Here is a 72089-nt window from a genome sequence, read left to right as displayed (position 1 = left end):
GTTGGGTACCCTTACACGTGGGAGAAGGGTATCGAAACTAATCAGTGGGTGGAGGTGAGGTTAGAGTCTTGGAGAGACTCTTTTCTCTCAGCTAAATTATTTAACTTGGAGGTCTCATCATTGGATCACTGTCCTATTTTTTTGGACCTAATTGACCAGCAAATTTTTCTATCGGCTTCAAACTTTAAGTTTGAAAATGGTTGGCTTCGTGAGCCAATGTGTCACCAGCCGGTTACAGAATGTTGGGAGGTATGTCGACATCTAGATACAAGGCAAGTTGAATTATTGCAGTGAGGTGTTGACAAAGTGGGGAAAGGAAATAACATGAAATTTTAAGTAAAGGTTGTTGAGGTGTAAGAGAGTGATAAATGAGACAAAAGGAAGGTGGGAAGTAGATTCTTTGCAAAGATATAGTGATTCAAACAAGAACCTTTTTGAGATGCTAACGCAGAGGGAAGTTTTCTGGAAGTAAAGATCAAAACAATTATGGCTCAGAGAAGGGGGTCAAAATAGCAAGTTTTTCCATGCTACTGCGAGTGCTTGTAAGCAAAACAATCAAATTCAGAAGTTACAAGGAGGGAATGGTAGCTAGTGTGATTGGGAGAGTGGGCTATCAGATGTTATGGTTAACTATTTTTGGGAGCTTTTTCAGGCTTCCGAGAGGGAATGGGCAGAGGTGTTGGGCTGTATCCAACCTTCTATCACGACAATTCAGAATGAAGATCTTCTTTGGTCTGTCTCAGATGAGGAAGTAAAAGAGGCCATTTTTCAGATGCATCCTAATAAATGTCCTGGTCCAGATGGGATGAGTCCATGTTTCTACCAGAAATGTTGGGACGTGGTGGGGAGAGTTGTTGTGGATTTAGTAAAAGGCTCTTTTAATGATGGACTGCTCCCTGTGAAGATGAATGACACGAATATAGTCCTCATTCCGAAGAAGTAGAATCCAGTCACTATGGGGGAGCATAGGCCGATTTCATTGTGCAATGTCTTGTACAAAGTGTCTTCGAAGGTGCTGGCTAACAGGTTGAAACAGATGCTCGATCAGGTAGTGTTAGATTCTCAAAGTGCTTTCATTATAGGTAGACTTATCACTGATAATATAATGGTATCTTTTGAGATAATGCATTATCTGAAAAGGAAGAACAGAGGAAAAGCGGGTGTTGACGCGGTTTTTCGCCAACAGTGAATTAAGAAAATAACAAAGGTTGATTAGTGCTTGATAATAAACTGAAAATAAGAAATGAACTCTCAAGAACACAGATCTTTTTACGTGGTTCAGTGGTTAAAATCCACCTAGTCCACGAGTCTATATTATTAATGTTTTTCTCTCTCTATTTTGGCAGAGTTTCAGTATTACATAATAATTGTCCCTCTTCTTGTCCAATATTCTCAGTATTTATAGAGAAATTTATTGGACAGATTTGGGTAACCGCGTGAGTCAATAACAGATTTACATATTTATTACTTATAATATAAATTATTCCCATTTATACTAGGATATGATATGATCACGAAATAAATGGTCTCCTAATATCTGAGACATTAAGTATTACAGGCTGGCCATAAATTATTGTATAAAATATCCGGGTCTTTGGGGATCCGCGGATACGCCATATATTCGTGTTACCACGAACTGGATATGTCTCCGAGCTCGTACTATGGAGGTCGTGCCGTATGAATATCATAAGCTCGCCCTTCACAACTTATGCTTCCCTAGCTTGTATAATCATCGTGAAAATTGTGCTGTCCACATGGACAATAAATGGATTCCTTGGCTATTTCTTCCATGTATTTATTTGTCAGCTGTACCCGAGCTGAGTGAAAGATTCGTGCTAAAATTTGGGTACACATTTGCCCCCTAAGTCCCTGTTCGTGGTTCATGACGTCACCTTTTGACCTACACAGTAGAGACATTTAGATTTCTGCTGCATTAAACCAGGCCTACCCACTACTCGAGTGCTGGACACGTGGGATACTACAATTGGCGTCTGTTCGGGTTTCGAGGACTGCAATAATTGTCTTGTCACATTTTTGTCGCCGTTTTGTCTTTTGAAACATAGCCCTTGGATTTTGTACTGACCAAATCGGATGGTTCAAATTGATCTATGCCGTTTACGTATAAATAGGGTAGGCAATTTCCACGGTTCACCACCTTTTATTCGAAATCTTTCTACATCTTCTCTCTTCTGCATTATCAAACCCTTCTTCTTTCTCAGAAAAAACCCAAAATCCATCTGTTGCAAAAACCCTCAGAAACCCAGTTACTCAGTTACTCAGGAGTCTTCCAGGAACTCTCCCCTGCAAAGTCTACTTCTTTTATTCGAACAACACACTGTAAGTCTTTTGGTTTCGAAGAAACTTTTCTTTTACTCATTTATGTGTTTTTTTTATATCATGCTCATCTGCACTTCACCATAGTCAATATTAGGTTGTTCTCTAAATGTTTTTGGCACATAGGCTTCGACTTAGGTTTACTGAGTAGGTCTTAAAATATCTCTAGAACTATTATATTCATAAAACTGGGTAAATTTGGGTAATTTATGCCGAATTTTAGGAAATACCCATTCGGGATATAGAAGATGAAAATATTTTAGGGTTCGAAACCAAGTTGCTTAGGGGACATGCTTTTTGGGTGGTTTTGCTCTAAAACACCCCCCAAGGATAGTAGTGGCCTGATTTTCTGACACATGGATCCCTAAACATCAGGAGTCTGTTAGGAAACCGAGGTGCGTAGCGTAGGATAGTGCATGGCATCACGCAACGGGCTGAGACTAACTCAGCTCGTATATTAGAGACATCATTCTCCTCCGTACTTCCGTGCCATAACCTATACATACTCTTAGGTCGCCTACTAAGTAACTCATCATTCTTGTTCATTAGGCGATTTGATGGCACCCAAGAAGAACGCACCAAAGAAGAATGCACCCAGCTCGTCTGCTCAACAAATGAACAAAAGGAAAGAGATCGCCTCAGAATCTCCCCTTCCTCACTTCGGCCCAGTGGTGGAGAGGGAAGTTGTGGTTGACCCCAACGCTTTCTTCGAGGCAGAGACAATCGCTTCTAAGATTACGACCCAAGGAAGGGTCCACAAAATTATGCTAAGCCATAATATCGAGGTCGGGTTTGGAGTCCTTATTGCCCGACCTTTGTTCGAAGGGGAATGGAGCTGCTCCCTTCTCTAGGACGACTTCGCAACCTGGAGTGACGAGCATTTGAAGGCGGGGGCCTTCCTTCCCCTGGATCAATATTTTGCCGACTTCCTAAATTATGTGAAGTTGGCACCTTTTCAGCTCCCCCAAAATTCTTACAGGCTTTTGGCGGGGTTGAAATACTTATTTTTGAAGCACTAGTGGGAGGTCCCCGCTCCGGCAGATATACTATATTTTTTCTGCCTTAAAGCCAGCCCATAACAAAATGGTCGAGGTGAAGGATTCTACTACCTCACTAGATTCCCAAACTCTGCTTCGGTCATCGAGCTCCCAAGCCACCCCAACGATTACAAAGACTAGTTCTTTACGTCGAACGGGTTCCGAAACTGTGAGCACCGATACTTCAACCATCCTCGTAAGTTTTTTTTTCTCTGATCTCTGCTCGTAAATTTTTTATCTTTTCAAGACATTTTACTTGTGCATGTGCTAATTGAGTTTATTTTTTGTGCAACCATATTTGCAAGGACGGGGAAGTCAGTGACCCTCGGGGGTCAATATGAAACATTTTCTGGGCTCCCACCCAGCAAGAAGGATTACTGCCAGCTCACGAATGACGCCACAATGCTGGCATGTAAGTTGATTGGCAAAGGCTAGATGTTGGCCTTAAAAAGGACCCGGGCTACCCTTCTGGTAATCCACGAGCTCCTGCCTTCTTAAGAAGAGGACTCACTGGCCACTGAAGGCAAAGAGCAAAAAGAGGACGAGGTGCCTCTTGTGCGGAAGAGGCGGGTTCCCGAGGCTGTTCGGGAGCCCGATTTAGAACGAGCTGCGTCAGGGGTAGCAGCCGGCCCCTCCGGCCAAGGTAACCCATATCCTTATAGGGAAATAGATAGGGTTGTTGTCGATTTTAGGTTAGTTAGTTTTAACCCAAATCAGCTCGTCCACCGTCACCCTAACAGTCCAGACCGTAATGTCACCCTGTTCCAATGTGTGGATCGCTTAGTGTTGCATCATGATAATAGCTACCCTAAGGGCACCATTGTTGTAGATAACACCTTAAATTTTAGGTCCGCCATCTTTGAGAAGTATGGGACCAATCGTAGGATCTGCCCTTCTCTGCTCCAGGGCTTTGCCCCTGGATTTAGACAGTATATAGATGAGTCCAACCCCGAGGTTGTAACGCCCTGGCTACCCCAGAACAGTTACGGTGAACGGTGGACCGAAAATTTGACTCGTTACCTGAGTCCTTTGGTCAAAAACGTGCTCTAAGTGTAATTAACAGGTTAAGGTATAAAACCAATAAAAAGGAAATGGAGATTTTATTACAAACTGCTCTGCAGAGCTAAACAAAACATTTACAAGTGGTTCTCAGTACAAAATGGTCGTTACAGTTTTAAATTTACAATTCCGCCGACCTAAGCGGCAAAAGTAGGGTAAACCCCCTAGTCCCTCTGAGAACACCTTGACCGTGGTGGTCAAGCGGCTGCATATGTACACACCACCACATCAGCTCTCCACTCAAGGCTAGGTGAGCTTTTCTTTCCCTTTACCTGCACCACATAGCACGCATGAGCCAAAGCCCAGCAAGAAAACATAATACTTTTCATAACATTATCAAATGATTATCATTATAATCATACTGAGCATAAAGCTTTCAAACAAGCGAATGAACATCACATGATTTTAGCGGGAGAGTGGCTGCTAGGTAAGCCACTAGCCTCCAAGCTCTCTTTTCTAGCGGGAGAGTGGCTGCTAGGTAAGCCACAAGCCTCCAAGCTCTGTTTGTTCATCGACCCTCAGGGTCGGTGAGGCATTAATGCTCTTTGAGCCATTCAATGCTAATGGTCGATTAGATCTAATCTCCGTTGGCTTGCGTGAACCACGCTAAGTCCATCCTTGACTAATAAGTCAGCGCTAGGTGACCAGTGTCCAGTATCACCGCCGAACTTGACTAATAAGCCACAACTTCACAGTTGACACTAACACCTTTGCCAATTCTGACTGACAAGTCAGTGCAACGTGACCAGTGCCCAGTACCACTGCCGAACCTGACTAATCAGTCACAGCTTCACAGTTAATACTAGCACCTTTGCCAAACCTGACTAATTAGTCAGTGCTATGCACAAGCGAACAACATATGCTAAGCATTCCATGTTCAATCCATGTCCATATTACACAATCAACATGCCTTACAAATATCCATGCATGTCACACTTGGGGTGCAGTTTTCTTACCTCCGGTTCGAGCAAGAACAAATAAAAGAGTGACCCTGAGAACGATCGACCTTTTGGTCCCTTAGCGGTTACCTGGTCATAACCAAATTATGGGATTCCATCAATAAAATGAATAATAAAAGGTTCCCAAACCAAAACCTAACCTCCGGGACCTCAAACACTACTCAACCGGGTAGTAGGTTCATTCCCGAGGCCTTAGGCTTGAATCCCCATGCTAAAAAGCTAATTCTGGCCAAAAATGCCTTAAGGGCCGCGGCCCTCCTTGGCCATGCCGCGGCCCGCCCCTCAAACAGAGGCGCCTAAACCCAACAGCCCCCAAGGGCCGCGGCTCACCCCTGCCATGCCGCGGCGCAACACCCAGTTCAGCCAAAACCCCTGTTTTTCTTCCCTTGCGTTTTCATTTGGAACCAACCCTTCAAACCTAATTTAAACACCACCCAAACCTCTTTCAAATACCCATTTAAACCTCCAAACATCACCCATAACTCTTCCCCAACATAACCCAAGTAAAACACCTCAAGAACTCCCCTTAATTCCAACTTTCCACACCAAAATCAAGAGCTGAAATCCATGAACGAAAACAGAGAAAAACCAGTAAAACAATGGATAAAACTCACCTCAAATTAGAAACCAAACCCTCTTCGATGGCTGAGCTATGTCTACAACCTCAACCTCCAAATTCCCTAGCTTAATTCCACACCTTGAGCTCAAAACTCCAAAGAAGAAACAAGGAAAATGAAGGAAAGAGAAGGTACGGGAAGGAGAAGAAGCAAACTCTGTTTTTAGCTCTGTTTTACAACCATCTAACATCATATATATCCAAATACCAAAAGACCATTATACCCCTAGGTCTTTAAGAGTTTCTAAAGCCAACTCAAGGGTAAATTTGACACTTTCCACCTACACCGTTAATGATAATTAACGCTTCCCAATTCCCGCTAATCTCAATATTCTCAAACACCAATATTTCGCATTCCGTTACCCTTTAATCCCCGGTAACACTCTAATCATTAAAAGCACCCCGGGACTCACCCCGAGCCCCGAGCTTAAGCCCGTTATGACCAAACCGATATTTAACATTCCTTGATCATCTCATGCCAAATAGCTCGAACAAACCCACATTATAATGTGGTCTCAAATTATGTCACCAACATGCGAACAAATAATCAATTTACCCTCAACGGGCCAAATTACCATCACACCCCTGTGGATAAAAATATGGACTCACATGCATGCATTTCACATCATATCATAATACAATCAACATATACATGCATTTAATCAATTAATAGAATAATTAAGCAAGTATGGCCCTCCCGGCCTACTGTTCACGCCGTTAAACACAACAGAGAATTTGGGGCATTATAGAGGTAGAACTTGAGCCTGAACCTCCTAGAGTCCAAGAAATATTAAACTTAGATTCTCTTTCTCCTCCAGTAGTCCCAAGGCCAGAGATCGTGATAATAGACTCCTCCCCCAGCCCGGAGGGTAGGACCTTTATTTATTTCCTTTGTGTATGTTTTTGACTTTGCTTGTGAACTAATCCCCTTTTTGTTCTTTTCAGGCGACGAGATGGAACAACCCGGAGATCCTGACCTCCGTACGAATTTCCAGGGCGGGAAATCTGGTTCGAGCCCTGTCGTGAAGAGGCCCCAATATACAAAGAAAGCCCCTCATGTGGCAGGAAATACATAAAAATCCCCTGCTAAGGGGAAAAGGCACGAGCTCGACAGCTCCGGCGTCTACTGTCATTGAGAGGAGGATTCCTCCTCATCCTCCACCTCGGTTCATGCCTACTCGGGATCAGGTAGTACAAGCTGATCCTCCAGCTCCTCCTGCCCCAGTTGCTACTTTCCGCATACCAGTTGATCCCCATGATCTGGAGAAGATCCCTGAAGCCTTTCAGGGAATCCTTTACGAGACAGCGAGCCACATGGTGGGACATGCTTACAGAGCCAGCTAAAGGGACTTGAGGACGATCGAGGAGCGGAGCCCGGAAAACGTCCTGGAGTCAGCCTTGGGGATGACCCTCATAGTAAGTTATCATTACTTGGTGACATTTTTCTCTTTATCTTTCCAAAGGATACATATAACTTGCCTTGTTATTTTGTAGTCTGCCCTGGCTCAGCATCGCAACATAGCTCGGGCTAGGGCTAGAAATGATGAGCTCCAAGTCGAACTCAATGCCGCCAAGACCGCCCTGATCGCTGCTCAAGAAGGCGAGCAAGCCGCCAAAGCTGCCTTTGCAGCTGCTCAAAAGAGCGAGTACGATGCCAAGTTTGCCCTTGCCTCATCTTAGGAAAGCGAGCAGGCTGCAAAGATTGCCTTGGCTGCTCTCCAGGCCCAAACTACCTAGCTCTAGGGCAAGGTTGTGAGGCCAAAGCAAAACAGCTAGAGGCCGAGCCTGCAATTAATGAAGAGAAGGTGACCTCACTGTCCTCCATGGAAGATATCTTGTACCATTGATGGGCTTTTAACCAGGATGGCAACTTTTCTTTCATGGCTCCTGTGCTGTGGGATCCATACCTTGAAAAATTCAAGGCCCGGATCTGGCAAGAGCCATCAGAAACGGGGGATGCTTTTACAGCGGGCGAGCAAGAAGGCGATGAGGTCATATCCTCAGAGCATCCTGGAGGGGCTCAATGGCAGTCTTTTTTGTTTTTTTATATTTGTTTGTAAACAATTGCCCTTGGGCTTGGTTCGAGGTTTTTCTCCTCGGGAAAAATTTAATTTAAATTTATATATCTAACTTTTAATCTATTTGTCTTTCCTTGATTATCTCTCATTGTTTATGCCTTGTTACACTTGTACATTTGAGATTTTAGGAATCAATTTTTAGATTGGGATAGATATTTTGAGTTTGGTTATATCCAAACTTAATGTGTTGATTTATATTATACCTGTTAAGAATCAGGCCTTGGACCCGGTTATATTCGGAATTTTAAATATTTTAAACTTAGTTCGTGTTAGGTTAACTCGAGCTTTAAAAGCCCTTGATTTAAACAATTTTCCCAACTTTCAAAGTTTTGGACCTGGTTGTATCCAGGGCTTTTAGTGATTTAAACTTCGTTCGTGCTAGGTTCTTTGACATCTCAAGCTCTTAGAAAGCTGTCGAATAATCAATTTTCCAATCTACTAAGTTTCTGACCTGGTTGTATCCAGGATAGTTTTGTACCTGGTTGTGTCCAGGATTTAAAATGATTTATACTCATCCAGCGATCTTATTCTGATCCACTTCGGGTTATATGCCCCCAAGTAATCAGAATGTAGAGACTTTCTTGGTTGCTTTTACAAACATTAACACACGAGCTAATACAACCTTACAAATAAAAAATTATTTAAAACCATTTCAACAAGAAAAATCATTTAATAACCCATTTGTTATTTAACTAAGTGGCTTTTATATTTAAGCCTTACATGGATGACTGTATTATTGATAATACATTTTTAAGTGCATGGCGTTCCAGGTCTGTGGGACTGTTTCTCCACTAAGTTGAGCTAACTTGAAAGTTCCCTCACGCAAAACTTGCATGATCTGATTGGTCCTTCCCAGTTCGGGCCTAAAACGTCGTCCTTGGGATCCTTGTTTGCCAAAAAGACCCTTTGGAGAACCAGGTCGCCGGCCTAAAACGTCTCTTGACCTTAGAATTAAAGTAACAAGTGATTTTCTATTGGTAATGTGCGAGCTGTAACTGTGAATCCTCTCGTTTCTCTCAATCAGGTCGAGAGATGCGTTAAGTAGCTCATCATTCCGTTCCTGGCTGAATGTCCTTAGTCTGTGCGTGGCTACCATATCTTCGATAGGAAGGACGACCTCGCTTTCGAAGGTCAAGGAGAAAGGAGTGTGTCCTGTGGAGGTCCTGTGGGAAGTTCGGTATGCCCAAAGTACTTGCGGGAGCTGCTCAGGCCAGACTCCTTTGGCCTCATCTAAACTCTTCTTAAGGCTCGCCTTTAGGGTCTTATTCACAGCCTCGACATGTCCATTGGTCTGTGGATATGCTACTGAGGAAAAACTCTTAATAACGCCGTAATTTTCACAAAAGTTGGTAAAGAGATCACTATCGAACTGGGTCCCATTATCCGACACGATCTTTTTAGGAAGCCTAAATCAATATACAATATTCTTCACCACAAAGTCCAGGACTCTCTTTGAAGTGATGGTTGCCAAAGGCTCGGCCTCTACCCATTTCATGAAATAGTCGATTGCCACTACCGCGTAACGAACTCCTCCCTTTCCCATAGGTAATGTAACACCCTACTTCCTTAGAGCCGTTACTAAGTGAATTTAAAATGTGCAATTAACTCGCTAATTGAGGTTTTAAGACAAAAGTGTAGCTATAATAGAATTCACATAGTTTGAGAAAATAAATCCATTCATTGAATATTATAAAGCGTTAAACATTTGGGATCCCAAAATACTGTTTTAGAAATATTTACAACTCAAAAATATAACTAAAGTCGACTAAATGACAAAATTAAGTTTAATATAAACATCTCCCAAAAATACCCCTGGCCATGGCAGCCAGGCAGGCCAAACATGTACACGTCGCTTCATGCTCTTCGTACTCATGGTTGGTCGACTTTCCCCTTGCCCTTACCTGCACCATAGAGCACCCGTGAGCCGAAGCCCAGTAAGAAAGCTCCACACAAGCAAATAACATATGCATAACCATCATTCAACACATAACAAACTGCCAACAAGCTTAACACATATGGCCATGCCGTCCCAGGCGCTTTACCAGGCCCTGGGTTCGCAGTCTACACCGTGAGGATATCCCAGGTATCCTATAGGGTCTCACTGTAATGCCCTGAATTCTCCGATGTGGTTTAATGGTTGGATTAGTAGGCCGGGAGGGCCACAACTGCTTAATTATGCCATTAAATGATAATATGCATGTTTATGTGAATTATATTATAATATGATGTTACATGCATGCATGTGGATCCACATTTGAATATTATGATATTTTGGTAATTTGGCCCGTTAAGGGTATAATTGTATATTTGGGTGCATATTGTGATTTGGGAATGAGATCCCATTATTCTGGAGATATATTTGAGCTATTCGGCATGAGACAGTCCTATATAATGGATTAGCGGGTTTGTCATAACGGGGTCAATTATTGGGTAATGAGAATGTTTATTTGATGATAAATTGGGAGTTATTGAGATCATGATGAAATTCTGGAAGTTTTGACTATAATGTCCCCGGGAGTGTTTTTGGGACCCCGAGCACTAGGTTTTATTTGAGGTTACTTAAGCTTGAAGTAGCTTATCAGATAGAACGTACGTTAGAAAAACCTCTCGTTCTCTTCCCGTAGTCCATTTTTACCGTTCCAAGCGTTTTCGAAGATACCTTGAGTTCTAGGAGTCGGAATCAAGCGAGGATCGAGGCATAGCAATCCTAGGAAAGATTAGAAGCTTCTTAACCGAAGGATTTGACGGAAAACAACCCAATCAAAGGTGATCTAAGTTTAAAGTTTAGAGTTTTTAGAGTTTCTAAGCTTTGAATTGAACTTTGTAAACCGTTGAGTTTTTGGTTTAATTGAACCTTGGGTTTTGATGGTTTTGGACCATTGGGAAGCTTGGGAACTTTAATTTGATGATTGGGGAATGTTTAGGTATGATTTTGGAGGCTTTGGGATGTTAAAAACGTGTTTGGGAATGGCCCAAGGTTGGGGGCCGCGACCTTGTTCTTGGGGTGCCGCGGCCCTGACTTGAAGAAGCAGGTGGGGAAGTTGTGCCTGCTGGGCGCCGCGACCCTTGATGAAGGGCGCCGCAGCCCTTGCTTCAGGATGTGCTGGGGGCCGCGGCCCAAGGGGTTAGGGCCGCAGCCCTCGGTCAATTTTCAGCCCGTTTGCATGTTTTGACCTCGGGAACATGGTTTTAGGCCTCGGGATCATTCCTACTACTTGGATTAGTTTGGATTGATGTCCCAGAGGCTAGATATTGGTTTGGGAACCTATGTTGATCATTTTTATTGATGATGTCCCGTGTTTGGTTATAATTAGATGACCGTTAAAGGACTAAAGGTTGATCGTTCTCAAGGGTCGTTCTTTTAATCATTCTAGCTCGAATCTAAGGTAAGAAAACTGCACCCTGTGTATATGTGACATGCGTGATTGTATTAAGGCATGTTGATTGATAAATGTGGACATGGATTGCCTATTAAATGCTAGCGAATGTTGTATACTTGTATATGTACTAACTAGTCAGGGATACTGACCTAAGAGTCAGAAATGGCATAGCGTCATGAACGCAAGGCCAAATGAAGATTAGATCTAATCGATATCAGCGTTGAATGGCTCTAAGGCATTAACGCTGGACTAACCCTAAGGTCAATGAACTTATAAGCGCTTGTCTAGTCTATGACTAGTTACTTAGAGCCAGGGCTAAAGACCCAGGTGACTGCTTGTCACATGGCTAGGGAACGATGTCCCAGGGTTATGACTCTATGGTCATGAGGAAGGTTATGTTGGTGACTAGTCACCATGCACCTATCCTGGTTAAGCTAATGAAAGGTTTATTTACCTGATAAGCCTCGGTGAACCTATCATCACAAGGCTGAAGGGAGCTATTCCCAATTTAGTGACTTTTGCGACTGTCACCTATCTGTTTTGGACTGATAGTCCTGAATGATTATTATGATCATTGTTGATATTATATCATGCTATGCTGTGTTTTCTTGCTGGGCCTTGGGTCATGGGTGCTATGTGGTGCAGGTAAAGGGAATGAAAAGCTCACCCAGCCTTGAGTGGAGAGCTTAGGTGGTGATGTGTACATATGCGGCTGCTTGACCACCACGGCCAAGGAGTTCTCAGAGGAACTAGGGGGTTTACCCTATTTTGCCGCTTAGGTCGGCGGGTTTGTAAATTTGAAACAGTAGTGACCATTTTGAGTTGTAAATAACTTGTAAATGTTTTGATAAGCTCATGAGCAGTTATATATTTAATAAAAGATACCCTTTCCTTTTTATTGTTTTTCACCTTAACATGTTAATAACACTTAGAGCACGTTTTTAACCAAAGGACTCGGGTAGCGGGTCAAATTTCCGGTTCACCGTAACTGTTCTGGGGTAACCAGGGCATTGCACTCACCCTGGAAACTCGCACTCCGCATGCTTAACTCTGCTCCTGGCCCCTTGCCATATTAAGCCTTGCCGTTCTCGGCCTTCGTCGTTCCCGGCCCTCGCAGTTCTCGGCCTTTGTCGTTCCCGGCCCTCCATGTTCTCAGCCTTCGTCGTTCCCGGCTCTTTTCGTTCATTCACATATATGCACACATAGCATAATTAAACAAATACTTAAACACGTATAAACATAATCAATGGGGGCTACGCCCTGCAACACAATCATATAGGGTCGTGCTCTGCAACACAAACTATAGGGCCTCGCCCTACTCTACAGGTACAACAGTTTTCTTACCTGTCTCCCAAGCTTTCCAAGCACCAATGTTCCGAGCACAGTCCCCTAGTCCGAGCCTCGTTGAAAACCTAATCACAATGTATCAACAACATCCATCCATCAAGTTCTAATCCATTAAATTACTTTGGGTCATAATTCTAGTCTCCGGGACCTTGAATTTTATCAATCCGGGTGATAAAATCCATCCCGAGCCTTAACTTTTGGTTTCCCGAGCCTCACAACCTCCTTGGAGTCCAAAAGCACACTAAGTGTCGCGGCCCCATAAACCCATGCCGTGGCCCACCTCAACCAGAAACCAATCCTCCAAAAATACCCCATGTGCGCTGCGACCCAAGCTAGGGTGTGCTGCGGCCCACCCTTCTTCCTGGCCACCAAAATGTTCTAGAGGGTCACGGCTCAGCAAGAACAATGTGCGGCCCAACCCTTTGAACCCAGAAAAATCCTCCATTTTCTCCACCAAATTCATGCCAATTTACCCCAAAATCAACCCAACATTTCAAGTCAATCATCACAAAAGTTCTACTACAGTCTCAGCAACAAAACCTAACAAGAATTAACCCCAAACCTCATCTAAAACTCAAGAATGATTCTTCATCTAGCTCACATGCATAACTCTGAAATACCAGTAGAAAATCAACATAATTCATCAAGTTAAAAGCTTACCTTTGTGCTTAATTAAACCTCTGAGTTAATCCCATAAGTTCCAAGCTCCTAGCCCCCAAAGTTCCAGCTTGATTCCTTAGTCTCTGGTTAGTTTTTCACCAAAACCTCCAAGCTTCCAAGGGAGAAGAAAGAACCGAGAGAAAGAGAGAGAAAGAGAGAGAGAGAAAGAGAGAGAGAGGGTTGGTTCCTTAGTTTCTAAAGGCTTCCTTGGTTTTGTTTTACTTAACTTAAGTCTCTAAGGTTACCTCAAAGGCTCGGGGTACCAGAAACGTCCCCGAGGGAAAAATGGTAAATTTCCCCAATATTCACTCCTAAACATTCTAACTTCAAATATATCTCCAAATATTTATTTTCATAACTCGATAACCCAATAAAACATCTAATGCTCGGAATACCCCTCGACTCGCCCCGAGTCGGGTATTCAACCCTGTTGTGACTTTCTTGCTAAACAGCTCCCTAGGACTGTCTCAGATCGTGCAATACAAATATATCATAATATTCACAATTATTACATTTATGCCCTCAACAGGCTAAAATTACAAACATGCCCCTAATAACCAAATGGGGCCCACGTGCATATTTAATTCACCTAAACATGCATTTCTAATCACACACTCATCAAGTTCATACATTAACATAATAAACCACTTATTGCTCTCCAGGCATGCTAATCAAGGCCCTAAGCCTTATTTAGCAAATTTGGGACACTACAGGTAAGGATCCTATTAGGTCAATTCCCCAGACTACAAATGGCCACGGGGATGAGATCATTGTTAGCTCGACTGGAGCAACTCGGGCAACCGTGGTGGAGCACTGGCATTTGTCGCATTTCTGAACATGGGAGATGGAGTCTTTTGTTAAAGTAGGCCAAAAATAGCCCTGCCTCAATATTTTCAATATTAGGTTTTGCCCCCCATCATGATCTCCACAAAAACCTTCATGCACTTCTTGCAGAATGGTTTTAGCCTCCTCAGGTAGAACACACCGTAAGAGAGGCAATGAATGACCATGTCGGTATAATGTACCATCCACTATCACATACCTCAGAGCTTGATAGAGTATTTTTCTCGCGTCCTTTCTTTCCTCAGGTTGCCTTCCCATCGTAAGGTATTCCACTATGGGGGTCATCCAGGTCGACCTTGCGTCGATCATCTCGACCTCCACCATTTTTTCTGTTACGCTCGGACTCTCCAAAAATTCCATTGGCACTACATTCAAAGTCCCAGCTTCCTTGGTGGTGGCAAGCCTTGCCAAAGCATCAGCATTAGAGTTCTGCTCATGAGGTATTTGTTCAACATTACTGTACTCAAATTTTGATAGCTCCCTCTTCACCTTAGCCAGGTTAGCCGCCATATTGGTACCACGAGCTTGATACTCCCCCAACACCTTATTGACCACGAGCTGGGAATCGCTATACAGCTGTACGACCTTCTCTTTGAGCTCCTTCGCCACTCTAAGTCCAGCTAGCAAGGCCTCATATTTGGCTTCGTTGTTAGATGCTTTGAATCTGAATCTCAGAGCTGTATGGAATCGATGCCTTTCTGGAGAGATCAATATGATCCCAGCTCCAGATCCATTCTCGTTCGATGAGCCATCTACGAATATTTTCCACAACTCCTGCACTGGTTCCTTCAAAAGCTCCTCTTGAAATCCAGTGCATTCAGCCACAAAATCAGCAAGGGCCTGGCTTTTGATTGAGGTCCGTGGTACGTACAATATCTCAAACTTGCTGAGTTCAACCGCCCATTTTAAAAGACGTCCTGACGATTCAAGTTTTTGCAATACTTACCTTAAAGGTTGGTCGGTCATGACGTGGATTGAATGTGATTGGAAATATGGCTGGAGCTTCCTGGAAGCCAATATCAGGCAGAACGCCATCTTTTCTATCAATGGATATTGTGATTCAGCTCTGAGAAGTCTCTTGCTTGTATAATACACTGGTTTTTTTAGCACAGTCTTCTTCTCGAACTAACACGACACTGACTACATTTTTGGTCACGGCCAAATAAAGGAACAGAGGTTCTCCAGACATAGGCTTAGACAATACTGGGGGCTTGGCCAAGTGCATTTTTAGGTCGAGGAATGCCTGCTCGCACTCCTCAGTCCATTCAAATTTCTTGTTTCCTCTGAGCAAGTTGTAGAACGGCAAGCACTTGTCAGTGGATTTTGAAATAAATTGGTTCAGGGCTGCCACCTTTCCAGTCAGACTCTGAACTTCTTTACACGAGCTAAGTGAAGGCATTTCCAACAATGATATGATTTTATTTGGGTTCACCTCTATCCCCCTTGTATTGACTATGAATCCCGAAATTTTTCCCAATGCCACTCCAAAAGTACATTTATGGGGATTCATCCTCATATTATACCTCCTCAAGATCTCAAAACATTCATTTAGATTGGATACATGGTTATCGACAGTCTTGGATTTGACTAGCATATCATCGACATACACTTCCATATTTTTCCTGATCTGACCAATAAACATTCTGTTGACTAACCGTTGGTAGGTAGCTCCGGCATTCTTCAGCCCAAAGGGCATAACTTTATAACAATAGACATTAGTTGTAGTCATAAAGCTAGTATGCTCTTGGTTCGCAGGATTCATCGCGATCTGGTTATATCCAGAATACGCATCCATGAAGGACATGGGCTCGTTTCCCGCGGTGGCATCTACCAACTGATCAATCCTCAGCAGTGGAAAAGAAATCTTTAGGACAAGCTTCGTTCAGGTCAGAGAAATCGATGCAGGTCCTCCACTTTCCGTTTGGCTTCGGGACCAGAACAAGATTCGCGACCCATATTAGATATTTTGCTTCACGAATAAACCCACACTTTAATAGCCAAGCTACTTCTTCTTCCAATGCTTCAGCTTAGACTATTCCCAAACGTCTCTATTTTTGGGATTTTGTAGGCACGCTTTTGTCCAAGTTTAGAGTGTGCATGATCACACTCGGGCTTATTCCCACCATGTCTTCATGCGACCAGGCGAAAACATCAAGATTCCCTTGTAAAAATTTAACCAGCTCCTTTTTCCTTTCATCACCAAGAATTTCCCAATCTTAATGACTCTTGAAGCGTCTTTGGGATCTATCTTTATTTCCTCGAGCTCCTCAATAGCTTAGAGCTCTGATCTATTCGCACCTATTCGTGGGTCGATATCATCACTTGGAGCAACGTCACTATCCTTTGTTTCTTGAGGTTCTTTTGTCCCGCAAGCAACTTCCACTTCCTGGGACTCCTCACCTTCGTCACTTATGGCCATTGCTTGCTGCCCGGGTTGTGATTTTCCCTTCATAGAAATGCTATAGCATTCCCTGGCAGCGAGTTGATCGCCTTTGTCGGTGCATATTCTCGCAGATGAGGGGAATTTGATTGCTAGGTGGTGGATAGAGGTTATGGCTTCAAACACCATCAATGAAGGTCGGCCCAAAATCGCATTGTATGTGGCTGGACAATCGATGACCATGAACTCAAGCAGCTTGGAGACAGTTCTTGGACCTTCACCCAATGTTACCACTAATTTGATCATTTCAATGGCAGCCGACCCTTCACCAGAAAATCCATATAGAATCATTGAGGTTGCCTTCAGCTCGATTATAAACAATCCCATTTTTTCTAAGGTGGACCTAAAAAGTAGATTCACAGAACTCCCGTTGTCTACTAGTGTCCTCTGAACTCTCCGGTTGGTGAGCTGAACAGTTATGACCAGAGGATCGTTATGTGGGAACTAGACATGGCTGGCATCTTCCTCCGTAAAAATGATTGGTTGTTTTTCCAATCACTGCTGCTTTGATAACCGTTGTTCCGGGATGAACTCCACTCTATTATGGGACTTCAGTTTGTTGATGTACCTCTTCTGGGCACCTCTGCTCGTGCCTGCCAGATGAGGTCCTCCCGAAATGGTTGCTATATCTCCTCCTATTATCAGAGGAGGGGTGTCCTGATTCACTTGGACTCCAGCTTGATTCATTGGAACCTCAGGAACTGACAGAGGATTTTTCCCAGCGACTGACTAAGAGTCGATCGATTCCGGGCGTACTGGGCCAAAGGCCCCGCCCTAATGAGAGTCTCGATCTCAACCTTCAACTGTCTACAATCATCAATATTATGACCAATATCATTTTGGAATCGGCAAAAATTCGAAGGATCTCTCTTCTCTCTTTGGTTTTTTAGCGGTTCTGGCTTCTTCCATGGAAGGCGAGTAGAATTAGCTAAGAAGATGTGTTCTCTAGTATCCGTGAGATCGGTATATGTTGTGTAGACCGGTTTAAATTTCTCCACGGACTTGTTTTTCTTTGTTCCGCTCTGGTCGCCTTCACCATTTCCCTTCCTCTTATTATTTCCCCCTTGGTTATTCTAGACAAAGGTTTAAGCCGTAGCTGCAACATCTGTTACCGCTCCAACGGGCTGGACAGGGACTTCGCTGGTTCCTGCGACGGAAGCTCGCGCCTCTTCTAGGTTAACCCGCCTTTGAGCTCGTTTCAAGAACTCGCCCACAGTATTAACTCCTTTCCATTGTAGCTCTTGCCACAGGTTGCCTCTAACAAGAATTCCCGTCCTCATTGCCATAAGCTTGGAGCTTTCGTCAGCATCTCTAGCTCACGCAGCAACATTGGCAAACCTACTTAGATATGCTTTCAACGGTTCACCGGGCTGCTACTTTACATTATCCAAAGAGTTAGCCTTAATCCGAGCTGCCTGGGAAGCCTTGAATGCTCTCTTAAAATCAGTGGAAAAATTCTTTCACGAGCTGTTTGAATGCCTCTTGTATTGTTTGAACCACTGCTTAGCTGGTCCAATCAGAGTCGAGGGGAATATAAGACACCTTAGCTCGGACCCGATGTTTTGGGCCATCATTATGGTGTTAAACATCCCCAGGTGATCAGACAGATCCTCATCTCCGTCAAACTTTGACAAATGTGGCTTCCTGAAACCCACTGGATATGCAGTCGCCTCAATATTCGGGGCGAAAAGCTCGAGCTCATCCTTTGAGTCACACTCATCTTTCTCTTTCTCCGATAGAAGCTTCTTCATTAGCTCCTCCATCTGGGCTAGCCTTTCGAGGGTTTGGTCCCTAGTTCCTAGGTTATTCTGGGGCTGTTCAACAGCTCCCATCCTATCGTACGCGTTCGGCGGGTTGTTGTCCCTCCAAGTTCGGGCTTGGTTTTATGGGACATTCCCGTTATCACCTACTTTGGAAGGACCTCCCTCTTGACGAGTGTAACTGACTCCTCCCTCTTTGTGAATTCAGGCAATCTCGCAGATCAGGCTGTGGATCGTATCGAGGACTTTGTGCCAAACTTAGATGGTTTCTGAGATCGCCCTCGGACCTACATCTTCGATGAATTTCAGTCCAATAACTTCCGTTTGCAAAGCTTACTACTCGCGGTTGAGACCGAGGATCTGGATTATCGATACATGTCCACGGGATATGGGCAGACGGAGGAGGGTTTCTCCAACTGTCTCCATAAGCAGGAATGTCCTGTGTAGGATGAGGCGGTGTCAGATGTCTTATGGGTGATGGGGATGCCTAACTGGCGAGGCAATTCTTGTCCCATCAGGGCGAACTAAATTAGCCCGCCTCTGTTCTGCCCCATCATTTCTAGCTCTCTGCACCTGGCGATCTGATCGTGATGCAGGAGGGTTGGCTGGAACATTTTGTCTCTGTGAGCCTGTTCCAGCTCTTCCCCGTGGATTTCCATGGGTACTGTTAGGAGTGTGTCCTAAAATCATGTAAAAGACATTTGTTCTTTATGTGAATAAATAAATTTAATGGTTTATTATTATTGTTATATTTAGATTATTAAATTATTGTTTGAATAATTTTGTAAATATCAGAAAAATTCCATATTAATTATTGAGGATGTGATCTTGTATTAGTACGAGAGAATTAAGATCACATGAATGAATAAAAATAGACAACAACAACAAATTAAAGTTATAGAATTCTTTAATTGGGGTTGTAAGTACGGTTTGCTGAGTATCATGATGATACAAATAATCTAGATTTAGATTATTGATGTGGTAAGACATCTCGGTAAATGTGCTTTATATAATATGATTATATATGACATGGACCAATATGAATAAAAATCTTTATCCAAAAACCATTTAACAATAAAGACTTGTAATTCATATCATAATTGACGATCATTTATAGATCAACATAAATCCTGAGTGTTCATGAACTCATGTTCATGTTTATTAAATCTTTTGATTCATTCGTTAAGGTCTCTTCATAGAATAAGGCTAATGACTTTTGTTTTGGAGATTTAATATCGTGGATGGCTGGGAACATGTATCAACAATACAGAATCTAATCTGTCCTAACGGATCGTATATTAGTTCCCTTAAGGGTTAATTCTGGAACTGAATGATTTTGAGATCAAATCTATAATTAGATTATAGATTAATTATTCACTAGTGAATTAATGGTACTTAAGGAATAAGAAGTAAATTAGAAAGGTAAAATGGTAATTGTTCCATTCTAATTTATGAAATAATTAATTAGAGGATTGAACTATTGTAAGATGGTTATATCAATGGACGACTTAAGATAATATTTCTGTAAAAGTATATCTATAACATAAAGAGTGCAATTCTGAATTTATAGTGGAGAAATATCAGAATTAATAAATTAACTATTATAATTAAAGAGTTTAATTATTTAGTTTCAATTTATTGGAGCTTAATGTTATAGGTCTATGGTCCCCGAAATGGCTCAAACAAACACTGACAAAGGTAAATACAAAAATGGGCAAAATGACTTATTTGATAAGTAAAATATTTTTCTATGCATCAAACATAATTATTGCATAATTATGTGTAATTAATTAATTATTTGATTTAACAAAAATGTAATTAATTTTGAATTAATTTATTTTTGGGATTTTTGGTATTTAAATAATAAGAAAAAATTGGGAAAAATCACATGCTATCCCTGGCATGTGGTACACGTGTAGCACAGTGTGCTACATGCATAAGAGACTCTGAGTAGTTTCTTGGTTCCATAATTTTAGTTATTTAAATATTAAATAAATAATGAGATATTGTAATATGATTAAAATATTATTATTTAAACATAATCTGATAACTGATTAGTTATTTTCAAATTGTTTAAAATAACTAATATTTTATTTTTAATATATTGGATATATTAAATATAGGATATCAATTTTTCAGAACGTAACTTTTCAGGGATAGAAAAATATCGTGAAATCTCTTTGAGAGAAAGAGGACAGTCCTACAAGCATAGGTCACTGTTCTTCACAAACTTAGGTCCAAACTTTATCAGATCTCATGTGTTGAGAACATCTGATAAATAGATTTTGCCTATTATTTTGTATAGCGAGCCCACACTCGTTCTTTGTGTGCTGAGAGCATTTTGGAAGATCTTGGTGTGAGATCTCAAGAATTTTTCCATACAAAAAGATAGCAGCAAGGAAGGACCTGAGGTAATTTTCTATTCATGTCTTTGATTCAATATATATATATGCATGTGAAGAAGTAGATATAGAAACCTTGTGGGATTAAATTAACAATTTTGATTGTTGTTCCACTGTGTATAATCTCTGATTTGATTAATAAAAACCAACAGGTACCTCGAGGCGCTGGGGAAGGAGGTACCAAACTCGGGGTTGCGGTCCTAACTGATCGACTGACTTGCTGATGTCCTCTTCGAGGGCCGCTAGGTTGAGCATTTTGGCGGTCTTGCACCGTAGGCATAGAGCTTGGGGTGGCAGTTCTGACTGACCGACTTGGTTTGGATCAGCTATTCCTGTGGGACTTATGAGACCCACTTTGCCTCTTTCTGACATTAACATCGGTTGCTAGAGGGGGTAACCGAGCCAAAACGTCCTCAATTTTCCTGTTTTCCTTGGCAAGATGGCTTCTTAACAGCATGTTTTCCAACTCAACTGCAGTCAAGTAGTTTGGCTTTGGATTTGGTGGTAATGACGCCAAACTCCCATTATCTTCGTGGCCCGTCGGTTGCTTTCCTGGGCATTGTTGAACTTTAGGGCCATCCTCGTTTGAAATAGCGGTATGATGGCCCCCTGCCCACCAAGCTGTTCCATCTCATTGATGTGCATTGAGCGAGTGACCACCATGATGAGATTTGACTGGGATTTTGATGAAAGCACTAATCTCTCCTCTCAATAAAAGCACCAAACTGTTGACGCGATTTTTCGCCAACAGTGAATTAAGAAAATAACAAAGGTTGATTAGTGCTTGATAATAAACCAAAAATAAGAAATGAACTCTCAAGAACACAGATCTTTTTACGTGGTTCAGTGGTTAAAGTCCACCTAGTCCACAAGTCTATATTATTATTGTTTTTCTCTCTCTATTTTGGTAGAGTTTCAGTATTACAGAATAATCGTCCCTCTCCCTGTCCAATATTCTTAGTATTTATAGAGAAATTCCTTGGAAAGGTTTGGGTAACCGCGTGAGTCAATCACATATTACATATTTATTACATTTAATATAAACTATTCCCATTTATACTAGGATATGATCTGATCATGAAATAAATGGTCTCCTAATATCTTGGACATTAAGTATTACAGGCTGGCCATAAATGATCGTATAAAATATCCAGATCTTTAGGGATCCGCGGATATGCCATATATTCGTGTTACCACGAACTAGATATGTCTCCGAGCTCGTACTATGGAGGCCGTGCCATATGAATATCATAAGCTCGCGCTTCACAACTTATGCATCCCTAGCTCGTATAATCATTGGGAAAATTATGCTGTCCACATGGACAATAAATGGATTCCTTGGCTATTTCTTCCATGTATTTATTTTCCAGCTGTACCCGAGCTGAGTGAAAGACTCGTGCTGAAATTAGGGTACATAGTGGGGTACATGGCAATTAAGCTTGACATGAGTAAGGTTTATGACCGTGTCGAATGGAGTTTTCTGAGAGCCATCTCAAGGAGGATGTGGTTTGCAGAAAGGTGGGTGGATTTATTTATGACTTGTGTTACAACTATGTGCTACAAGGTAGTGCATGGTGGAAGTGAGATGGGTCCAATTATCCCAGGGAGAGGGATTCGTCAAGGAGATCCTCTATCTCCTTATTTATTTATTTTATGTGCTGAAGGATTATCTGTGTTGATCAGGAATTATGTGGCCAAGGGCTGGATTAGAGGTTGTCAGGTGGCGAGAGAAGCTCTAGTACTCTCTCACGTGTTCTTTGCTGATGACAACTATGTGTTTTGTAAAGCTACGGGTCAGGAGACGATTAAGGTATTGCAATTACTTCATACTTTTGAAAAAGCTTATGGCCAACAAGTTAATTTCAACAAGTCATCAATATTCTTTAGTACAAATACATCTAATGAGGACAGGGAGCAGATTTGTACACTGATGGGAATTCAGGTGGCGGAAAGGGAGTGCTTTTATCTTGGACTGCCTAATATTAGTGGTCGAAACAAGACAACTATTCTAGGGTTTCTTAAGGAGAAGACGAGGAAGAGGGTTCAAGGGTGGGATGGTAGTGTAACGTCCCAAATTACCTAATAAGGCTTAGGGCCTTGATTAGGGGGCCAAGATGGAAAATTATGGAAATTATGGGATTATGTAATATATATGTGTATCATTATATGATTATGTGAGTTATATTATAATTTGACTTGATATGCATGTGTTAGGTGTATTAAATATGCATGTGGGCCCATTTCTGATTAAAAGGGCAATTTTCGTAATTTGGCCCGTTGCGTGTATATTTGGCATATATGTGATATATGTGTGGAACCACATCATTATGTGGATATATTTGGGTTACTCGGCACGAGGCGATCCTAGGGAGCAAGTTAGCGGGAAAGTCACAACATGGTCAATTACTGGGCTTGGGTTGAGCCTAGGGGTAATTTGGTAATTTAGTACATTACTGGGATCAGGTAATGGGGAAAATATTTGGTAATTATTTGAGGATATTAGAAATAATGGGAATTGTGAGACATTAATTATGGTTAATGGGATAAGTGGAAAATGACAAATTTACCCTTGAGGGCTTAAGAGGGCAAGACTTAGGCTAAGGGGCAATATGGTCATTTTGTGCCAAATTAGTCACTTAGTCACTCTTTCCTTCAGCAAGAGGAAACCCCAAAAATAGAAAAAACTATTCCTCAGCTTTTTTTCTCTCTCGTTAGTCTCTCTTTCTCTTTATTCTTGGTTTGATTTTTGAGGAAATTAATGGGAAACTTAAGCTTGGATTGAAGGCTTGACTTTGGGGCATCATTAATTGCAGATTGGAGGGCATAATCGCAGCTGAGGTGAGCTTCAATTCCTGTTTTAAGTGAATTCTATTTTGGTTTTGAGTGTTCTTGAGCTATGAAGCTCAAGGTCTTGAATTTGAGTATTTGGTGGAGGTTTTGAGTGTGATAAGCTTGGATTTTCTTGAGGGTGGTGTATTGATGAGGTTTTGAGGTTAAATTGTGAGTTTGGATGGTGTTTAGATGAGGTTTTGATGACTTGAATTTAGGGGAAAACCAGAGAATTCTGGGCTGGAGGGATGGCGCCCCAGCACTGTCCTTGGCACCCCAGCGCTAGGCAAGGGAAGCCAATTGGTGGCACTTTGTAATGCCCCAAATTTCCTAATAAGGTTTAGGACCTTGATTAGGAGGCCGGGAGGGCCATAATTGATTAATTATGTTATTAGATGATTATATGCATGCTTATGTGAATTATATTATTATATGATGATAAATACATGCATATGGGTCCATATTTAATTATAAGGGCATTTTGGTAATTTGGCCCGTTGAGGGTGTGATTGTGTATTTTTATGCATGTGGGTGAATTATAAATAGTACCGCATTATATGTGGATTGGTTCGAACCATTCGGCATGAGACGATCATGGAATGCAAATTATCGGTCTAGTCATAACGGGATTAAGTTCGAGGCTCGGGGTGAGTCTCGGGGTGATTTTAATGATTAGAGCGTTGCCAGGAATTAAAGGGTAATGGGATATGAATTATTGGTGTTGGAGAATATCGAGAATAGCGAGAATTGGAGGGTGTTAATTATAATTAATGTAACACCCCAACTCTAGGGACCGTTACGGTGTGCCTTGTAAACAGTGCTAAACTCGCTAATCGAGTCGTTTGGCCAAAATCGTGTAACTAAGCATGATTAGCAGTTTAGGGATTAAATTTTTTGGATAAGATATAACGTTTCATTAGAACATCTAGTATATATATTGAGATCCCAAAATTATAATTTCAGAGTTTATTACAAGAAAATATTTACAACAGGCCGTTCTATGCGGACGAGCAGCTGCATATGTACACGTCATCACCTAAGCTCTCCAACTCAAGGATGGTCCAGCTTTCTTTTGCTTTTACCTGCACCACATATCACCCGTGAGCCGAAGCCCAGCAAGAAAACACAATATAACATGATACAATATCAACAGTGATTGTACTAATTATTCAGGACCAACAGTCCAAACAAATAGGTGACTATCACAAAAGTCACAAATATGGGGACAACACCCTTTAGCCATGTGATGATAGGATCACCAGGGCTTAACAGATATCAAAAGTCACTAATATGGGAACAACACCCTTTAGCCATGTGACAATAGGATCACCAGGGCTTAACAAATAAGTGAGCATCTCACTAGCTTTAATAGGATAGGTGCATGGTGATTAGTCACCAACATAACCTTCCTCCTGTCTCTAGAGTCATAACTATGGAACATCGTTCCCTAGCCATGTGACAAACAGTCACCAGGCCATATGCTCTGGCTCTGAATAACTAGTCTCAGACTAGCCAAGCGCTTATAATTTTCATCGACCTTCTGGTCGGTCCAACATTAATACTCCATATGAGTTATTCAACGCTGATATCGATTAGATCTAATCTTCATTTGGCTCGACGTTCACAACGCTATGCCATTTCTGACTCTTAGGTCAGTAAAACACGACCAGTGTTCAACCCACTGTGAACTTGACTAGTAAATCACAGCTTCACAGATGGATCTAACACCATTGCCGATTCTGACTAATAAGTCAGTGCCATACACAAGTAAGCCATGCCACCAAACATATATCACATGTCCATTATCCATATACAAGGTATTCAGCATGCTTACTTAACATGTACTAGTACAATTAGGACTATGCACGAACACAGAGGCTCAAGCTCTGAACTATATCATACTCAGTATATAAAGCATGTCCTAATCACATGTTTCTCGTGCATCATATGCATTATATTTAACAATCCAACATGGATCAATAATAGCCATGCATGTCACATTTAATAATCAACCAACATGCATCAAGAATAGCCATGCATGTCACATATACACAGGGTGCAATTTTCTTACCTCGGATTCGAGCTAGAACCAATATAAGAACGACCCTTAAGAACGATCAATCCTTAATCATTTAACGGTCACCTGGTCATAACCAAAACGATCTCCAATTAATGAAAATTACCAAAGATAGGGTCTTAACCTTAACCCCACCCTCGGGACCTCGAAACATTCCCACACAGTGAGTAGATTTGATCCCGGGCCTTAAGGATTGAAACCCCAAGTCAAAAACCCTTAAAAACACCAAAAACAGGGTTCTGAAGGAACAGGGTAGCGCTACAGCGCTGCCCTTCTAGCGCCCCAGCGCTCAAGACAGAACCACAAACCGCCCAATTGAGCCCTGTGTAGCGCTATAGCGCCCTCTGATGGGCGCTGTAGCGCTACCCCCAGACAGAGCCACCCCTGAAACTTTCTTCTTCGACTTCTTCAATTCTAACTCGATTCCAATGCTTCCAAATCCCATTTTTGGTGCCAAATAAACCCAAAAACAATCCTCACATGTCCTAGGGACCACAACCCCAAGAACCCTAGCCAAAACTCCAACCAACTCCCAAGTTTCCAACCCAAAAAACCAGCTGAAACTTAACTTAGAAAACAGAGCAAAAGCAAGAGTTCTAGTGGCTAGAAACTCACCTTAATCTCAGCAACACACCCTCTTCAATGGTGGAGCATAACCCTAGCTTGGCTAAGCTTGGTTCCTTGGCTTAATTCCTCAAACAGAGCTTGAAAATCCAAAGAGAAAAGAGGAAGAAAATCTATCGGGAGAGAAGGAAAAGAAGCTCTATTTTTGTTACTCTTTTACAGCATTAATGGCTAATATATATCCTTTGAGGGGGAAAGGACCTAAATACCCTTAGCTCTAAAATAAAACCTTAACAGCCACCAAGGGCAAAACCGTCCTTTCGCACCTATTTCATTAATCACAATTAACAACCTCCAATTCCCGCTATTCTCAATAACCTCAAACACCAATAATCAATATCCCATTACCCTTTAATTCCCGGTAATGCTCTAATCATTAAATTCACCCCGAGACTCATCCCAAGCCTCGAACTTAAACCCGTTATGACTAGACCGAGCACTTGCATTCCACGATCGTCTCATGCCGAATAGTTAGACCCAATCCACCTTATAATGTGGCTATATTAATTAATCACAAACATGCACCCAAAATACACAATTACGCCCACAGCGGCCAAATTACCAAAATGCCCTTATAATCATAAGTACTCCCATATGCGTGCATTTACCATCATATAATAATATAATTCACATAAACATGCATATAATAATTAAATAACATCATAACTCAATTATGGCCCTCCCGGCCTCCTAATCAAGGTCCTAACCCTTATTAGGAAATTCGGGGCATTACAATTAACGAGATAGGCAGGAAATGACAATTTTGCCCTTGAGGGCTGTTAAGGAAAGAATATAAGCCTAGGGGCATTTAGGTCTTTTCACCCCTAAGATATATATATATATCAACTCATGGACTGTAGAATGTTAGAGAAAAATAGAGCATCATCATCCTCCTCTCTCTCTCTCTCTCTCTCTCTCTCTCTCTCCCGTACCTATTCTTCTCTTCCTCTTCCTTGGTTTTTTTAAACTCCCTTTGAGGATCGAAGCTAGGAGAGCAAGGCTTAAGGGCTTAGGACCTTGGTTCAACCATTGAAGGGGATCTAAATCAAGCTTGAGGTAAGAAATTCAGCCATGAAAATCTTTGGTTTATACCCTGTTTTTCTGTTAGTTTTAGTCAAGAGATTTTGATGTGGTTAGTTGGGAATTAATGGAAGTTTTTGGGTAAGATTTCTTGGGTTTTGATTAGGGTGTGATATAGATGAAGTTTTGGGGTTGAATTTGATGTTTTGGTGATGTTTGGGATTGGTTTTCAAGGGAAATCGCAGGGGAGAAGACCAGAAAAGTTTCCGGTCTGCAGCTGGCACCCCAGCGCTAGGCAGGGCAGGAACTGGGCTTCTCTGACTTTGGGGCAGCGCCCCAGCGCTAGTGCATTTTCCAGCAAAACTATTTTGGGGTTTTTTGTGACTTTGGGATCCCGGGGAATGGTTCCTTTACCCCGTTTGGGTGGAGTGAGAGTCCCGAGAGTGCGGGATGGATCCCGGGAGTGAGGTTTTAGATTATAAACCTTTTTATGATTTATTTTATTGATGGGATTCCATATTTGGTTATGACTAGGTGACCGCTAAAGGATCAAAGGATTGATCGTTCACAAGGGTCGTTCTTTTACTAATTCTTGCTCGAACCCGAGGTAAGAAAACTGCACCCTGTGTATATGACATGCATGGTTATTCTTGATGCATGTTGGATGTTTAAATGTGACATGCATGGTTATTGTTGAGGCATGTCAAGTGATTAAATGTGATGCATGTGTTGCATAAGAAACATGTGATTAGGGCATGCTATGAATATTGAATATGAGATTGTTCAGAGCTTGAGTCTCTGTGTTTATGCATGATCCTAATTATGCTAGAAATTGTTAAGTAAGCATGTTGAATGCCTTGTATTAATATATTTGACATATGATATATGTTTGGTAGCATTGCTTACTTGTTTATGGCACTGACTAGTCAGGGTCGGCACTGGTCGCGTATTACTGACCTAAGAGCCTGAAAACGACATAAGCGTCATGAATGCAGAGCCGATAAAAGATTAGATCTAATCGATATCAGTGTTGAATGACTCTAGGAGCATTAATGTTGGACCGACCCGAAGGTCGATGAAAATTCTAAGCGCTTGAATAGTCTAGGACTAGTTACTCAGAGCTAGGGCCAAAGGCCTAGGTGACTGTTGTCACGTGGCTAGGGAGCGGAATCCCATGGTTGTGACTCTATGGTCATGCGATAGGTTATATTGGTGACTAGTTCATCGAACACCTATCTTGATAAGCTAGTGAAAGGATCACTTATTTGCAAAGCCCCGGTGACCATATCGTCACATGGCTAATGGGAATGGAACCCACCTTAGTGACGTTTACAACTGTCACTCTTCTATTTAGGGCTATAAGCCCAGCATGGTTACCGGAACCACCAGTGTTAAATCACTTATCTGATTAGGATTGACTTGATAGTTATCCACTCAGGAGGGCAGGATTCCTTATCCTGGATACCCATCATTATGTGAACTTATTTGCCTGCTTGAATATGGCTATATTTGCTAGGCATGCGCCTTATGATTTGATGACATGTTATTACTGTTCATGAGCATATTGAGTTTTCTTGCTGGGTTTCGTCTCACAGGTGCTATGTGGTGCAGGTAAAGGCAAAAGAAAGTTGGACCCTCATTGAGTTGGAGAGATTAGGTGACGATGTGTACATATGGAGCTGCTCGACCGCCACGGCCAAGGTTTGAAAGAGGAACTAGGGTTAAACCCTGTTTTGCCGCTTAGATCGGCTGGTTGTAAATATTTTCTTGTAATAGACCTTTAAATTATATTTTTGGGATCCTAATGTATACGGTAAATGTTCTAATAAAATGTTATATCTTAACCAAAATTTTTAATCCCTAAACTGCTAATCATACTTAGTTACACAATTTTGTCCAAATAACTCGATTAGCAAGTTTAGCACTATTTATAAGGCACATCGTAATGGTCCCTGGAGTTTAGGGTGTTACACTCTTAGACTTGAATGGCACCCCAGCACTAGTCTAGTTTCAGCAAAGCCCATTTTTAGGGCTTGGGAGGACTTGAGGGCTCGGGGGATGGTTCCACCACCCCATTGGGTGGATTGGAAGTCCCGAGAGCACGGGAGTTGTCCCGGAGTTTGTTTTTAAGGATTGAATCTTATGAGATTATTATTTATAGTTGTGACCAGGTTACCGCTAGGGATCGGGATAGGATCGTGCTTGAGGGTCGTTTATATTTAACTTGTGCTCGGACCAAAGGTAAGAAAATTGGACCCAATACGTGATGTACGTGATCAGGGCTTAGGCTGAATGTTGAATATAGAATTGATAAGAGCTTGGGCCTCTGTAAATGTGCATAATTATGATTATGTCTGTGAATGATTAATTAAGCATGTTGAATGCCCTGTATCTGAATATTTGCTATATGATGAATGCCAGTTAGCATTATATAACTGAGAAAGGCTTGACTTATGAGTCAAGGACGAAAATAGCATTGAATGTTGGTTGAAAAGCATTGACTTATGAATCAAGGATGACAATAGTGTTGAGTGCTGGTTGAAAAGCATAGACTTATGAGTCAAGGACGACAATAGCGCGCTAAGCGTTGGTCGATATGGTTAAGCCTAACCAGGAGCACATCATACGCTTTTTCGACCTAATGGTCGTGGAAAAACACAACGCTAGGTACGCTGGGCCAGTTCCAAGGCTGGTTATACAGAGGATAGGGCAAAGGGCCCCGGGGTGACTTATTAGTCCCATATCCTAGGGCTGGGCCCTGGACTTGACTTATGAGTCAAGACGACATTAGCACGCTAAGTGCTGGTCGAAAAGCATTGACTTATAAAGGACCGAAATAGCATAGAGTGCTGGTCGAAAAGCATTGACTTCTAAGTCAAGGATGGCAATAGCGCTGGTAAAAAATTATTGACTTATAAGTCAAGAACAGCAATAGCGCGCTGAGTGCTGCTCGATGTGGTTATGCCTAACCAGGAGCATGAGATATGCTTGACCGACCTATTGGTCGTGAGAAAACTAAAGCGCTAGGTACGCTGGGCTAGCTCCAAGGCTGGTTATACAGAGGATAGGGCAGTGGGCCCCAGGGTGACTTATTAGTCCCATATCCTAGGGCAACGGGCCCAGTGTGATTTATTAACCAGGTATTTTGGGTGCTGAGCCCCAGTATGATTTATTAATCAGGTTTTTTGGGCGCTGAGCCCCAGTATGATTCATTAATCATGTATTTGGGCAATGGGCCCCGATATGATTCATTGATTAGTTATCTAGGGCAATTGGCCCATATGACACTGTAGTCCTTTATATGGATAGTATGCGTGCATGAGTAGGGTTATTACTACTAGTCATGCTTATTATGATTTGGAACGTGTTATTAATTGCTTATGAGCATGCTTAAGTTTTCTTACTGAGCCTTGGCTCACGGGTGCTATCTGGTGCAGGTAAGGGAAAAAGGAAGCTGAACCATCCATGAGTTGGACAGCTTAGGTGACAATGTGTACATATGCGGCTGCTCGACCACCACGACCGAGGTTTTAAAGAGGAACTAGGGTCAAACCCTATTTTGCCGTTTAGATTGACTGGTTGTAACTTTTCAATTGTAATTAACCTTTTTAAATGTTAATTTGGGATCCCATGTATGGAAGTAAATGTTTTAGTGAAACGGTTGTACCTTTTGACCAAAAAATTTTAACCCTAAACCGTTAATCACGTTTAGTTACATGGTTATGGCCAAATGCTCATTTAGCGAGTTTAACACTATTTAAAATACACAGTGTAACGGTCCCTGAGTAGTAGGGCATTACAGGTAGCATGTTGTCAAGAGTAGGAAATGAGATTTTAATTAAAACAGTGACTCAAGCATTACCCAATTATGCGATGAGTGTGTTCGTACTTCCTGTTGAATTGTGTAATGAGTTGGAGATGATGATGTGTAAGTTTTGGTGGAGGTCTTCAACATCCCAAAGGAAGGGCATTCATTGGAAAAGTTTGGAAAGATTGAGTATTCATAAAGAAGGAGGAGGAATGGGATTTCAAAGTCTGAAAGATTTTAATATTGCGTTGTCCGGAAAGCAGAGGTGGAGACTATTGGTTAGATAGAGTTTGCTGGTGGGGAAGCTATTCAAGGCTCAGATTATCCTAAATGGTCTTTCTTGGGGGCTAGTTTGGGGAGCAATCCAAGTTTCATATGGTGCAGCTTGTGGGAGGCTCAGTCTTTGATTCATGCTGGAGCGAGATTGAGTATAGGGTCGAGGAAGGGGCTGATATTGTGAATGATCCCTGGTTAAAGGATAATGATAATCCTTATATTTCAACAATCAATACTGTGTTGGAAGGAAGAAAAATGTGTAGCCTGATGGTGCCAAATACAAGATTGTGGGATGTAGACATATTGAATGATATATTTAATGACAGAGATAAGGTTATTATTCTTAGTATTCCCTTAAGTTCTAATGTAGAGGCGAATCAATGGTATTGGAGGAAAGAAAAGTTGGGATCTTACACGGTGAAAAGTGCGTATAAGCTCCAACAAGAGTTGAATGGGAGAGGAGATATGGAGGCTAATTCTGGGTTTTGGAAGAAGCTGTGGAATCTAAAAATCCCTCCTAAAGTGAAGAATATGGTGTGGCGGGCAGCTATAGGGTGTCTCCCAACAAAAATGCAGCTGAGATCAAAGTTTGTTCCGGTAGTGGCCCTTTGTCCTCAGTGTAATCAGGACGCAGAGACATTCCTACATTGTCTAGTCACTTGCCCTTTCGCTCAAGCGTGTTGGTGTTGTGCTGGGTTTGGGCGAGGTGTGGAAGGTAATGTAACATTTACAGGTTGGCTAGAAAAGGAGTTTGGGCGGAATGACAATAAAAAATTAGCCTTACTTGCAACTATTTGCTGGGCGATTTGGAAGGCGAGGAATGTGTTGGTGTGGAATCAAAAACACAGAACTGTGATTGAGGTATTTGTTGGCAAAAGTTAATCTTGACCAATGGACAGGTGCTCAGGAGAAGAGTTTTACTCCATTCTTGGCATCATCTATACTAGGAGATGGAAATGAGCATTGGACCAAACCAGAAGTAGATAGTGTCAAGATCAATGTGGATGCAGCTATCTTTGATGAAAATGGAAGTTTTGGTGTTGGGTGGATAATGTGAAACCATGAAGCAGACTTGTTGAAGCTCGTACAAGGTGGTGACAGGGTAGACTCCAACCTGAGGAGGCAGAGGTGATTGGTATTAGAGAGGTACTTAGTTGGGTCAAGGACCAAAACCTGCAACGTGTGGTGTTGGAAATCAACTGTCTTATTGCTGTCCAAGCCATATGTAGCTCTACTGAGATGGTATCTTCTTTTGGATTGTTAATCAATGATTGTAAGAGTCTAATGTCTAGTTTAAGAGGTGTTTCTTCACTGTTTGTTAAACGATCAACCAATCAAGCAGCACACTTTCTTGCAAGGTCTGCTTATTGCCAATCTGATCGTAGCTTTAAGGAGGGAGCTGTCCCTTCTAAGTTGCAAAATGTATTATCTTTGGATTGCCTTCATTAATGAAGTTTGCTCATTTATTAAAAAAAAAAAACGATTTAATACTATTTTTTTGTCGCAATAAAATATATTCATTGAAAAAAGTTATAATGTCATACAATCTAGAAGACTAATCAACTTGAAGAAAAGAAGATGAATTTTCTAGCCATACAAATTCGCCGTCCATCCTAAGAGCATGCACTGCTAATTCATGCACAACCTTATTGGTTGTACGACATACATGGATTATGGACACTTTTAGAAAATTAGACAACAAACTTGGAGTATTCTTTAACAAAGAACTTAAATCATTGCAATAAGAGGATCGTTTAGAAAAGACAGTCACAATTGCCAAATAATCTTTTGATTCAACAAAACTCAAAAGAAAACTTAGCATTATGCTCCATCCAATCCAGTACTACCATTAAAATACACAATTTTCATGACATTTGTAAAACAACCTACAAAACAAAACATCATACAAACTCAACATTAGTAAAATAAAAATCATTATAGAAAAATAAAATAAAATAAAGCCAAACCTCTATTTGTAAATAGACTCAAATGAATTTGTAAATAATAAGAAAACATTAAAATAATAATAATAATATCACTTTCTCTTTCTATAGTATGAATTTTTTACTATCACTTTGATAGACAATAATAATATAGTATTTTTATCGACACCTCATTAATTTTAATAAACATAATTTAATACCTGTAAAAGAAAATAATGTATATTTTTTTACTTTCATATATGTGGCAACTTTCTCCTCCAATTTCAACTAGTAGTTCAAAATTCAAGAACACAACTAAAAGTTAAAGCCGACTGTAATACAAAGCATTTGGATCTAATTTGTGCTTGGTTTTTTTTTTTTTTGAGTAATAATAGATGCATACATACATGTATAGTGCATTTTTAAGTTGAAAGATAATTTTTATGTTTTTACTTTCTAATATGATTAGGGACATTTTGGTCCCAAAATATAGCAAAAACATAGAAGAATATTGTAGCATATTTTACTCTAGTTTGCATTTGGTGTGGTTGAAAGTCCTACAAAGTATTGATATAAGGACTAAAATGAAAAAAAATGAAAAAAAACAGGAAGCACGTGAATAAATTAAATTAGTAAAAAGTGAAAGGGACGAAACGAAGGGTGGCGCCATTGTGAAGTGATAAATGGATGAGTGAGAGTGAGAGAGGGAGGACTTTCATTTGAAAAGTTGCCGCGTAAGTGAGAGAGTGAGTGAGTGAGTGAGTGAGTGTATTCTGTAATCTGTATTTGGTTGGTAATGGCGGAGAGATCCGAGTCTTCCATCAGATCCACCCCCGCCGAGGTACTTATCTATCTACCTTCTTCATCTTAATCGTTTTACCTCTTATCTCCTTGTCCATTTTAATCGTTTTAGCTTTCCAGTGATCAATTTAGGGCTTGATCCTTCCTTCCTCTGGAATTCTGTCTTCTTACTTGTCAGATTTTTGAAATGGAAGCCAAAGAAGATGGCAGGAAGCGCTTGAAACCAGCTGTTTGTTGAATTCCAACTCAAACTCGAAGTCGATCGACTTTGTTTTAATTTTCGAGATTTTATGTTCAATATCTGACTGATTGATTGCCTTTGATAAAAGGTGGAAGACCATGGAGCTACTATTGTAATGGAAGATCCAGAGGCAGAGGCTGAAATCGATCAGACCAATGCTGCATCGCCAGAAATGGAAATTCATTTCACTCAAATCCTTGAAAAAATAGACAATTTCACTCACCTGGTACTATTTTTACTTTTATTTTTACTATATATATTATACCATTTATTCATTCATTCATGAATTGGATCATCAACAACTTCAGTTCAAATCTTGTTGGTGTGGTTGTTCTAGGTGTCTGAGCTTCTGGAATCTGGAAAGACTATCTTTAAGGAGCTCAGTAATGAATTTGAAGAGCGGATGATCACGTTAGTACCTTTATATTCACTTTTTATATAATTCAATCTTTAGTTAAATGCTTGCTCCAACTAAAATGATTGTTATTATGATTTGTAATTTGTAGGATCCATAAAGAACAAACTGAGAAGTGGATGGACGAGATCAAACAACTCAGGTTGCTTGATGCCTCAAATGAGGAGGCCCATGCCCTTCTGCATAATGCTCGATACTTGCTCCAAAATCCTCATGTTGATTGATTCTCATCCTGATTCTTATCCAATTTCAAGGTATTTGATAGACTTTAGCATCATCATCTAATCCAATACTATCTACTTATAATCTCTGGTTATGGAGGTCAAATGAGTTACCATTTTCCATATGTTAGGAGTTGACATTTGTTAAAGTTACCAATCAATCACTTACTTTAGTCTAAACTCTCAACAATCTTCTATGTTATACATCAGAGGGACAACTTTGAGACCACTTTCTTTGTACATAATAAATGACAAAATTTCCATTCATCACTGACTTTCTTACTTTTGGATCCAACTCATGATTGGTCAACAGAGGCACAAAACTATTTGCAGCATGCGCAGGACATTATTTTTATGTTTAAATTCACTTTCACAAGTAACTGTTACAGTATGCAAAAACACAAATAAGATCATAAACAAACTTGAACTTCAGTGCTTTGTCGTATTTAACTTATGACACCTTAAACAAATAAGATCATAATAAACAATAATAATGGTTTCATTAGATATCAACCTTATTGGTGGTGATTCTTACAATTCTTTTTTCATAAGTGAATGACTACTCTTTATAAGGTAGAGGCCTTATACTTGAGCTTATAAGTGAGATTTAGCAGCCCATTCAGTTATAGTTTATATCATCATAATATTGGAATCGTTCATTGGTACATATCAATATATCATCAGGGATGGCATCATCCATGTGGATGTACGTGTAGGTGTGGGTGTGGCAAATGGGTGGGTAGTTCCACTAGACATGCCATATTATGAGGCACTCAACTCATGTTCTCCCACTTCAATCATTGCTTATATAAGCTGACTTGCACCGTACCTCAAATTCAAATTCCTATTCCTATCTCTTAATCAACAAGTTATTCTCATCATATGCATATACGCGTAACACGTTACTCCCCACATATTACTCAATTAAATGTACTTAAATGTGTACGACTTTGACTTTATTGTTTTAGTAGGAATATCGAATGCTCTTGTTCAATTACTTTATTCTCATAATTCCGATTCATTATATAAAAAAGTACTCAAGCTTAAATATATACAAACAACCGCCTATCAATCTTTGATAAGTCAGCGGCATGTTTATTGGTAATTTGCCTCTCAATTGTACTATGAAGTATGAAACGTACTATGGATCCAATCGAAAGAAATAAATGCCAAAAAAAAAGTACCACGGAATCAAACAATAATGTGCGTATTGCATTATAATTATGGTTTCTTTTTATTTAATAAACACTACTCCTGATATTAGGCATCTGCAATTTGTGTTTATGACTTAAACAACAAGATCACAAGAAGCAAGTTGGTGTTAATTAATTTCCAACTTGATATATAACTCAAGTACACAAGCTCTTAAATTACGGCTAACTTTGTTACTCTTAAATAGCTAGCATGCACATTACCATATTAGTGATGATCAGCAGTCAACGGCTTTGTTATCGTAATTTTTTATTCCATATTCTATCATTGAATTATATTCTGTGAGCCGTACATTGACATTATGGGATTATAAATAGCCATTGAAAGCAGCTTATTGAGATATAAAAGATCTGAGAGAGAGAGAGAGAGAGAGAGAAAGAAAGAAAGAGTTAGAGAAAAAAAGAGAATCAATGGAGAAGTTTTACGTTGTTTGTTGTGTTTCATTGTTTGTTGGAGTAATTTCATCCAAGCTCAAAGGAACATCAGCTGCTTGGCAACAAGCCCATGCAACTTTCTATGGTGGAAGCGATGCTTCAGGAACAATGGGTGAGTGAGTTATATAGTACCTACTAAAGAATTATATGTATAATATAAACTAAAAAAGGCGATATATATGGATGGATGCAGGGGGTGCATGCGGTTATGGAAATCTGTACACTGATGGGTATGGAACAAAGACTGCTGCCCTAAGCACTGCTTTGTTCAACGATGGAAAATCATGCGGTGGGTGCTATCAGATAGTGTGTGATGGGACCAAGGTGCCCCAGTGGTGCCTCAAGGGCACTTTCATTACCATCACTGCTACCAACTTCTGTCCACCAAACTATGCTCTAGCCAGCGACAACGGCGGCTGGTGCAACCCTCCCCGCCCTCATTTTGACATGTCTCAGCCTGCATTTGAGACCATCGCCAAATACAGAGCCGGCATCGTTCCCATCTTCTATAGGAAGTATGTACTAACTATTATACATGCCATATGCTACTAGCCCAGTTGATATATTACATTTCTCTCATATGAATATGATGTTTGCAGAGTTGGATGCAAGAAAAGTGGAGGCATCAGATTCACCATCAACGGAAGAGACTACTTTGAACTAGTGCTCATATCCAACGTAGGAGGAACTGGAGATATCTCCAATGTATGGATCAAAGGCTCCAAAACCAACAAATGGGAAACCATGTCCAGAAACTGGGGTGCCAATTGGCAGAGCCTTGTGTATCTCAACGGCCAAGCCTTGTCCTTTAAGATTCAAGCCACCAACGGCAAAACCAAAACCGTTCTCAATGCAGTGCCTTCTAATTGGAAGTTTGGCCAGTCTTTTTCCACCAAAGTTCAATTTTAAGGTCAACTACAGGACCACCCAGATAGATCCACTACTACCACTCGCTCGCCTCAACTACTAATTTATCCAGACTTTGTATTATTCTCTTTGTTCATCTTTTCGTTTTCACGTTTTACTTCTACTCAAGTCAATATGTATGTACTGCGCCTTCTTGGCTTGTGGCTCTGCTTTTTTGCCAGAAAGCCCACCAAGAAAGGCTTAAAAGAAGTTGGACTCTTTTCCAACTCTGATAGTGAAATATATACACAGCACAGAGAGCCAATGGGCAATCCAATTTCTCTTTGTAATAAATAAATAAATAAAAACTTCTCGTACATGAAATAAATTTAAATCACCAGGCCATTAACGAAACAGCTCTATCATTATATAAAAATACCAGACGACTATGAATCATAAGGTGATTTGCGATAAGATCTTATTTAGAAAAAAGTAATAATAATAAGAAAACAAAAGGGTCATAAGATCTTACGTATTATATTCCTTGAAGTAAAATAGTAGAGTTGAAAATGAGGGAAATTGCACGATTGACATAAAGGGATATAAGTTATGGCACTAAGTGTCGGTTGTTAGGTAGCCAAAACTCTACTCGATGTGTGGAACTGGAACCGCATAGCTCTTCAACTATGAAGGCAGGAGCAGAGATTTATTCAGCGAATCCAATGAAGCATCTACCATATGGTCAAACGGATTGTTGATTTTTAAGGACCAGATATCATTAGTAGAAGAATAGAGGAGCACAAGACATCATGTCATCTCCGCATTACGCGAAGCCGCTCTCTTTTGCGGAAGCGCTCTAGCATAAATTGATCAGTTGCAGCTTGCCTTTGTCCAGCTGCCTCTGTGCCAGTATCGGCTTGTCTGGGTGCACCACCACCTTCCTCCTGTGAACTTCTGTCTTTGTAGAGCTCGGGATGCTCTGCATAGAAAGTAGAAACAAACTCACTAATTTGTAATGATGACTAACATAACTTTTATTTTCCCAAATAAGTAGTATGTATACAACCACAATATTATGATTAAATTATATGTGCAAAAGCAACCTCTTCGAAGTTTTTCAGCATAGTCCCTTCCACGCTGAAAGTAATCGGCACTGTAACTTGAAGGAATGCTAAATTCTGATTTAGTCCGGCCCATGAGCCGCTTCTCCTGAAGAAGCTTTTTAGCAGCCTCAGTTTCCTCTATATTTTTCAATTTGTATCTACAAAACATTACAGGTAATAAGTAACAATGACATTATTGCGTATCTCAAGCTCAGTTATACAATGAGAACAGAGGAATGAGGCTTACTCAATGGGAAGCTGAACTTCAGCAATCCCAGTAGTCCACTGAGTGGAGCTTTCCTCCGAGTTGCGCTTCTTTACCTGAAAAAGAAAATGCAATCAATCCCTTTAATCTATTTACTTATACAAGTGAAAAACAGAGCAAGAGAAAAGGGCATACTAACTTTGAGATGGTCAGGGATTTTGTATAGCTCATCTTCAGCATTCTTCAAATCATTCTCAGTTTGATCAGTAGCATCCATTATCTTGCCCCTCTTCTTTGCTAATTCTTGTTCAACATACTTTAGCCTGAATTGATAGTTCAGGGAAAGGAATGTTGGAAGCTTGAAATTGGGAAATGCTAAGAAAGAAAGTAAATGAAAAAAGAGATACACATACATATTGGGATCTTCAACCATGACGGCAGTTTCCTGAGCAAAAGTGTCTTGGAGAACGAGGTCATCCTTGTCCTTGTCGACATCGGAGGGATCTGGCGGGGTCTTAGAGTTAGACTGATACTGATGGTGATGGGATTGGGCGTCGTCCGCTGCCTTCTTACTGCCACTGCCAATGCCAATCTTGATATCAGAAGCACTTTCACCCCCGGCAACAGCAGGAATCCCCGACTTCCTTTGCCTCTGCTTCTGAAGAAATTTCACCTCTTCCAGCGCCATTCTGTCAGAAACCCAAAAAAAGCATTACAGTTTGTGTGTTTCTATTCAAAACTGTATTCAAATTAAGAAAGAAAGAAACCTCCTTTCTTGTTCATCCTGGCCTTCGTCCGTCTCATCAGGTTCAGCGGAAACGCATCTCTTTCTGAAATTCTTCTTCTTCTGCTGCTGCTGTTGCATTGTGTGGTCTTCTTCTTCAATAATTTTCAGAAATAGTCGCCACACTCCACCACTCTCTCTCTCTCCAAACTCAAACACACTGCTCTAATGTCCACCCTGACCCTGTAAGCAAGCCCATGTAAAAGAGACTTAGAAAGCAACCTGATTCAGAACTAAAGTAGAGATGAATACTCTTGCTGTAAACCCTCGTTAAGCTTACATACAATTTCAATAAGCAAATCAAATTGAAGAAAGAAACGGAAGAGATGGAGTTGAGCACACCAAATGCAAAATCGTACAAATAAACCCCGAAAAATAAATGGGAAAGATGAGCAAACCTGATTTAGGGCAAAATTGAAAGGGGACGAGCTGAACGAGGTTGAGGACGGAGAATGGAGGGCGACAGCGGCCGAGTACGGTGAGTTTCTTTACGAAACTTCGGTTGAGAATTGAGAACTGAGAATTTAGAATTGAAGAGTTTTGGTACGAATGGTACTTAATTTTATACTTTAGTCTTGTGATATTGTTTTGTGATATCATTTACTACAATGCTTCCCTCCCTCCCTGAGTTAAGTTCCTATGACTATCATCAGTTAACTATATCATTTCTCTCTTTGTTTTTTGTTTTGTAATTTAAGTATTAATTATTGAAAAAAGAGAAGAAAATATAGTGGTATTTTTCTTGTGCATAGATTTATATGTACACTAACTACTAGGTATAAGCATCTTGCAATGCACATTTAAATTTTTTTAAAATATATAAATTATAACTCTATACTATATATTTATATAAATACGAATATCGTTTATACTTTTTTGGACCCTGTGTTTTTTTTTCATTACCTGTTTGGATCCTGTGTTTTGACAAATTACTTTTTGGACCCTATATTTTGTAAAATTGTTAAAATAGAACTCTAAACTCAATTTTGATGAAGAAAAAAGTGAATATAACAATACAGTTTTTAAGCAGAATGATTTTATTTTTGTTCTGAATTGTTAGTTTGGTAAATTATTTGTGATTTTAGTTGAGCAAACATTGACCAAAATCAGGTTTAAGGTTCTATTTTAATCATTTTACAAAACATAGGGTCCAAAAAGTAATTTGTCAAAACACAGGGTCCAAACAGGTAATGGGAAAAAATACAGGGTCCAAAAAAGGTATAAACCCTATCAATAATCTTTATATATATGAAATCTAAATACAACATATAGATATATATATATTTATATGACTACATGACGTATATATAAAATACAATAATATTTAAAAAGAAATTAATAAAAGAATTAAAATAAGAATAGAAAAAGTCATAGCGTAGACATTAGTATATATGCATCAATTATTTTTAGTTTCTAATGTATCTCACAATGTTCTTTGGTGAATATGATGAAGAAAAAGAGCTTCAATCATTTGATAAAAAACAAATTATCACACAAACTTATAAGATAAAAAAATGATATGTATGCCTTTATTATTTTTAAATAAATATGATTTAATTATTTAAATTATCATAAAATATCTTAAAAATATCATATTTTAATTAATTTATTTTTGTTTAAGTTTATATTTGTTCTAGTATTTGAATTTGGCAGTGATAACAAAAGATTATATATTATATGTTTAATATAATATTAAGTTTAAGTTTAATTAAATTTTATTTAAGTTATAAAATATATTGTTTTATTATTTTTAAATAATTATTATTGTTGGCGCGGTTTTTCGCCAACAGTGAATTAAGAAAATAACAAGGTTGAATTAGTGCTTGATGGTAAACCGAAGTAAGAAAATAGCTCTCAAGAACACTGGTCTTTTTACTTGGTTTAGTAGTTAAAATCCACCTAGTCCACGAGTCTATGTTATTACTGTTTTTCTCTCTCTATTTTGACAGAGTTTCGGTATTACAAAATAATCGTTCCCTTTCCTGTCCAATATTCTCAGTATTTATAGAGAAATTCATTGGATAGGTTTGGGTAACCCCGTGAGTCAATCATAGATTTGAGTATTTATTATATTTGTTATGGAATATTCTTATTATACTAGGATATGATCTGATCATAAAAATAAATAGACTCCTAATATCTGGGGCATTAACTATCACAGGCTGCCCATAAACGATCGTATAAAGTATCCGGGTCTTCAGGGATCCGCGGACACGCCATATCTTCAATTTATCACGAGCTGAATATATCGTCGAGCTCGTATCATGGAGGCCATGCCTTATAAATACTATAAGCTCGCGCTTATCAATTTATGCATCCCTAGCTCGTACAACCATCATGAAAATCGTGCTGTCTATAGGGAACGTACATGGACTCCTTGGCTATTTCTTCCATGCACTTATTTGCCAGCTGCATGCGACCTGAGGGAAAGACCCGTGCTGAGATTAGGATACACATTTGCCCCCCAAGTCCCTGCTCGTGGTTTATGATGTCATCTTTTGATCTACACAGTAGGGACTTTTAGACTTCTATAGCTGTTTACCCAAAAACGACTGCTGATGACGTGGCAAGGATTTCTCACATGTGATTGACACGTGGCAGAGTCAAAATAAGGCGGTGTTGTTCGATTATCGATCAACCTCACAATGCTTCGTCATGACTGACTATTAGATACAACCAGGCTGGTCGTACGATTTGATTTATTTCCTTAAAAAAGTATAATCTTGTAATAACTGCGTTGATTATTTCCTCTTTATTGCCTTGATACACGAATATTAAGGATAATTAAGGCACATTGGCCCATGTAACCCCCCTTGAGCCTATAAATATCCATGAAATAGCTTAAGGAAGGGACTTTTGGTTTTCTAATCTTTTTCCTGAGTACAGAGAGAAAGAGTATATAGTGCGATTGTCCATCGTCTTGTTGTAATTCTCCCAAGGTTTGTGAAACTCAAGAACCCCTGTTCTTTGATCACGACATTGGGATTCAATATTAATAATAGTGCTAAGTGGACGTAGGTCATTACCATTCATTGGGCTCGAACCACTATAAATCGTCTGTGTTTATTCTTTACCATTAGATTAAACTCTTAATTGTCATCTCATTATCTGTCGTATTTTTGACTCCGTGTCGTTGGCCAAATCGAGGGTCAACATTCTGGTGCTTTCATTGAGAGATTGATAAAAAAAAACTGTAAGAAAATCTAATGGCAAAGACATCCAAGAGAGTTGGACAGACCACTGGCGCTGCATCATCCTAACCTCCTCCCCCAAATGTGGTTGAGAATGAACCACATTTAGAGTTTGAAGAGGAGGAGTTAGATTCGAAAACGCTGAGGGCAACACTAGGGGTGTTGCAGGACGAGTTGGCTAATCTGAGGGCCAATCAGGAGAATGTCGCGGATACAATGGCGCTGCAGCATAAAGAAATTGAACGTCAGCGCCAAGAGCTGAGTGAGCGGCAGGCAGACATGGACCGTCGGCAGAGGGATGCCATGGCCGCTCTCGAAGAAGCCATCCAATTGGCCCGAAGTTAGGCTACACCGGCCTCTCAGCCAGATCAGCCACCGAGTGCACCGCCTCAGAGAGCTCCCAATCCTAGTCCTCCGCTCTAGCCAGCAAGCCCTCAAAGGCCAGAGCAGCCACCTGTGGCTTAGGATGATGTCCTAGCTAGAGATCTTGAGCAGCAGCCTCCATCTCAGGCTGGTCGAGGCAATCCCCAGCGCCAGAGGCAAAATAGGACCGGACAGCCGCCCCGCAGCCCTAGACGCCCAGGGGACGAAGAGCCAAATCCATCGAGCAGGGGACAGCGTCCTTCTGCCAACAGAAGGAACAACGAGTAAGGCTCTGTGGTCAGGGGCCCCCCATGGCATAACAATGCACAGGGACCCAACGACCAGCGCAGGCCTCCCCCTGACGCTCAGGAAATTCCAGCCTGAGGAGGAAATAATGTGAATAGTCGATCATGTCGTAGTCGACCTCGGTATAGAGACGGCTACGATTATAATGATGCTGATTCTGGCAGAGGGAATGCTGGTCGGAGGAATGAGGAAAGAGGTGGAGGCAGAAGCCCCCCACCTAGAGAAAATAAGCCAGCTAGCCATAACGCTGGGGGGCAACCCAGGCAGCAGAACGTCTTTGATCGGCTAGGAGTTAGCGAGTAGAGACGCAGGGATGATGATTTAAGGGACGTGCTCAAAGACTGCCGTGAGAGGCACGATGAGTAAGCTCCCCCTGCACTGGTCGCCCCAGCAGTCCCATAAGCGGTTCAGGCTCAGATTGATGCTCTGAACCAGGCAGTACAACAGCTGGTCGGAGGACGAACGTCCCACATAGAGTACAATCGGAGGAGGGGCACTCCATTTATGCAAAGGATTATTGTGGCTGAAACCCCCAGTAAATTCAAGATGCCGACACTGCCAAACTTTGATGGGTACGGAGACCCAGTATCTCACGTTAACAAATTTGAGATACAAATGGATATACAGAAAGTGTCAGAAGATGCCCGCTGCAGGATCTTCCTCGCGACACTATCTGACATCGCCCAGGAGTGGTTCTTCAAGTTCCCTCCTGCTAGTATAGTATCTTGGCAAATGTTCGTGAAGGAATTTTACAGACAATTCTATGCGGGTCGCATACACCCCAGAGAGGCCAACCAGCTGGTCGAGATATGCCAGAAGGAGGGAGAGCCCTTAAAGGAGTATGTCCAGCGTTTCATGCGAGTAGCAGCTGGAGCCAAGACAGTGGGTGATGAAGGCAAGATGATGGCCCTAACTGCAGGGGTTAGGCGCCATTCACCCCTCTGGAGTAGCCTAAGAAAGAATGGGGTAAGAAGTACCTAAGAGTTTTTGGATCGGGCTGATCGATATATCAAGCTCAAGGACGCGATTGCCAATGAGGGGAAATCGCCAACGAAGGACAAGGGGCTAAAGGAAGAGCTCGCCAAGGCCGCCAACGGGTCGGAGAAACCCAATGGCAACGACAAAGGCAACGGGAATGGCAATGGTAGGAATGGTGGAAAACGGGCAAGCAATGAACCCTCAGCTTCTGAGAATAAATGCCCCAAAGGCAATCGATACGAGCCGAGATTCACCAACTACACGACACTTGTCGAAATTCGAGCAGAAGTCTACCAGGCGACCAACTCAAACGTGCCTTACAAACGACCCGCACCTATAGGGAAGGATATCTCTAAGTGAGATACTACGAAATTCTGTCATTTTCACAACGACTACGGGCACGACACTAACGAATGCAACCAGTTGAAAGACGAAATCGAGTTCCTAATTAGGCAGGGACATCTAAGAAGGTATGTGCGAGCCGCATGAGGGTCTCAACGAGAGGCTCAAGGTGGCAACGAGTAGGCACCTGCACGCCAACGCTCGCCACCTTTACAGCCAGCTCCTGTGGCAGGCACTTTACTCACCATCTGCGGCGGCCCACACCTTGCAGGGGATAGTGGGAAGGCAAGGGAACGATACGCTCGAACCCTATGCCATGACCAGGACATCGAGATGATGAGTGTGGAGGATCGAGCACCAAAGAAGGCTTGCACAGAGGAGGAATTGATAACCTTCTTTGAAGACAACGCCCAACACGTACGATTCCCACACTCTGATCCGCTGGTCGTGGACGTGCAAATTGCCAACATGATGGTGAAGAAGGTGTTGGTTGACACAGGAAGTTCGGTCAACATCCTATACAAGTCTTCACTGGAGAGAATGAAGCTGTCCATCAAGGACCTGGAGCCATGCAACCAAACCATCTATGGTTTTTTCGGCGAAGGGCTCGCCTCAACTAGGTCGATTAGGCTTCCAGTTACAGCATGCACTGCATCTGCTAACAGGACATTACTCACTACTTTCATAGTAGTTGATTGTCCTTTGGCATATAATGTTGTAATTGGGTGGCCAATTTTGGTCGACCTACAAGCCGTCACTTCGATTTGGCACCTTGCCATGAAATTCCCAATAGACGCGGGGGTATGATGCGTGCTGGGAAATCATCGGGAAGCAAGGGAATGCTACAATGCCTTGATAACTAAAGCGAAGAAAGGTATGTCGAGGGAGGTTCCGGAAAAGAGTTGCAAATGGCAGTTGATATACAGGCCCAATCAGGTGATAATGTCACCAAATAGGGCGTTGCCCAAAGTGAGGATAGAGACTTAGATCCTCGCTTTGGGGATTTTGAGGAAGAGATAGGATCCATCGAGGACCTTGAAAAGGTCCAACTCAATGAAGAAAATCCGACCAGGGTTGTAAAAGTCGGTAAAAACTTAGAGACAACAAAAAAAAAAAACGCTGGTGGAATTTTTGAAGAAAAACCAGGAGGTCTTTGCCTGGTCGCATAAAGACATGGTTGGAATATACTCTACAGTCATTAGCCATGTCCTTAATATAGAAAAAAAATTTCCACCAGTACAACAAAAAAGGAGGCTGCTCGACAAAGATAGATCAAAGGCCTTAAAAGAAGAAGTCGAGAAGCTCAAGGAGAATGGATTCATCAGGGTAGCGTTTTATCCATCATGGGTTTCTAATCTCGTGTTAGTTCCCAAGCTGAATGGCAAATGGCGAACATGCGTGGATTTCACAGACCTCAATAAAGCCTGCCCAAAAGATTGTTTCCCACTCCCCAGAATCGACCAACTGGTCGATGCCACCGCAGGGCACGAGATTCTCTCATTCATGGATGCATACTCCGGGTATAATCAGATTAGTATGCATCCTCCTGATGAGGATCACACTAGCTTTCAGACTGACACAGGACTTTACTGTTACAAAGTAATGCTCTTCGGTCTGAAAAACACTGGTGCGACTTACCAGCGACTGGCCAACCACATGTTTAGGGAGCTGATCGGCATAAACATGGAGGTCTATGTAGACGATATGCTAGTTAAGTCAAAGAAGGTAGAATGGCATGTAGAGGATTTACAGAAATGCTTCAACGTCTTGAACGAATATTAGATGAAGTTGAATCCCCTCAAATGCTCCTTCGGGGTAGTGTAACGCCCCAACTCCAGGGACCGCTACAGTGCACATTGCAAACAGTGCTAAACTTGCTAATCGAGTCATTTGGCCATAAATGTGTAACTAAGTATGATTAGCGGTTTAGGGATTAAATTTTTTGGTTAAGATATAACGTTTCACTAGAACGTTTACTATATACATTGGGATCCCAAAAATATAATTTCAGAGTCTATTACAAGAGAATATTTACAACAGGCCGTTCTAAGCGGCAAAACAGGGTTTAACCCTAGTTCCTCTTTCAAACCTCACCCAAGTATTGGTCGAGCAGCTGCATATGTACACATCATCACCTAAGCTCTCCAACTCAAGGATGGTCCAGCTTCCTTTTGCTTTTACCTGCACCACAAAGCACTCGTGAGCCGAAGCCTAGCAATAAAAATCATATGCTCATGAACAGTCATATCATGATATCAAATCATATCTGGCATGCCTAGCAAACATAGCTTAATTCAAGCATGCAAATGACTTCAAACAATGCTGGGGTATCCAGGATAAGAAATCCTGTCCTTCTGATTGGAGGACCCTCAAGTCATACCTAATCAGATGAGTGACTGCCAAACAAGTCACTAGGGGCTCAGATAAGAAATCCTGCCCTTCGGATTGGATGACTATCAAGTCAATCCTAATCAGATGAGTGTCGCAACACTTGAGGTTCCGATAAACCATGCTGAGTGACCAACAAGCAAGTCACTAGGGGCCTCAGTGCCCAAAGCCATGCATATGATGATCAAAATGATCATACAGAGCTCATAGCTCTGATCATATGAGTGAATATTACTTTGAGGTCCTGTTAAACCATACTGAGTGACTGACAACAAGTCACTAGGGGCCCAGTGCCCATAGCCATGTAACGACACTGTTACCTAGGCTTTCCTGCAATGGCTCTTATCAAATGAGTGACTGACAAGCATGTCACTGAGGGCCGGTGCCCATAGCCATCTGACCTAATAGTCACGGGGCTCGCTAGCCCTAGCTCTAAATGACTAGCCTTTGGCTAGATAAGCGCTTGTTTATATTCATCAAACTTGAGGTTGGTCCTGCATTAATGCTCTTTGAGTCATTCAATGCAGAAGGTCGATTTGATCTGATCGACATGGCTTGCGTGGAACACGCTAAGGCCGTCCTGACTAGTGAGTCAGCCCAATGTGACCAGTGCCCAGTACCACTGCCGAACCTGACTAATAAGTCACAGCTTCACAGTTGATACTAACACCTTTGCCAATTCTGACTAGTTAGTTAGAGCCATGCACAAGTAAGCAATGCTATCAATATGTATCATATGTCAAACATCCAAAGATGGACATTCAACATGCTTACTTAACAATTACGAGCATAATAATGATCATGCACAAACACAAAGACTCAAGCTCTGACCAATCTCATATTCCTCACTCATGGCATGCCCTAATCACATGTTTCTCGTGCATCACATACATCACACTTAATCATCCAGCATGCCTCAGTAATAATCATATGCAAATGGGCGAGATTGCCAAGCATTCATTATGCTATCAATGTTTACATTTAAACATCCAACATGCATCATAAATAGCCATGCATGTCACACATGGGGTGCAGTTTTCTTACCTTCAGTCCAAGCACCGGTTACCAACAAATGAGCCACAAGCACGATCCCGATTCCAAGCCTCTAGTGATAACCTAGTCACAACCACAAACGGTGATCCAATGAGTTCAAGTTCTAAAACCAATCCTTGAACTAAAACTTAGCCTCCAAGACATCAATCCTCACTAATCCAGGTAGTAGGAATGATCCCGAGGCCTAAAACCATGTTCCCGGGGTCAAAACACCCAAACAGGCTCAAAAGCCTGCCTGAGCTGCGGCCCCCAGCACAACCAGAGGCAAGCGCCGCGGCGCCCAACACCAAGGGCCGCGGTGCCCAGCAAGAGCAAAATAGAGCACCTGCTTCATCAAGCAAGGGCCGCGGCGCCCAAGAACAGGGCCGCGACCCAACTTTGGGGCAGCCATTTTTCTTCGTTTTTAACCTTTTAAAACCTCCCAAAAACATGTCTAAACATTCCCAAATCATCAAATCATAGTTCCCAAACTCCCCAATGGTCCAAAATCACCAAAACCCAAGGCTCAAACGAACTAAAAACTCAACGATTCACAAAGTCCAATTCAAGCTTAGAAACTTTTAAAAACTTAAAACTTAAACTTGAATTACCTCCGATTGAGTTGTTTCCAACTAAATCCTCAGGCTAATAAGCTTCTAATTCTCCTTAGGATTGCTATGCCTCGATCCTCGCTTGATTCCGAGTCCTAGAACTTAAGTTATCTTTGAAAACGCGATCGGGAGACGAAAAGGGAACTTTTAGGGAGAGAGAACGTACAGAACGTTCTTTTTATTTTCTTAAAAGGTTACTTCAAGCTTAAGTAGCTTCCAATAAAACCTAATGCTCGAGGTCCTGAAAACACCCCCGGGGACATTATAGTCAAAACTTCCAGAATTTCCCCCTGGTCTTACTAACTCCCAATTTATCACCATATATTAATTCCCATTACCCAATAACCCGGTAATGCTCTAAATACCCCTTGACTTACTCCAAGTCAAGCTTAAATCCCGTTGTGACTTTCCCACTAGCTTACCTCCTAGGATCGTCTTGTGCTGGGTAACCCTGGGATAACCAGATAATAACAAAGCACCACGCCCATTTCACATATATGCCAAAAATGCCCGAAATGGCCAAAATATGAAAATCACCCAATTAATCACAAATGGGTTCACATGCATATTTAATACACCTAAACATGCATATTATCATTAAATAGCATAATAAATCAATTATGGCCCTCCCGACCTCCTAATCAAGGTCCTCAACCTTATTAGGAAATTTGGGGCATTCCAACTATCCCCTCCTTACATAAATTTCGTCCTCGAAATTTATTTGAACTGCCCAGAATATGAATTCTGCACAATTGATTCCAGTTTCCCAGGTCTTTCTCTCGACCTCACTGTTTCTGCAACACACCTTAAATCAAGGTACACTTTGTTCCTCAAAATCTCATAACTCAATTCATGAGTTCTTTCAACCCATGTCCACTGCATGGAAATACATAACACAATGTACAACCGTCAGAGCCAAAGCTATGGCTCAACAAAAGGTAATCTGACCAGTCCTATTCAGGACTCAAACTGTCATACTAATCTAGGCTCAACTTGCCTTTACTCATCACCCCTCTCCATGGTGATTCTTTAGGAAGACACAACTTCCTACCTGGAACTCCATGTTCCTGCTTTTCAATTTAGTAACACTTTTCTGTTTACTCTGAGGAGTGAGCATCCAAGCTCTAACCTCTAATAATTCCAATGGTTCCCTGAACCATCTCATGATCCAGATATAACATCTCATCCAACGAATGGGTGACGAACATGTTCTACCATACCTTATCTCATAAGGTTTCTTTCCAACTTTGGACAATTCTCCCTCTGATTATGATCAGCCCGAGAACAATGAACTATACTGAATTCCATCTATATATTTATCGCCTTCCCTTCACCTTTCCATAACCTGGAAGTAACAATAAAGTCTTCATCTGATAAGATAAACCTTTAATTCTCAAGAAGGCACACTATCTCTTTCACATAGAGATCTGAATACTGGTCTGCTGTGTTACTTATTCTCACAAAAAAAAAAAAAAATACACTTACTCACAACACTGGTCCAAAATGACCCAAGTCAATCATGCTAACCCACTTTCCTGGGTAGCCCCACCGCGAAACCCATCGCGATGCTTTCTTATTTCCATTATACAATACTCAAAGGCTGCAATGACCTTAATGATTCCTGACACCCTGTGTTGACCTGCTAACATGTTAAGAACTTTAACACGCATTCCATTATGCCCCTCTCCATCCCAGGCCATCACCATAAAGCTTTCACACTTTGGTATACTGACATGATGCCTGAATGAAGAGAAAAAGAAAGTAACATGAGATTCATCCAGAATCTCCCATTAATCCCAGTGTCCATCGAATCCCAAATCTGATTCTTATATCACAATAGATTCATACCTGACACTGTATCATCCTTAGCTAATCCAGCTAAGACTTCCATTCAATCTTTCTTGTCTGTGATTCACTCAGTCATCCATCCTTTTAATCTTCTTTGAGATAGTAATTTCAAACACAGAACTGACTATTTGGCCTACTAGCACCCTGCTCTAGTTCTAGTCAAATCCTTTTAACCAACATGTTGCATAATCAATCATTTCTCTGTGTCACCGAGGTGTCATAACAACCTGTCAATTGATTCTGATCTGTAAAAAGAAACTCAAAAATCTTTCCACAAAGCACATATAATACCATGTACATCCAAGGACACTCCCGCCTTCTAAGGTGTCCCTTGACCTTAGCAAATTCCACAGAGAATACATCACAATACCATCGTCCAAGACGATCACAAATTCCATTCAAATAATCCTTTGAATGCGCTGTTCATCTGATTCATCAAAACAATTTAACACTAATCAAATCCTTAAAATATATAATCCAGCACTTCCTAGTGCTCTTATCTGATAAAAACACAACCTTTTGCATATCCTTTTCCCCTGATCCCTAACTGGTACTAACCAGGTCAAAGATCAACTTTTGAGAATTTCATTCTACTCAATAACTAAACCTCAAGTTCTTACAAATCTACTAAGTCATTCAATACAGTGCCCTCAATTCAACTCTATCCCTGGCACTAATCAAACCACCATTTTATCTCTTCACATTACAGAAATCCTGGCTAATCCCCTGGAAACACATCCAGGAACTCACAGACTAATCCAGCCTGTCCTGATCCCACTGGCACAAACCTAAGTGGTATCCATCACACTAGCTAGGAGTTCTATGCATTTCCCCGCCATAAAACTCTAGCTCTCAAGCTCAAGAGATGCTATTCTTTCCTTACCATTTAACATTGCCAGTCGAAATCAGCTTTATCGAAATCACTGATGAGTCATTTCCATAACCCAACTTATTTCTTTAGTCACCAATATAGTATCATCTTCCCCATCACAACATGACCATGTGATCATCATATCAAATTTATGCCTCTCTATATGAAACAAACAAAGGAACAACATGGCACCAAAACCAATCAGCATAACTCAAAAATCAGAACTAGAAAGCTGACCTGCCACTCCCGAGGAGCTAGTCTCAGTCTCAGATTCTGACTGCCTCGGAATAAACTCTCGAGCTGGAGTCGAGCTGTCTATCCCCTTTTGCTCAAACTCTCTTAGCCTTGGGCAATCCTTCTTGAGATGCTCAACTATTCCACATACGAAACATGCCCTTGCTCGGCATTCTCCCAGATGATGCCTCTTACACCAAGCGCATTCTGGGTAAGGCTTCCAGCTTTTCTTCTTGCTTGCTCCACTAAATGGAGATACCACTACCTGAGCTCCATGCTCCGTGGCACTCTTTTTCTCATCTCTGATGCTCTCAACAGCAAGAGCCTTCTCTACCACCTGAGCATATGTAGAGACTTCATGCACTGGGGCAACTCTGATGCCTTGAGCTATTCCAGGATTCAATCCTTGAACAAACCTTTCTTTCCGAGCCACATCTGTGGGTACCACGTCTAAAGCAAACTTGGTCAACCCATTAAATCTATTAACATACTCGGATACTGATGCTTTTCCTTGAACGAGATTCAGAAACTCATTCATCTTGGCAGTCTTAGCTACATCACAGTAGTACTTTTCATTAAACAGCTGCCTAAATTCTTTCCAATCCATCACAGCTGTATCTCGTGTCTGGGATATCACTTCCCACCACGTCTGAGCATCATTCCGCAATACAAATGTCGCACAGATCACCCTATCGTGACCTACCAGCCCCATACTGTCAAGAATGGAACTGATCATGCCCATCCATTGCTCAGCTCTAAATGGATCTAGGCCTCCCTCAAAAACTGGAGGGTAATACTCCTGGAATCCTCCACAGAGAAATTCCCATCTGCTCTCAACCCTAGGCTGAGCCAAACCTGGTGCCGCTCCTGGCACAACATAAGAGGAGGTGCTCCCCAACAGATTCTGCTGTTGCCTCAAACACCTGATCTCTTCCTCATGCCTCTGCAATCTCGATTGCAAATCTGTGACTATCTGTTGAAAATTCTGAGGGGCAGATGAAAAACTCAACCCCTGGCTGAAACTCCCAGCCTCTGAATAACCACCATCAGGCCTCATATCTGCCTTGGCTATAAGCCTGCTCTGCAGTCAATAACTTGACCCATTAAACACAATGAGCATATCATGAGTTTTCCCCCACGGAATCAATCTTACCACACCACATACACAAATCACTGCAGTGCTATAAACATTCCCATGGCATTCATACACCAATAAAAAATCCCTGTTCTTCCAACATTCACACCATGCCTCAACTCCAGCATGCAACATCACAATTATGTAATCATGGAGCAGGTAATCAAATGATCATGTTTATAAATATATTCACGGAGCATATAATCAAATAGTCAAGAGCCAAGCTCTATCAAAATCTCATGCTCCCTAATGCAATGTGCAGGTAAAGCATCCACAATCTATTTAAGCAGCTAAACACATAACTACAAAAATAGTTACCATTCCTTGAGTGAAGCTATCTTCAGTGATGAGTGTACATGCCCAGCTTGTCTTCAGGAACACATAAACCTTGGCATGCTCTGATACCAAAATTGTAACGCCCTACATCACTATGGCTACTTTCTGGAATGAAGACTGGCACTACAAACCAACACAAGTCTTTCCAGCGTGCTTTGTCCTCACTCGCACACTTCCTGGGAAAACTTCCCAGGAGGTCACCCATCCTTAGATTACTCCAGGCCAAGCACGCTTAACTTTGGAGTTCTCAAGTGATGGGCTACCGAAAAGAAGATGCATCTTCCTGATATAGGTAGTACCCATGAATCCATTTAAGCCCTCTTCAACTGTGTAGTCCCATACCTACACAGTCTTAGAATCATTACACTTGACCTTCCCCAGGCGGTGTGGGATTACACAGCTTACCCGGTCTTTCCCTTTACGGATCACGGGATTCTAACTGTCACAGGTAGGATCAGGAAAGTTCTTGGGATTTATAGTAAATTCGAGAGGAATCGAAGCCAATCCTAAGAAGATCAAAGCCCTGGTCGATATGAAATCGCCAGCAAAGATCAAGGATGTTCAAAGTTTGACCGGAAGAATTGCTGCTCTGAGTAGATTTATTTCCAAATCAACGGATAAGTGCGTCCCATTTTTTAATCTACTTAGAGGCAACAAGAAATTCGAATGGACGGAGGAGTGCGAGCAGGCTTTCCAAGCATTGAAGACTCACATGGCGCAACCACCCATTCTATCGAAGCCAGTCGATAAGGAAACTTTGTTTGTCTACTTGGCGATCACAGAATACGCTGCTAGTGCTGTCTTAGTAAGAGAAGAAGAAGGCGTACAGAAGGTTGTTTATTATGTAAGTAAAAGGCTAATTGGAGCGGAGCTGCGGTACCCACCTATTGAAAAGTTAGCCTATTGCTTAATTTTGGCCTCTAGGAAGCTGCGACCTTACTTTCGAGCTCACCCAATCACGGTTTTGACCAACCAGCCTCTACGGCAAGTTCCGCAAAAGCCAGAGGCCGTGGGGTAGATTATTGAAATGGGTGGTCGAACTTGGGCGGTTTGATATCTCTTATTTTCTGCGCGCAATGATTAAAGGGAAAGCCCTGGCCGACTTCATTGCAGAGTTCACTGAACTTCCAGATAACGAGGAGCCCAAAGAGCCTGAGTCTCAAAACCAAGCTCCCTCATGGAAGTTATTTACAGACGACTCCTCTAATGAGCATCACGCAGGGGCAGGTGTGATTCCGATTACGCCTGAGGAGCATCAATTTCACTGCGCAATCAGGTTTGACTTCACTGCTTCTAACAACGAGGCTGAGTATGAAGCGTTGCTCGCTGGGTTACGATTGGCCAGAGACATGAATATAAAGGTACTTGACATCTACAGTGACTCTCAGCTGGTAGGAAATCAAGTCATGGGAGAATACTAGGCCCGAGGTTTAAAGATGGTTGCTTATTTAAACAAAACAAAGGTTCTATTAGCGCAATTTGACAAGTACACCCTTCATCAAGTACCTCGTGACCAGAATTCAAACGCTGATGCTTTGGCCAAGTTAGCAAGTACGAAGGATGTCGATACTCTGAACATAGTGCCAGTTGAACGACTATCTATGCCAAGCATCTGAGCAGAGGAGACCATACTGGTGATCCATGTGGCGGATACATGGACACCATACATAGAGTATCTGACGCAAGACGTGTTACCAACGGACAGAAACAAAGCCAGGACCCTTTAGCGGCAGGCTGCTAGGTATATCCTGGTCGATGGAATTTTGTACAGAAAAGGATACTCAATGCCACTCCTTAGATGTATTTCGAAAGAGATGGCCAAGGAATTGATGAAAGAGGTACACGAACGCTTTTGTGGGGACCACGCTGGGGGGTAAAGCCTATCGAAAAAGATTATGAGGCAAGGGTATTTCTGGCCAACAATGAATGAAGACTCGATGGAATTTGTGCAGAGGTGCGACAAGTGCCAGAGGTTCTCCAAAATCCCACGAGCAGCCCCTAATGAGTTGAAACAGATGCAAAGTCTGTGGCCGTTTGCAGTGTGGGGTATAGATTTAATCGGATCTCTGCCCACAGGAAAGGGAGGCGTAAGTATGTTGTGGTTATCGTCGATTACTTCACTAAATGGGCCGAAGCCGAGCCACTCATAACCATAATGACCAAGAAGGTGTTGGATTTTGTGGTAAAAAACATTGTATGTCGCTATGGATTGCCAAGGAAAATTGTCTCAGATAACGGCACACAGTTTGATAGTGATTTATTCAAGGATTTTTGCGAACGCATGGGATTATCAAGAGCTTTTCTTCAGTCGCTCATCCCCAAGAAAATGGACAATTCGAAGCAGTCAATAAAACGCTAAAGGATACTCTGAAGAAAAGGTTAGAAGAAGCTAAGGGGGCATGGCCGGAGCAATTACCTGAAGTCCTTTGGTCGTACAGAACTTCCCACCGAACAGCAACAGGCCATACTCCATTTTCACTGGCTTATGGGTATGAGGCTATGTTTCCTGTTGAGTTAAATCTGCCGTCACATCGAAGAATAACGTACGGTCAAGGCTCTAATAGCCAACTATTGATGGAATCCTTGGACTTGATCGATGAGAAGCGTGAGCAAGCCCAACTCCGAGTAGCTGCTTACCAGCAAAAAGTCGCCCGGTATTTCAACTCTAAAGTGTGTGAAAGGAAATTTAGTGTCGGGGATCTAGTACTTCAAAGAGTTTTCCTAAATACCCGCGACCAGGCTGCTGGAGTACTCGGACCTAACTGGGAAGGACCGTACCAGATTGAAAAAGTCCTCCATCCCGGCACCTATAAACTTGCTCACTTAAATTGAGATCTCATTCCTCGCTATTGGAATGGAGAACACTTGCGTAAGTACTATCAATAAACAATTCTTCTTAAAGAATTGGCTTGTATTAATTTTATCTTTTACAAGTTATGAAAAAGGGTTGGTCATTTTACATGACTAATCGCTTATAAGTGTAAGATCTTATTGATCACTTGTACATACATGTTTTGTCCATTTATTATGAGAAATATAAGGGACTGTGTGCAGCCAGTCATTCTTGCCAATTATTGTATTTATTACAAGTATTTGCTCATTACGTGTGTTGTTTTGCTGTATTGTCATTTTAATTCCTTTGCTCTGAGCATTAATGTTCGAACAGGTTTTGGAAAAGGCAAGTGACTGAGGACCTAAATCTCCTCAATCACTTGGGGGGGCATATAAGGCATCTAGTAAGCAAAGCATATCGAAAGGTATGTAAACACACGGGCAAAATAAGTGAAAGCATGCTAGGGTACTTAGAGTATTTTTCAAAATTTTGTTATTTTGTTAAATCAAACCAAAGTACTATGCTAGGTTCGGTCATGCGAACAGATGTTATGATAAAATGCAAACATTATAATATCAAGAGAAATTCCTTTACACCGCGAGTAGTAACTGCTCGGATGTAATTGTTTGATAAAAGGAAAAAGTAGCTGCCTGCGCAACAATCAAAATTATATTGTCTCTACATCATGAACCATAGGTTGTGTATTTAAAAGATAAAAAGAAAAGAAAAATAGCAGACTACGAGGCAGGAGGATCTTGAGGGGTGTCCTGGTCGATGATAGTTCTAGCTTCATTGTCCGCCCCTTCCACGCCAGTGGCCAAGGAGATTTCGGGCGAGGCAGGTATCTTTGCTCTCTCTTCTTCCGCCAGGCGAGCAACCCAGCGGGCTATCTCAACATGCCTCATGTGCTCGGGAAGTTAGCTGAAGTTGGCCTCCTGGTTGTGTTTCCAAAAGTCATATAAACACTTAACTATGGCATTCTTGTATCTCTCCAGATTACTGGCGTTGGCTTTCTCAAGCTCCTCGATCCGGCCTTCCAGCGTTGCAGCCTCTTGTCTGCTCGCAATCAGGTCTTCCTCGAGCTTTTTTGTCTCGCGGTAGTTGATGTAGTTAGATTCCTTATACTGGTCTCTTGACTCGATGACCTTGTCCAGAGCAATCTGCTTCCCTCTTAACTCCTCAGCCAACTTGCTTTTCTCCTCGAGCAATGCTACGTTTGTCTTCTGAGCCACCTCAAGCTGCTCGACATATTTTGCTTCGACAGCCTTGAGCTCCTCAGTGTGCCGGCGCTCGGATGCCTTGGATTGCTCGGTGATAACTCCCAGCGGAGTCGGCCAGCAGTAACGGTTAGCATTACCTGCGATCAGAACAAAAGTTAAATTGACTATAATATATAAGAGGATTAAGTCTATACAGAAAAAGGCAACTTACACTTGCGAGCTTGTTTAGTGCGCGGGTTAAAATCTGGTCGACGTCCATTGACTCTGTCCTAGCCATCACTTCTCAGCAACGCTCGTGCCTCAGAATTTTTTCCATCCAGTCCTTGGCCGATCTTAGGGCACGACTCGATATGTCGCCCCCTGTGGAAGCAGGGGCAGCTTGCTGAGTCTGGTCAGTTGGAGCCGGTGGGGAAGGGGTTGACCCGACTGGAGCAGGCGGAGTTTGCTGCTCGAGGGAAGAAGGAGGTGGCGTTGCATTTGTTGAAGGTCCATCTGTCGGAGGGTCTGCAGTACGGGTTTTCTTGGCCGGAGGCGCTTTACTGCTTTCCCTGTGATGCCGCTTGCTTGCTTTCATCTTGCTCACAGGATCTTTAGGAGCTTCGGGTCCACTGTACATATCGAACACGTTTTCAGATTCCATGTCTACAAAGAAGCAAGTACATGAACAATGAGATAGTACAAACAACTGAGTGTGCTATGTCAGGAAAAGAAACGAACAAAATTGTAAGTGAAATACCCGAGCTATCATTACTGGTCGCTACATTATATACTCTACTAGTGTTACACTCACTCTCTGGCATGAAGAAGTCTGAATCTAAATTGGGGGTGTACTTAAAGTTATCGTCTCCGTCAAACAAGTGACAGGGAATTGACAATCTATCTAAGAGCGAGAGATCAGTACCGTTCTCATCCGAAGATTCATCAAGAGGCTCGAGGGGTTCGGCGGCTTTCTTTTTTCCCTTTCCCAGTGGGGCGGGGGGAGCTGCAGCTCACGGGGTGCTGGAGGGTTCCTTGATGGTCACTCCAGTTATACTCCTCCTTTGAGGTTGTGACACATCTGGGTGTCGCTCGGGAATTTCTTCGCCGGTGGCACTCCCCGCTGTTGACTCTCTCACATCCTGGTGAGGTGCCAAAAGCTCGACTAACCTCAAGTTAGCTTTTGTGACCAAATGCTTGGCGCTCTTCTCTACGTCAGTCATGCTGGCCAAGAGTGCTGATGGGATCTCCATGTCTGGAGTGGGAGCCAGTCGCAGCCATGGACCTGAAATACGCTAAATCTCTAAGGGGAATGCAAGAAGAATTAAAAGAAATAAACGACCAGGAGACCTAAGATATTACCTCCTTGTGTGAAGGCTAGGTTGTTCGCGACCATGTAGGTAGTCAGAAAGTACTCTAGATGGTACTTCCCCAAGTTGGATATCAATGTAGTATCACTCAGGAAAGTGCGCGTCGTTTCCTGGTGGCAAAAATTAAAGAACCCCGTGTTTTCTTGGTTGGGGTTGGATTTTAGGTTGAACAGGTAGTTGACCTCATGTGGTGTGGGGACAGGCCATTTCTTATGGCTATAAAGGATATAGAGTGCAAAAAACATTCTATATCCTTTAGGGGTTATTTGAAAAGGAGCGACCCCAAAACTGTTGGCCACTCCTTGGAAGAAAGGATGGAGAGGCAGGATCGCTCCTGCCTCGATGTGGTACCTCGACTAGGCGTTGAATACGCCTCCAGGAAAATTCACCCATTGGTCTCCGGTGGGTTGGACTAGGGTCACCCCAGGAAGTCCATATGTTTTAATGTAATTTGCAATCATCCTAACCGTTACTCGGCTAGGAGGGGCAATGCACCATTCAGCATCTGGTTGAACGGCATTTCGAAGTTGGGCTTGAATCTGGATGCCAGGGTCGGGGATACTTCTTTCTCGACCACTAGTCGAGGGAATTTCAGCCTGAGGAGCAGGCTGATTTGAAGGATTGGAAGGTTTCTTTTTCTGGGCTTTAGACTTTACTTGACCCATATGTTGACGTGGGAACAATGAAATGTTTGGGGTAGCTCGAGAAAAAGGAATTTTTGGTATCAGCAGCAATGGTTGCTCCTCGTCCTCTAGCAATTGGGCTAGCAAGTCATCGTCGATAGGCCTCTCACCTCCCCACAGATCTTGCATGAAAAGCTGCGAACAGAAAAAGGGGGAGATGAGAACTTAAAGCCTAAAAACTTGTGTTGAGAGTTGGAATAACGTTGTTGGCATATAAAAGTCAAACTCTTATACGACCAGCAACATTCTAGCAAAAACACTGAGTTTCTTACGAGCAGTTTGAGAAACGGATTAAAAAGCAGAAGTAAAAAGTTTTTAAGAGAAAAATTTTTCTACTCCGAGAGGGTGGGAAAAACCTAGTTTTTCAACTAGCTTAAAAATTGAATTTTTACTTCGATTTTACGCCCTAAATCTACAATCTCGACTACCAAGCTGACTCCTAACTCCTACGAAACGTTATTTCACTACCCTATCAAGCATCGATCAAAATGCCCATTTACCTCAAGCCATTTTTGGTCAAGAACAGCCAAGAACTCAGATATGAAATAAATAAAAAATGATTTTGCATGGCAACTCAAACGACTAAAAGGTTTGTAAAACTTACTTGGATGAAAGGTGGAGAATAAACACGAAAGCTTTGAGTGTCTGAATGGAAATTCCTCAGATCAGCAGCAGAAGCTTCTGGGATATTATTGGCTCTAATAGTCGAAGTTCTTCAGAAGTTCTTTAAGAAGAGAAGGCGAGAAAAAAAGTAAAAAGTAAAAATGTGATCTTGAGGTATTATTTATAGTGATTGTGACACCATAAAAGAGGTAATCATGAAATTACTTTTTTCAAAGTATGGGGAAGTGTATTAGCCGTCAGACAAGTTTTTGGGAAACCGAAAAGACTTGATTAGACATGATTAGTTACCTTTTTCGAGAAGGCACAGGCGGCTCTGACAGATTTGGTGGGGTATGTGAAGGATCAGTTTCTTAAGTTTACTTTATGCTGGTCGCAGTAAAGTAAACTTGGGGGGCAATTGTTTACCCAAAAATGACTGCTGATGATGTGACAAGGATTTCTCACACGTGATTGACACATGGCAGAGTCAAAATAAGGCGGTGTTGTTCGATTATCGACCAGCCTCACAATGCTTTGTCAAGACTGACTATTAGATACGACCAGGCTGGTCGTACGATCAATTTATTTCCTTAAAAGAGTATAATCTTGTAATAATTACGTTGATTATTTCCTCTTTATTGCCTTGATACACAGATATTAAGGATAATTAAGGCCTTTTGGCCCATGTAACCCCCCTTGAGCCTATAAATATGCATGAAATAACTCAAGGAGGGGACTTTTGGTTTTCTAATCTTTTTCCTGAGTACAGAGAGAGAGAGAGAGAGTATATAGTGCGATTGTCCATCATCTTTTTTGTAATTCTCCCAAGGTTTGTGAAACTCAAGAACCCCTATTCTTTGATCACAGTATTGGGATTCAATATTAATAATAGTGCTAAGTGGACGTAGGTCATTACCATTCATTGGGGGCGAACCACTATAAATCATCTGTGTTTATTCTTTACCATTAGATTAAACTCTTAATTGTCATCTCATTATCTGTCGTATTTTTGACTCTGTTTCGTTGGCCAAATCGAGGGTCAACAATAGCAATAACCATGCCTGCCCACTACTTGAGTACTGGACACGTGGAACCCTACAATTGGCATCTGTTCGGGTTTTGAGGACTGCAATAATTGTCTTGTCAGCTTTTTGCTGCCATTTTGTCCTTTGAAACATACCCCTTGGATCTTGTATTGACCTAATCGGATGGCTCAAATTGATTTAGGCCGTTTACATATAAATAGGGTAGACAATTTCCACAGTTCATCACCTTTTATTCGAAAACTTCCTCTATCTTCTCTCTTCTGTGCTTTTCAAACCTTCTTCCTTCTCAAAGAAAAGAAAAACCCAAAATCTCTTTGTTGCAAGATCTCTCCGACATCCAATTTTCAATTACTCAGGAGTGAGTCTCCCAGGCTTTGCGAAACATACTTCTTCAACCGACGAACACACTGTAAGTATTGTCATTTCAAATAAACTCTTTCTTTACTGATTTCTGCCTTTTATTTACCATGTTCATCCATGCTTTGTCGCAGTAGATATTAGGGTGTTTTATCGATGTTTTTGGCACATAGGTTTCAGCTTTAGGTTTACTGAGAAAGTTTAGAATATCTTTTAAAAATATGACATTCACGAAACTGGGTATTTTCTGGGTAGATTTGGGTAATTTATGGCAAATTTTAGGAAATACCCATTCAGGTTATAGAAGATGAAAGATTAGGGTTCAAAAATCAGATTGCTTAGGGAACACGTTTTTTGGGTGGTTTTTTTCTGAACCGCCCCCCAAGGACAGTAGTGGCCGGATTTTCTGACACACGGAATCCTAAACGTTAGGGATCTATTGGGAAACTGAGGCGCGTAGCGTAGGGTAACGCGTGGGATCACGCAACGGGCTGAGACTAACTCAGCTCGTATATCATAGATAGCATTCTCCACCGTACATCCATGTTATAACCTTTACAAAATCTTAGGTCGCCTACTAAGTGACTCATCATTCTTGTTCGTTAGGTGATATAATGGCACCCAAGAAGAGGGTACCCCAGAAGAACGTACCCAAGAAAAATTCACCTGGCCCTTCGTCTCAACAAACCAACAAGGGAAAAGAGATCGCCTCCGAATCTCTTCGTCCTCATTTCGACCCTGTGGTGGAGAAGGAGATCGTGATTGACCCTAACGCGTTCTTGGAGGTAGAGACAATTGTCTCCAAGATCACAACCCAAGGAAAGGTCAATAAAATAATTCTGAGCCACAATATAGAGGTCGGGTCCGGCGTCCTCATTGCCCGACCTCTGTTTGAAGGGGAACGGAGCTGCGCACCCCTCCAGGACGACTTCATGGCCTGGAGTGATGAGCACTTAAAGGTGGGGGCCTTCCTTCCCATTGACCAATATTTTGCCGACTTCCTCAACTACGTGAAGTTGGCACCGTTTCAACTCCCCCCAAACTCATATCGACTTCTGACGGGGCTGAAATACCTCTTTTTAAAACACCAGTGGGAGGTCCCCACTCTGGTGGATATCCTCTACTTATTCTGTCTTAAGGCCAACCCAGAGCAAAGAGGGTGAGGTGACGGGTTCTACTACCTCACCAGATTCCCGAACTTAGCCTCGGTTATTGAGCTCCCCAGCCATCCCAACGACTACAAGGATCAATTCTTTATGTTGAATGGGTTCCGCAACTGCGAGCATTGATGCTTCAACCGTCCTCGTAAGTCTTCTTCCTTTTCTCAGCTTGCGAAATCATTCTCTCTTTTTTAATAGAAACTCTTTGTATTTATGTTAATTGAGTTTACCATTTTTTTTGTGCAGCCATATTTGCTAGGACAGAGAAGTCTGCGACCCTCGGGGGTCAGTATGACACCTTGTTCGGGCTTCTGGCCCGTGAGAAGGATTACCGCCAGCTTGTGACTGGCGTCACAATGCTGGCATGCCAATTGATTGGTGAAGGCTAGACTTTGGCCTTAAGAAGGACACGGGCTACCCTTCCGATAGTCCACGACCTCCTGCCTCGTCAAGAAGGAAACCCTGAGGCCGCTGAAGGCGAGGAACAAGAAGAAGATGAAATGCCTCTTGTACGAAAGAGGCGGGCTCCCGAGGCTGCTCGGGGTCCTGACCTAGAACGAGCTGCATCGGGGGCAGCAGCCGGCCCATCCGGCCAAGGTAACCCATACCCTTATAGGGAATTAGATAGGGCTATTGCCGATTTTAAGCTAGTTAGATTTAACCCAAACCAGCTCATCCACCGCCACCCTAGCAATCTAGACCGTAACATAACCCTGCTCCAGTGCGTGGACCATCTAGTGTTGCGCCATGATATGGGTTGTCCTAAGGGTACTGTTGTTGTAGACAACACCTCAACTTTTAGGTCAGCCATTTTTGAGGAATATGGGACCAATCGACGGTCGTGGCCTTCTTTGCTCCAGGGTGCCTTTGCCCCTGGATTTAGGCAATATGTAGACGAGTCTAGCCCTGAGGTAGAACTTGAGCCTGAACCTCCTATAATCCAAGAAATTGTAGACTTAGACTCCCCATCTCCTCCAGAGTCCCAAGGCCGAAGGTCGTGATAATAGACTCCTCCCCCAGCTCAGAGGGTAAGACTTTCATTTATTTCTTTTATGTAAATTTATGACTTTACTTGTGTATTAACTCCCTTCTTATTCTTTTCAAGCGAAGAGATGGAACGACCAGGAGCTCCCGACCTCCGCACAGCTTTCCAGAAGGGAAAAACCAGCTTGGGTCCTGTCATAAAGAAGCCCCAGTACACAAAGAAAACACCTCCTGCGGCAGGAAATACCTCCAAATCTCCTACTAAGGGGAAAGGTACGAGCTCAACAGCTCTGACTTCCATCGTGATGAAGAAAAGGGTTCCTCCTCCGCCTCCTCCTTGATTTCCATCTGCTTCTGCTCGGGATCAAGTTATATAAGCTGATCCCCAGCTCCGATTGTCCCCACCGCTACTGTGCGCATCCCAGTCAATCCTCAAGAACTGGAGAAGATCCCCGATACCTTTTGAGGGACCCTCTACGAGATGGCGAACCATGTGGTGAAGCACATATATAAAGCCAACCCGAGGGATCTGAGGACGATAGAAGAGATGAGCCCAGAGAACGTCCTGGAGTCCGCCTTGGGGATGACCCTCACAGTAAGATATCGTTATTTATTGATTTTTTTTCCTTTTTATTTTGCCCCAGTATGCGTCTAACTTGACTCTTTATTTCTGCAGTCGGTCCTGGCTCAGCACCGCAATATAGCCCGGGCCAGGGCTAGGAATGATGAGCTCCAGGCTGCCAAGACCGCCCTGGTCGCTGCTCAAGAAGGTGAGCGAACTGCCAAAGCTGCCTTTGTAGCTGCTCAAAAAGGCGAGCATGATGCCAAGGCTGCCCTTGCATCATCTCAAGAAAGCAAGCCGGCCTCAAAGGCTGCCTTGACTGCTCTTCAGGTCGAGGTTATTGAGGCCAAAGCCAACCAGCTAGAGGCCAAGGTCACTGTTAAGGAGGAGGGAGCAGCCTCACTGTCCTCCATTGAAGGCATGCTGTACCATTGCTGGGAATTTAACCAGGACGGTAACTTCTCTTTCATGGCCCCCGAACTGTGGGATCCATACCTCGAGAAATTCAAAGCCCAGATCCTGCAAGAGCAGTAAGAGACAAGGGATGCTTCCATTGCGGGCGAGCAGGAGATTGAGGAGGTCACATCCTCAGAACGCCCTGGAGGGGCTTGATGAAGCCTTCTTTACTTTTTTTTTTTTTTGTATGTGTTTATAAACAATTTGCCCTTGAGCTTAGTTTGAGGTTTTTTCTCCTCGGGACAACATGAATTTTAATTCATATATCTAACTTTTAATCTATTTGTATTTTCCTTGATTATCCCTCATGTTTATGCTTTCTTATACTTGCACATTCGGGATTCTAGGAATCGATCATTAGATCGGGATAGATATTCCGAGTTTGGTTATTTCCAAATTTAATGTGTTGATTTATATTATACCTGTTATGTGTCAGGCCTTGGACCCGGTTATATCTGGGGTTTTAAATATTTCAAACTTAGTTCGCGTTAGGTTTATTGACATCTTGAGCTTTTAGAAAAGTCATCGAATATTCAATTTTGCTAACTTCTAAGTTTTAGGCCTGGTTGTACCCAGGGTTTTAAATCATTTGAACTTAGTTCGCGCTAGGTTTATTGACACCTTGTGCTCTTAAAGAGCCGTCGGATAATCAATTTTCCAAGCTTCTAAGTTTCTGACCTGGTTATATCCAAGATATTTTTGTACCTAGTTCTATCCAGGATTTTAAATTTCAAATAACCTGGCCTCAGTCTGCAAGCTTGCTCTAATTCTCCTCAGGTTATATGCCCCCCAAGTAACCAGAATATGAAGACTTTCTTGGTTGCTTTTACAAATATTAGTACACGAACTAATTTATAAATAACCTTATAAAGGAAAAATATTTAAAACCATACGAACAGGAAAAACTATATAACAATCCCTCATGGCTTTTATAACTAAGCCTTACATAGATAGTCGATAATACTATTGATAATATTTCTTTAAGTGCATCGCGTTCCAGGTCCGTGGGACTGCTTCTCCACTAAATTGAGCTTACTTGAAAGTTCCTTCACGCAAAATTTTCATGATTTGATAGGGGCCTTCCCAGTTCGAACCTAAAGCGCCGTCTTTTGGATCCTTGTTCGCCAGAAAAACCCTTCGGAGAACTAGATTGCCCAAACTGAAACTACGTCTTTTGACCCTGGAATTAAAATAATGAGCGATTTTATGTTGGTAATGTGTGAGCTGTAGTTGTGAATCCTCTCGTTTTTCATCAATCAAGTTGAGAGACGCGTTAAGCAACTCATCATTTCGCTCATGGCTGAATGTCCTTAACCTATGCGTGGCTACCTTTGCTTCGACGGGAAGGACGACCTTACTTCTGAAAGTCAGGGAGAAAAGAGTGTGCCCTGTGGAGGTCCTGTGGGAAGTTCGGTATGCCCAGAGTACCTGCGGGAGCTGCTCGGGCCAGACTCCTTTGGCCTCATCTAACCTTTTCTTGAGGCTCGCCTTTAGGGTCTTATTCACAGCTTCGACCTGTCCATTGGCCTGTGTATATGCAACCGAAGTAAAACTTTTAATTACGCTGTGCCTTTCACAGAAATCAGTAAAGAGATCACTGTCAAACTAGGTTCCATTATCTGACATGATCTTTTTAGGAAGCCTAAACCGGCACACAATGTTTTTAACCACAAAGTCGAGGACTCTCTTTGAAGTGATGGTTACTAAAGGCTCGACCTCTACCCACTTCGTGAAATAATCAATGGCCACCATCGCATAACGAACTCCTCCCTTTCCCATAGGCAAGGATCTTATTAAGTCAATGCCCTATACTGCAAATGGCCACGGGGATGAGATCATCGTCAGTTTGATTGGAGCAGCTCGGGCGACTGTGGCGAAGTGCTGGCATTTGTTGCATTTCTGAACATGGGAGATGGAATCTTTTGTTAAAGTGGGCCAAAAATAACCCTGCCTTAATATTTTCAAGGCTAGGTTTTGTCCCTGCATGATCTCCACAAAAGCCTTCATGCACATCTTGCAGAATGGTTTTAGCCTCCTCAGGCAGAACACACCGTAGAAGAGGAAGTGAATGACCACGTCGATATAACGTTCCATCTATTATCACATATCTCGGAGCTTGATAGAGTATCTTTCTCGCATCCTTTCTTTCTTCAGGTAGCCTTCATGTTGTAAGGTATTCCTTTATAGGGGTCATCCAGGTCGTCCTTGTGTCAATCATCTCGACCTCTATCACTTTTTCTGCCACGCTTGGACTCTCCAAAAATTCCACCGGTACTACGTTCAAAGTCTTAGCTTCCTTGGTGGTGGTAAGCATTGCCAAAGCATCAACATTAGTGTTCTGCTCGCGAGGGTTCTGTTCAATGGTACCGTACTCAAACTCTGATAACTCTCTCTTCACCTTAGCTAGGTAAGCTTCCATCTTGGTACCATGCGCTTGATATTCCCCCAACACATGAATAACCACGAGCTGGGAATCACTATAACACTAGACAACCCTTGCTTTCAATTCTCTTGCCACTTTGATCCCAGCTAACAAAGCCTCATACCCGGCTTCGTTGTTTGATGCTTCAATTCCAATACTCAGCACTGTATGGAATCGATGCCCCTTTGGAGAGATCAATATGATCCCAGCTCTGGATCCATATTCATTAGATGAGCCGTCCACGAATATTCTCCATAACTCCTGCACCGACTCCTTCAAAAGCTCCTCTTGAAATCTAGTGCATTCAGCCACAAAGTCAGCAAGGGCTTGGCTTTTGATTGAGGTATGTGGGGTGTACCGTATCTCAAACTTGCTGAGTTCTATTGCCCATTTTAAAAGACGTCCCGACGCTTTAGGTTTTTGCAAAACCTGCCTTAGAGGTTGGTCGGTCATGACGTTGATTGAATGAGACTGGAAGTATGGTCTAAGCTTCCTGTAAGCTAATATCAAGTAGAATGCTATCTTTTCTATCAACGGATACCGTGATTCAGCCCGAAGAAGTCTTTTGCTTATATAGTACACCCGTTTTTTAGCACGGTCTTCTTCCCGAACTAAAACAGCGTTGGCTTCATTTTTTGTTACGGCCAAATATAGGAACATGGGCTTTCCAGATATAGGCTTAGACAATAATGGGGGTTCGGTCAAATGCGTCTTTAGGGCGAGGAATGCCAGCTCGCACTCTTCAATCCATTCAAATTTCTTATTTCCTTTGAGCAAGTTGTAAAAGGGCAAACACTTGTCAGTGGACTTTGAAATAAATCGGTTTAACGCCGCCACTTTTCCAGTCAAGCTCTGAACTTCTTTACGCGATCTGAGCGAAGGCATCTCCAATAATGACCTAATTTTTTCTAGGTTCGCCTCTATCCCCCTTGTATTGACTATGAATCCCAGAAACTTTCCCAACACTACTCCAAAAGTACATTTTTGGGGATTTAGCCTCATATTGTATTTCCTCAAGATTTCAAAACATTCTTTTAGATCGGAAACATGGTTATCGGCAGTCTTGGATTTGACTAGCATATCATCGACATACACTTCCATATTTTTCTCGATCTGATCAACGGACATTCTGTTAACTAACCATTGGTAGGTGCCCCGACATTCTTCAGCCTGAAGGGCATAACTTTATAACAGTATACATTCGTTGGAGTCATAAAGCTAGTATGCTCCTGGTCCGCAGGATTCATTGCGATCTGGTTATATCTAGAGTACACATCCATAAAAGACATGAGTTTGTGTCCCGCGGTGGCGTCTACCAACTGATCAATTCTCGGCAATGGGAAGAAATCCTTAGGACAAGCTTTGTTCAGGTCGGCGAAATCAATGCAAGTCCACCATTTTCCATTCGGCTTTGGTACCAGGACAGGATTCACGACCCAGATCGGGTATTTTGCTTCACGAATGAACCCACACTTTAATAACTGATCTACTTCTTCTTCCAATGCCTCAGCTCGAACTGTTCCCAAATGTCTCTGTTTTTGGGATTTTGTAGGCACGCTTTTATCCAAGTTTAGGGTGTGCATGACCACACTCAGGCTTATTCCCACCATGTCTTCATGAGACCAGGTGAAAGCATCTAGATTCCCTTGTAGAAATTTAACCAACTCCTTTTTCCTATCCTCGCCAAGATTTTTTTTCAATCTTAACGACTCTTGAAGCATCCGTGGGATCTATTTTTACCTCCTCGAGCTCCTCAATAGCTTGGAGTTCTGACCTATCCTCGCCTATTCATGGATCAATGTCATCATTTGGGGCGATGTCTCTATCCTTTATTCCTTGAGGTTCTTCCGTCTCGGAGGCAACTTTCACTTCCGGGGACTCCTCAACTCCGTCACTTATGGCCATTGCTTGCTGCCCGGGTTGTGATTTTCCCTTCATGGAAATGCTACAGCATTCCCTGGCAGCGAGCTGATAGCCTCTGACAGTGCATATTCTCGCAGATGAGGGGAATTTGATTGCCAGGTGGTGGATAGAGGTTATGGCTTCGAACGCCATCAACGCAGGTCAGCCCAAAATTGCATTGTATGCAGCTGGACAATCGATGACGACGAACTCGAGAATCTTGGAGACAGTTCGTGGACCTTCACCCAATGTTACCACTAACTTGATTGTTCCTATAGCTACCGACCCTTCACCAGAAAACCCATATAGAATCACGGAGGTAGCCTTCATCTTGGTTACAGACAATCCCATTTTTTCTAAGGTGGACCTAAAGAGTAGATTCACGGAACTTCCATTATCTACTAGCGTCCTCCTAAATATCCGGTTGGCGAGCTGAATGGTTATCACCAGAGGATCGTTATGTGGGAACTGGACATGGCTGGCATCTTCCTCTATAAAACTGATTGGTTGTTTTTCCAATCCTTACTGCTTTGACAACCGTTGCTCCGGGACAAACTCGACTCTGTTATGGGATTTCAGCTCGTTGATATACCTCTTTTAGGCACCTCTGCTCGTGCCTGCCAAATGAGGTCCTCCCGAAATGGTGGCTATATCTCCTCCTATTATCAGAGGAGGATTATCCTGATTCACCTGAGCTCCGGTTTGATTCATTGGAGCTTCTGGAGCTGACAGAGTGTTTTGTCCAGCGGGCTGACTTGAAGTTGTTCGATCCGGGCGTACTGAGCCAAAGGTCCTACCCTGATGAGAGTCTCGATTTCATCTTTCAGGTGTCTGCAGTCATCAGTATTATGATTGATATCATTGTGGAATCGATAGAATTTTGAATGGTCTCTCTTCACCCTTTGATTCTTTAAAGGTTCTGGTTTCTTCCACGAAAGACGAGCAGAATTTTCCAAGAAGATGCGTTCTCTAGTATCTGTGAGGTCGGTATATGTTGTATAGACCCGTTTAAATTTCTCCATGGACTTATTTTTCTTTGTTCCGTTTTGGTGGCCCTCACCATTTCCCTTTCTCTTGTTATTCCCCCCTTGGTTATTATGGGTAATGGTTTGAGTCGTAATCGCTACATCTGTTACCGCTCCAGCGGGCTGGACAGGGACTTGGCTGGTTCCTGCAACGGAAGCTCACATCTCTTCTAGGTTAACCCACCTTTGAGCTCGGCTCAAGAACTCATCAACAATACTAACTCCTTTCCTCTGTAGCTCTTGCCACAGGTCGCCTCCAACAAGGATTTCCGTTCTCATTGCCATGAGCTTAAAACTCTCGTTGGTGTCTGTAGCTCATGAAGCAACATTGGCAAACCTACTTAGGTATGCTTTCAATGGTTCATCGGGCTGTTGCTTTATGTTTGCTAGAGAGTCAGCTTTAACCCTAGTTGCTTGAGAAGCCTTGAATGCTCTCTTGAAATCAGCGGAAAATCTCTTCCACGAGCTTATTGAATGCCTCTTGTACAGTTTGAACCATTACTTAGCTGGCCTAATCAGAGTTGAGGGGAATTTAAGCATCTTAGCTCGGGCCCGATGTTGTGGGCCATCGTCATGGTGTTGAACATCCCCAAGTGGTCAGACGGATCTCCATCTCCATCAAACTTTGACAAATGTGGCATCCTGAAACCCTGTGGATATGCAGTTGCCGCAATATTTGGGGCGAAAAGCTCGAGCTCATCCTCTGAATCACACTCATCTTTCTCTTTTTCCGATAGGAGTCTTTTCATCAGCTCCTCCATCTGGGCTAACCTTTTGAGGGTTTGGTCCCTGGTTCCTTGGTTATTCTGGGGCTGTTCAACATCTCCCCTCCTATTGTACGCATTATGCAGGTTGTTGTCCCTCCAAGTTTGGGCTTGGTTTTGTGGGATATTCCCGTTATCATGTACCTCGGAAGGACCTCCCCCGTGACGAGTGTAACTAACTCCTTCATTTCGAGCTAAATTTATTCTCTGTGAGTTTAAATGATCTCGCAGATCAAGTTGTGGATCCAATCGGGGACTCTGAGTCAAACTCAGGTGGTTTCTCAAATCGCCTTCGGACCTGCCACTTCGGTGGATCTTAATCCAATAACTTCCATTAGCGAAGCTCACTGCTCGCAGTTGAGGCTGAGGATACGGACTATTGACTCAGGTCCACGGGACATAAGTAGGGGCAGACAGAGGAGGATTTCTCCTGCTGTCCCCATAAGCAGGAATGCCCCGAGCAGACGGAGAAGGATTTCTCCTGCTGTTCCCATGAACCGGAATGTCTCGTGCAGAACGAGGTGGTGTCAGATGTCTTATGGGTGATGAGGGATGCCTGACTGGTGCGAAAATTCTTGTCCCGCCAGGGCGAACTAAATTAGCCCGCGGTCTCTCTGCCCCACCATTTCTAGCTTTTTTGCGCCTGGCGATCTGATCGTGGTGCAGGAGGATTGGTCGAAACATTTTTTCTCTGTGAGCCTACTCTGACTCCCCCTCGTGGGTTGCCATGGGTATTCCCATGCACATGCGTCGGTGGTACCAAACTTGGGGTCGTGATTCTAATCGATCGACTGACCTGCCAATGACCCCTGGGAGGGCCACCAGGCTGAGCATTTTGGAGATCTCGTGTTGTGGGCACAGAACTTGGGGTGGAAGTTCTGATTGATCGACTTGGTTTGGATCGGTTATCCCTGTGGGACTTATGAGACCCACTTTGCCTCTTTCCGACATTAACGTCGGTTGCAAGAGGGGGTGACTGGGCCAAAACCTCCTCGATTTTCCTGTTTTCCTTAGCAAGATGGCTCCTTAACTGCATGTTTTCCAGTTCTACTGTAGTTAAGTAGTCTGGGTTTGGATTCGGCAGCAATGACGCCAAATTCCCAGTATCGCCGTGGCCCACCAGTTGCTTTCCTGGTTGTTGCTGAACTTCAGGGCCATGCTCATTTGAAACAGCGGTATGGTGGCCCCCCTGCCCACTAGGCTGTTCCATCTCATTGTTGTGCATCGAGCGAGTGACCACCATGATGAGATTTGATTGAGATTTTGTTGAAAACACTAATTTTGCTCTCAATGAAAGCACCAAACTGTTGACGCAGTTTTTCGCCAACAGTGAATTAAGAAAATAACAAAGTTGAATT

General features: G+C 42.2%; 3 protein-coding genes and 1 long non-coding RNA gene across 5 annotated transcripts in view; 3 read left to right on the top strand and 1 right to left on the bottom strand.

Annotated features, from left to right (window-relative positions):
• LOC133791134 (uncharacterized) overlaps nt 1-1258 on the top strand; it is a 3351-nt gene extending 2093 nt beyond the window's left edge. The window contains exon 2 of the long non-coding RNA XR_009874130.1: nt 1-1258. This exon is cut by the window's left edge and continues 884 nt beyond it. This is a non-coding gene — a long non-coding RNA (uncharacterized LOC133791134).
• A 32879-nt stretch (nt 1259-34137) lies between these two features.
• Nucleotides 34138-35419, top strand: LOC133791116 (uncharacterized). Of its 2 annotated transcripts, none has more exons than XM_062229017.1 (5): nt 34138-34312; nt 34451-34501; nt 34602-34739; nt 34851-34924; nt 35020-35419. In XM_062229017.1, exons 1-5 carry the CDS (start codon nt 34268-34270, stop codon nt 35150-35152), a joined length of 441 nt encoding a protein of 146 aa, XP_062085001.1. In that variant the 5' UTR covers nt 34138-34267; the 3' UTR covers nt 35153-35419. The 2 variants fall into 2 exon arrangements, with proteins under 2 accessions (XP_062085001.1, XP_062085009.1); XM_062229025.1 differs by having other exon boundaries at nt 34183-34312; nt 34393-34501.
• A 117-nt stretch (nt 35420-35536) lies between these two features.
• LOC133791105 (putative expansin-A17) lies at nt 35537-37996 on the top strand. Its single transcript, XM_062229005.1, has 3 exons — nt 35537-36907; nt 36989-37310; nt 37395-37996. Exons 1-3 carry the CDS (start codon nt 36772-36774, stop codon nt 37702-37704), a joined length of 768 nt encoding a protein of 255 aa, XP_062084989.1. The 5' UTR covers nt 35537-36771; the 3' UTR covers nt 37705-37996.
• Nucleotides 37997-38046: 50 nt separating this feature from the next.
• On the bottom strand, nt 38047-40349 carry LOC133791097 (protein COP1 SUPPRESSOR 2). The gene is made up of 7 exons (XM_062228993.1): nt 40132-40349; nt 39717-39916; nt 39363-39638; nt 39149-39272; nt 38992-39065; nt 38745-38902; nt 38047-38620 (listed from the first exon to the last, which is right to left on the bottom strand). The coding sequence occupies exons 2-7, from the start codon at nt 39812-39814 to the stop codon at nt 38454-38456; spliced, it is 897 nt and encodes a 298-aa protein (XP_062084977.1). The 5' UTR covers nt 39815-39916; nt 40132-40349; the 3' UTR covers nt 38047-38453.
• Between the last annotated feature and the right edge of the window lie 31740 nt (nt 40350-72089).

The sequence above is a fragment of the Humulus lupulus genome, chromosome 1 (assembly GCF_963169125.1).
Source record: "Humulus lupulus chromosome 1, drHumLupu1.1, whole genome shotgun sequence".
Taxonomy (NCBI): Eukaryota; Viridiplantae; Streptophyta; class Magnoliopsida; order Rosales; family Cannabaceae; genus Humulus; species Humulus lupulus.
The sequence above is the reverse complement of the archived record's forward strand: the minus strand, read 5'-3'. Positions and strand labels throughout refer to the sequence as shown.

What these genes read in the sequence shown, in the direction of transcription:
- LOC133791116 (XM_062229017.1), top strand. Translation starts at nt 34,268, where the DNA reads ATGGCGGAGAGATCCGAGTCTTCCATCAGATCCACCCCCGCCGAG. An exon ending in TCAGATCCACCCCCGCCGAG is followed by an intron (nt 34,313 to 34,450) that starts GTACTTATCTAT and finishes CTTACTTGTCAG; the next exon opens with ATTTTTGAAATGGAAGCCAA. An exon ending in GGAAGCGCTTGAAACCAGCT is followed by an intron (nt 34,502 to 34,601) that starts GTTTGTTGAATT and finishes CTTTGATAAAAG; the next exon opens with GTGGAAGACCATGGAGCTAC.
- LOC133791105 (XM_062229005.1), top strand. Translation starts at nt 36,772, where the DNA reads ATGGAGAAGTTTTACGTTGTTTGTTGTGTTTCATTGTTTGTTGGAGTA. An exon ending in CGATGCTTCAGGAACAATGG is followed by an intron (nt 36,908 to 36,988) that starts GTGAGTGAGTTA and finishes GGATGGATGCAG; the next exon opens with GGGGTGCATGCGGTTATGGA. An exon ending in GTTCCCATCTTCTATAGGAA is followed by an intron (nt 37,311 to 37,394) that starts GTATGTACTAAC and finishes TGATGTTTGCAG; the next exon opens with AGTTGGATGCAAGAAAAGTG.
- LOC133791097 (XM_062228993.1), bottom strand. Translation starts at nt 39,814, where the DNA reads ATGCAACAGCAGCAGCAGAAGAAGAAGAATTTCAGAAAGAGATGCGTT. An exon ending in ATGGTTGAAGATCCCAATAT is followed by an intron (nt 39,273 to 39,362) that starts GTATGTGTATCT and finishes CTATCAATTCAG; the next exon opens with GCTAAAGTATGTTGAACAAG. An exon ending in AAATCCCTGACCATCTCAAA is followed by an intron (nt 39,066 to 39,148) that starts GTTAGTATGCCC and finishes TTTCTTTTTCAG; the next exon opens with GTAAAGAAGCGCAACTCGGA.